Here is a 71,373-nt window from a genome sequence, read left to right on the forward strand (position 1 = left end):
ATGTCCCTGACACTGGCCTCCTGGATCTATCCACCACTTCTATGTTCTTCTCCTGGCAAGTCAGCCTGAGAGATTTCAGAAGACCTATGCTAGACCACATCATTACCCAGAAGTCTCGGCTCACCTTGAGTCACACCCTCCCTGAAGCCCACAAGGTCAAGCATTTGCTCTGTTCTGACTGCCCTTGGGCTGCTTGAGGCACTAGCCTCCCTCTGCTTTTTAATCACCCCAGACTCAATGCCCCAGGACCTTAGATCTGACTACTGCCTCTTCCCCAACCTCTCCTTCAAGACTTCTGCCACCTTCTGGACAAGTCTTCTCCCATGGACCTGTTGGGAATCATTGTCCACATCTCTATCCTGGCTCCCCAGCACCATCATTTTGTCTCGTGTATTTGTTGCTTCTGTCCCTTCTGATAATACATTCCCCTGGCTGTCTGAAATGCATGGAGATACTCTTGTTTCTTACCTTCTTTTGTAACTCTCTCAAGAGTAGACATGGTTGCCTGTTACATTGTCTGGTGGGACAGATGCCTTTACAGACTATGGCATGGGAGTCCTTCTGAGAGCATCTCTGGGGTAGGGCTAAGTACCACTCTGCCACTAACTTTCGGGCTGGACCTGAAACAGAACCACATTTGACAGACAGTGGGGGTGGAGGTGGGTCTGCACCCCAGACACTTCCCTGCAGACACATGCCCAGGTACAGACACTGCAGGTCACAGACCTCGCTTTCGTTAAAACCCTTGGTGCTCAAGACTACAGATGTTTCTGATCTGTCTATAGTTGCAAAATGTCCAAGGCTCTGTAAAGAGCACCTTGTATCACCCAAAGGCATGGAAGGGAGCCCCAGTCAGGAGGGGGCCAGGAGAGGGACCATTTCCAGGTGTTTGCAGACATCTGGGTTCTAGAGAAAATGGCTGAGAATGGCCAAGGAGGCTTGCACTCAGTTACCCTTCGAAGAGTAGGGAGAAGCCCTGCACTGACCGCCTGTAAGAAGAATGGTAGCTGGCCAGGTCACAGTACATTCTGGTAGTACACAGGCAGAGGAGTCAGGAGCCATTTAACCCACTTCTGGCTTTGTTGTTGTTGCTGCTGTTGTTGGTGGTGTACTGCTGCAGCCCCCTGAGTTCTAGGATTACAGGTATGAATCCTCTGACCTGGTCTCTCATGCCAGATGCATCAAAAACTTGATGTCTGGTCTTCTGGGGGGGGGGGGGGAGCCTCACTGCCTGTTTGCTCCTGCAAAGGCCACACCAGCAGGAGGCGCTGGTGGGTAAGTGCAGTCCTCGAGCCACAAAACAGCTACTCAGGAATTGCCTGAATAATACCCATGCAGGACAGCCTCACTGATGGGGACAAGCAAGACATGTCACCATCACTCAGGGTCCGGGGAAACTGGTCAGCCTGTGCAGGTCTGGAAATCAGTGCTTGATTCCTGGACCCACGTGAAGCTCCATACAGTCTCTGACCCTCTGACCTCCACATGTGCATTGTGGCATGCATGTGCACCCTCCCCCTTCATAATAACTATAAATTTGTTTGTTTGCTTGTGGGTTTTGAGGCAGGGTTTCTCTGTGTGGCCTTGGCTAACCTGGAATTCCCTCTGTAGACCAGGCTAGTCTCTATCTCAAGAGATTCACCTGCCTCTACACACACACACACACATACACACACACACACACACACACACACACACACACACACACACCTCACACACACCTCACGCACCCATCCCCATCCCCATCCCATTGCTAGGATAAAGGCTTGTGCCACTGCCACCCTGGCAACAGTAAGTTTTTTAATGAATGCACTCTTTGGCCCAGCACCTCTAGGGAATGGCCTTGGCAGTATGGGCAGAGTAGATGGGTTTTTCTTGTGTACCCACTCATGATTGACTGTGTGACTCTGGATCTCATATAACCACTCCTGCTCTGGAAGCCAGCTCATGTGTCACCATCCTGGCAGCTGGAGTGCTGGCAGGATCCTCTGGTGCCCATAGTGAGCCACTGCTGCCTCCTGGTGTCCTCAGGCTCCACCCACACTGGCCCAGGAGTCAGCATTGCCTAGGGACCTTTGCTCACCCTAGGCTCCTAGTCAGGATTCCTGTTGCTGGACCCTCCACCTCATTAGGTGCTTCAACCCTTTAGCTTTCTACACAAAGTTTATTCTAGGAAACAGGGGTCACGTTCTGTCCTATCCCGTCTGCCTGTCTATGTATGTCACAGCCTGTCTTGACAGATAGGACTAAGCATATGTGTGATGGCTTGAGAGAGAGCTCAGGGCTTCACATGTGGCTCAAACACCTGTCTCCTCCGCTATCATCCCAATCCCCATGCCCAAAGACTGAGTAGTGGAGCGCTGACCCAAGTACCCCAAGTACCCCTTTCTTTGGCCTGTCCTCACCTCTGGAGTGCTAATTCCTGTTCCCAACCTCAACGGTCTTTGCCATCATGTTGCAAGGCCTGATATGACTCCTTCAACCTGACAGCTACGGCGGGTGTCACTGTACCTAGGTGACAAGTCTGTCCTGGAAGCTGAAGGAGCTTGTCCCTCCCTGCAGTCTGGACTGTGTCCCTGCACATGTCCCCGCTCCTCTACTCTTTAGACTCCCAGTCCCTTGTCTGAGACCTGAGGAGTGACATACCTGCCCTGTAACACCTGGTACAGCCTGAGAGCATGAGGGAAAAGCCTCTTTCTGGGGAAGCCAGTGCTCGCTGCCCTGTCTGTGGAGAATCATACAACTCCTGTCTCATGCTGGCCTGCAATACTGACTCCTCTGTGCCTCTGGCTCAGGCTTTGTGGTCATCAGAGGGCCCCCTCTTCATGCAGGTGGGAACTACCTAGAGGTCTCACACATCCTAAAGCAACACCAGAGGGGGGCACAGGCAAGCCAGGCATGTCCAGTCTGTACAGGTGAGATCCTGACTTTGGCCTACTTGGAAGAGGTTTCATCACCTGGTCTCTGGGGTTGAGGGAGGCCAGTACCTTGTAGGAGGACAATGGGACCAAACACACACAGGACCTTGATGCAGAGGGATTTTTTTTCTAAGCAGATGCCAGAGGCAGACTCTATGGCTGTATTTGGCTTTAGAAATATAAACAAATTCTGTTATTTTAAAAGCATGTTGGGCACAGATAAGACTGGGTTTAAGTATCTTTCCTAAGCAATTAATCCATAGTCCTTGGTCAGAGAAAGGTCTGGGTTCCAGATCTGCAAAGGGGTGCACACAGGTCCTCCCCAGGAACTATCAAAGTCCGGCAAGGGCAAATGAGCACCTAGGAATGAGCATCCAGCAATGAGGGTCGCAGAGCAACACAGTAGCACATTTTCATTTGTCAGACTGGCAATTAGCTGTCACTTTTTAATCAAGTGATGACCCTGAGAGCTGACATGGACCCAAGGAAGGAGGCTTGGAAGCCCATTGGGGCAAGAACCCACAGGACTGGAAACCCTACCATAAAATCAGGACACAAATGTCACAATGAAAAACACTCTTGGTTCACTTTCCTGTCCTTCAAATTCCCCTTTGGAGAAATAGGATGGAGGCTGGGAATATGATTCAGAGTGGTTGCCTGGCTGCCATGTGCAAAGCCTTGGGTTCCCTCCCAGCAAGGTATGAACTGGACATGATGGTTCATGCTTGTTATCCTAGCACTGAGGTGGTAGAGGTCATGCAAGATTATCCTTGACCACACCATGGGAGGAAAAGGCCAGTCTGAGCTTTAAAAGACACCACCTCAAGAGAACAGGGTGGGTGGGTAGGGAGACAGAGACTCTGAAAGGGAGGCAGAAAAAAGGGTAGAAGGGTCAGGATGGTGCTAGGGTGAAGCTCAAAACATACTCTTAAAATGAGGTGGCACCGGCTTCCATCCCTGGTGCACTCCCTACCCCAAAGTATGATAAGTTTACAGAAACATATTACCAAAATATGTATTGCAACTGATGTTGTGTTTGCTGTGCTGGGCACTGGACAGGTAGGGGTTCATGCCCTCACGGCAGTAGCCTTGACACTCAGTACCAGCCTCAGCCTTTCCGTATTTTTCATTTTGAGATGGGGTCTTACTAAGTTACCCAAGGTGACCTTGACTCACTCAGTAGCCCAGGACTCCGTCTCTGCATAGCTGCAATGGCAAACCCATGCCTCCAGGCCTGGCTTTTTATTGCAATGTTATATGTAATGGTAAAATTGAATCTTCTAAATTGGACTTGAGTCACTTTTGACCTCCAGTAGCTCATTGCACATTTCATAGAACCAATGGTGAGGATTTTGAATGCTCCCAGCCCAAAGAAACAGTAGGTGTCTGAGGCCCTATATCACCCATCTGCATATACCTGCTGACATCACTTTGTACTTGAAAACTGCATAGTTACCATGTAGCAAATAAAAATATGTACTTAAGAATAGGTCTATAACTAAATTAACGTCTATAGACAAGTAGACTATTATTTATCGTCAAGATTTGTTTTTATTTTACATGTGTGAGTGTTTGCTGCATATATGTCTATGCACCAGGTATAGGCAGTGCCTTCAGAAGCAGGAAGTAGGTATTGGATTCCCTGGAACTAGTTACAGATGGTTGTGAGCCTCCATGTGGGTGCTGGAAATTGAACCCAGGTCCTGTGCAAGACCAACCAGTACTTTACTGCTGAGCTGTCTCTCCAGCCTTGCCCTATGTTTTTTATTATAATCTCTAAAAAGTCTCCAAAGCCTAACTCCACCTCCAAAATGTGCCTCTTTTGTTATACAGCAAGAAAACTTAACAATGGTATAATGTTTCCATTTTCTTTCCTTTTATACATGTTTGTATTTTCTGACATTTTGTACAATTTAAAAAGTGTGTGTGTGTGTGTGTGTGTGTGTGTGTGTGGTGTATTTTTAAGACAAATTTCTTGCGAAAGCCCAGGCTGGCTTCTCACTGATCAGCCTCCAGAGTAAATAATTTGTCACCAGGAAGGGCAGCATTACTTTTACACTCATAAAAAAGGCTATTTTAAAATAGCACAACTTTTAAAGTTGTTACACAACTTTAAAAAACTTAAAACTATTTCATTTTGATTATATTTTAAATAATGCATGTTCAGTGTAGGAAAAATCTAGAAATGTGAATGGAGGTGCTAGAGGGATGACTCACGCTCTGAGTACTCTGTAGCTGTTGGGTAACATCACTGGTATGCATGTTTCAGAACCTCTTGTTTTTTCTGTTTGTTTTTGTTTCTCTTTAGGTAGAACTTTGTAGAGTTGTGCCATTTTCCCCCTTCTCTTATTTCTTCCTCCCTCCTGTCCCATTTCTCTCTTTTGAGACAAGATCTTGTTAGTAGCCCTGGATGGCCTTAAGCTCACAGCAATCCTCCTGCCTCAGCCTTCCACTTACCGAGATTTCATGCATAAGCACCCAGGCCAGGCTCACATTTTTCCCACTTTAAGCTTCATAAAACAGTCTTTTAAGTTTTGAGTTAAGTTGACACCTGAGGGTTGGACATGAGGCCCTCAGTTCCATCCCCAGTACTATAAAACAAGACCAAAAACATCACTTTGAGGTAACAAGCAATATTCTACTGTATAGATGAGCCATAATTGATGATCATTGTTTTATTTATTTATTTTGTTGTTACTTGTTTTGTTTTTTTGGTGAGTTTCTAATATTCCCCAAATGGTGGGGGGAGGGGTGGATGACATGTTCCAGAAATCTGACAGAACACCTGGTCATTTCTTCAGGTTGACTCCTGAGTGTAGACTTGTGACAGCTATGTACACAGCATAATTAGTTTCAGTGTCATAATTTTAAAAGAGTTAGTTAGAGGAAGAGTGTCTGGCTTTGTATTTCTTCAGCGAGGAATGAATGAGGTTAAAATCTCCCTGAGGAAGAACCAACCTGCACACCCTGCCCCTCCTCTGCCTGGGCCAGCATTGGAACTCCCCCTAGGATCTGAGAGGTGGCTAGTGTAGGGCTGGGAGCGGGGTTGGCATGTCCAGATCTCCATGGCCCCCTTCTTGACCACACCAGGCGACCCCTCGGTTCCTTAGGAACTGCTGTTGCTAAAGTTCTTTCCCCAGAGGCAGAAACATCTACTGCCCTTCTTAAGATCCCTACAATAGAGTGATGGCACCAAAGTTCATTCTGGGGAACCAATTTGGCTTTCTTACAGAGTGTGGGTGAGGTGAGGTGTTGTGGGCAAGAGCACATGCACGAGTGAGCTTACAGCAGCCACGCTTCAAAGGTATCTGATTTTAAAGGTCTGCGACCATCAAGGACGATGATTTCCCCAGTGGTTATTATGTACTATATACTCCAGCCCCTCCCCAGGCCACTTATCAATCAGAGCAGAATTGCATCATGACCCTCCCTGCCTTTCTTGTATGAGGCAGCATCAACAGTCAACAAGCCCAAATGATCTTTTGCAAGCTGGCATGGCTGATTTGATGACGATGGCAGCACTTTGGCTCTCCTGAACTTACAGAACAGGTAGCCTAGACAAGATCGGTGGAAACTTCATTCAGCCTGTGGTTGGCCTGACAGACATGTGTTAAGTCTCACTCCAGTCAGACAGGAGAGAGCCATGCTGTGCTGTTCAGGAGGGCAGAGTGAGGCCTGGGGGTGTGTGGTATTTGGATCCAACTTCACTTTTGACCATGACTTCATCTCCGTCTCAGTAGATCAAGCAGGTCTGGGCACAAAGAGTCTCCTGTCATCACCACATCATTGTCATGTAAGTTTTCAGGCAGACCCTGCCATTCAGGCTTTGGGCCGAGTGTTCATGGTGCCCTCATACTTTACCCAGACAGGAATTCACTCTGTCCTGATGGTACCTGCTCCTCCTATGGACTCGTACACCCATGGCTGTTGGGCAGTACCAACTTCCTAGGACCACTGGGTGGGAGAAATGAGGCAGAATTCATCAAGCATTGGGACCAAGCTGACATACAGGACACCCCTGTGTTAGTTCTTGTCCCTGTACATGTTAGACTATGAGCACTTGGGAAAGTGACTTCCATATCAGCCGGGGATTCATGCAAGCTTCTTAGAAAGAACTTGGAAGCTCTGTCAATGCCTGGGGGTGTGTTTCATGCCTACCGCCTCCTGCCTGGCCCGCCAGCACAGCTCCATTGCCTAGCCTTTCCAGAATGGATGACGAAGAGGGTTTCCACTACTGCAGGGCATTTGACTGCATTGCTGCTCTACAATGTGCAGTCCACCCCACAAGGCTGACTGTTACATGAACTAGAAAACAGACTTTGCCCCTCATGTGCCCCTCAGACACAAACAGGACCCGCTCCTGACAAATTCACCAACTAGAAAATGTATTGAATATGCCTAATATGTGGAGCTGCTGCCTCACTCATCAGCATAGCACAGCACCGTGTACACAGAGCCTGTATCCAGTACCCTGCACACAACACTCTCACCATACAGCATCTGTACCAAAGGACCCTAGACATAGCTCCTGGACCCTGCACCTAGCCTCCTGTACTCACAGCCTCTGGCAAGCAGTTCATTGGGAGCTATGGTCACTGCTGCTGCCCAATACCAAGAGAGCACTGGACTGCAGTTCAGTAGCCTGGGGAAAGGTCCAAAATCAAAGCTCTACTATGTGCCACTCAAACCATCCCAAGCCAAGAACCCTAAGTCAAACTCTTAAGCTTCAGAGGCTGCTGGTAGCCATTGGCCATTTGCAACAGAGACTCAAAGCAATGAAACATGTTCAAGTCTCTATCACTCTCCTGAGTGCTTGCCTGGTGCAGCAGAAGCACTGTGGGGAGCTTTCTAGAGTCTTCAAACCCGGCCTCCCCTCCCTGGACTATGGCCTTGTCTGCTTAGCCCTAGAGAGTTCTCCCTGTTCCAACCTTTGAAGAAGCATGAGGAGGCTAACCCTCACTTCTGCAGGGCCCTCTGCCAGCCACAGGGGCATAGGGAGACACAATCTTTCTTTGAGGTCATTTGGTTGAGAACTAGAACTGAGAAAACGAGAATGAGCAGGATTGGCAATACCCACTATGGGAGGCAAGGATTAATTAACAAACACACTAATTAACCAATCATTACAAACCTAGAAAAATGCTTAGAAAAAGAGGCCCTGGCTTTAAAGAAGGCTGGGGAAATGTGACCTCTGACCTAATGAATGACTTAACTGGGAAAAGGAAGCAGTGGTTAAAAGGGCCTGTGATCAGAAGTAGATCACAGTCTAGGCCCTTAAGTCTTTTGCAGAGGTCTTGGGTTCAGTTCCCAGCACCCACATGGAGGCTCACAACCACCTGTAACTTCAGTTCCAGGGGACTGGACACCCACTTACAGCCTCCATGGGCACTACATGCATGCAGCACATAGACATACATGCAGGCAAAACACCCATACATGTAAAATAAAAATAAATCTTTACAATAAATTAGTCAAGTTGCCTATAGAAATAGATTCATTAACTTAGTTGTAAACCTGTTCTTTTTTAGTACATATTTCTACTTGCTATGTGGTAATTATGCATTTATCAAGTACAAGGTGATGTCAGCCTGTATATGCAGATGAGTGACATAGGGCCTCAGACACCTACTGTTTATCAGACATCTATGCACAGGATAGTTGTAGCCCTGAGACTGGCTTTGGGAGGAGTTGTGGCTCCAACTTGAAAACTTCTACCTGGTTCCAGATGCTTTTCTAAGATTTGGTATGTAATTCACTCAATCCCTGAGCAAGCCACACAGTGGCTCCCTGCATTCATTCTGAGAAGCAGATGCCCCCGGAGAAGGGCTTGTAGGGGTTTACAGTGTCGATGTCTGGGAGCCTCAGCAGAGAGGAACTGTAGCAGAACAAGGCCAGCCAGGATGCAGGGCTGATAGACAGGATGCCTCTGACAGCAGCGTGGCCTGGAGAGTCCTGGGCATGGAGCCCCGGCATTACAGCTCCATCAGCTGTGTAGGATTCCTGCACCCAAGTTTTTTTCCAGCTGGGAAGATAGAGGAGACTGTGTGGATTCCATAGGTGGGCTTCCTGAGGCTCTGATTGACAATATTCCCATAGTCCTTGCTCAAGGGATATGAGTGAGCTCTCTCATTATCCAGACACCTCAGGGGCATTCTCATTTTCAGATAGGAATTGAATAACACGACTTGCCAGGAAGCACATACCCAAAGTTCAGGAGCAGAGGGTTTGGAATGAGGTAGACTGCCCAGACCCTTGTTTTGCTATCCATATCAACTCCCTCCTTGAGATGGGGCAAAAGGCCTGTTGGCAAGGATGCATCTGAGCAGAGCCTTGAATACCAGGGTAACTTAGACAGGTTGTTTTTGTTGTTGTTATTGTTTGTTTTGAAGCTGTAGGCTAAGAACTGACAGCCAGCTGGACCCTTGGCTGGACCCATGTGGGCCATGTGGGGGTGGGGACAGGCAGTATGCAATGTGGCCTCAACTTCCCTTGGGTAACTGAACTGGGTTACTGAAAATAGTTCCAGGTGAGGCAGCTCTACCAGAGCTGTTTGTCCAAGGTGCTCAAGGCTGGATGATGTCTCTCTCCCAATGCTTATGTCACAGTGATAAACTCCAGTTCTTCAGAAAGCCTTTTTTTCTGGAGACAGGGCCTTCAAAGATGGCATTAAATCAAAACAAAGCCACTGGGATGGAATCCTTAGAAGAGACCAGGACACAGACACACACAGAGAAGACTGTACAGGAACTGGGCAAGAGGGCCATGTCTCCAAGCCAAGGAGGAATGTCTTGGGAACCCTCCCCTGTGACACCTCATCCTGGACTTGCAGCTTCATGCTTGTTCATGCTATAATGAAGTGAGCTGCCAGGGAAGCAGGCATCCCACGCAAGACAAGCCCTGGCCAGCACCACATGGGACTCTTGCTGAGCCCACCTGCATTCCTTCAGAGATCTGCCTCTGCAGGAAGAAGCCAGCTGAGAAGCTAGCAGGATAGGGGCCGCATTGCCAGCAGCTGGCAGAGGGAGGTCTTGGGATGTGGCTGGATCTGGAGACATGTGCATGGGAGAGGAGATGAAGCCAAGCTAACCAGGAGAATGTCAATCCCAGACATATGTCCTTCATTTTATTATCTGTGAGTATGTGTGCTTGCACCTGTGTGCTGTGCTGATATATCAAACCCAGGTCCCATAAGCTAAGCAAGAAACTCTATCTCCAATCCAAATCCATGATATTAAAGAGCTTGTTGCATTGGGGAGAGATAGACAATAACATATATGTAAAAAATAGAAAACCAGAACTATGACATCAATTGAATCAAGACCAGAGAGCAGTGCAGACACTGTTTCAGGCCAGTTGACCAAGAAAGCCATGGGCTAAAGTGACATTTGAGTAGTGGTCTGAATGGGGGGGGATCTAGGCATGAAGATATCTCAGGAAAGAAAGAAATAATAGAAAAATATGCCCCTGACATGGAGAAAGACTTCTGTCTTCCTGGTAAAAGGATAGACCTCTGAGGCTGGGGCTCAGTAGCAGAGCATTTCCTTGAATGCATGGTGCCCCAAATTCAATAGCAACTATTAAGGGGAGGAAAGTATAGCAATTCTAAAGTAGGAATTTAAAAAATAAGGAATCTAAAATCAAATATATCAATAAAATGTGTGAACTATGCTGAAAAATACAAACACCCCCAAAAGGACCCAGTATCAGACAGTTTTACAGACAAAGCCATATGATACTCAAATAGCATACATTATATCCATTTTATTCCTTTTAAAAGGAAATGTAAGTTTTTCTATTAAAGGTGTATCTAAAATTAAAATACACAATGCTAGAGAGATGGCTCAGAGTTCAATAGCATAGGCTATTCTTGCAGAGGACTTGGGTTTGATTTCCAGCACCCACATAGTAATTCACAACCGTCTGTAACTTCATTTCCAGATATCTTACACCCACTTTTGGCCTCTGTGGGCACTGCATACATGTGGTATACATACAGAACACTCATACACATAAAATGTAAACAAACATTTTTTTAAATTAAGTTTTTTAAAATGAGGTTGAGCTAGGAGGACCCTAACATCAGCCTGGGATCCATAGCAATAACTTGTTTCAAATGAAAACAAAAAAAACAAAACCCCTGCAAATTTACAGAAATCTATGCCATTCCAATCTAAAAGATTGTTCTCAAAGTTTAAGAGTCCCAGAGACTAGGACTTGGCACCCCCTCTGACCTTTTCTATGAGGCATTTCTTTGAATGGAGGGCACATGGGATATACTCTGCCCTCCCCCAGGCCTCCCGTGAAGAGTTCCTACTGTCTGGTTTTCTTCTCCTCTCTAGAGGGTGTGGAAATGGAGCATCAAGGAGAGCTTGCCTACCAAGTCCAAGGCCCTGGTGTCTAGCTCCAACTCTGAAATTAATATGAGTAAATAAGTCCTTCCTGCTGTACTTGGGTTTTTTCCGTCTAGATGGTGGGAAGAATGTGCAGCAGCTCACAGAAGACTTTGGGAGGTCAGAGTCCCTGCAAACCCTTCCCTCGGTCAACAGGAATGTCTTGTCCAGACCTCTGATCCCAGCTGTGCGCTGTGGTGCACATGGAGGAGAGGTATCTAGGCTGGTGTGGGAGCTAAGGTTGGCATGGAGCTTGACTGCTATCTGAGGATGAATGGATTGCTAGGTCCTGCTGTGGAAGGAAACAGGTAGGGAGCACAGCAGACCTGAAGGTATACTCTGGAAGGTTCTGTCAGAGGGCTTGTTTGTTTTATGATTCTTACAAGGAAATTGTTCTGATTTCCCCCAAGGACCAACTGTTTCCTGTTTAAAGTAAGTCCCCAGAATCCTATTTAATTTCGTGTGTGTATGGTGTGAGTGGGCATGTGTATGGGGGCACACATCACATATGTATGTGGAGGCCTGAAGCTGACATGTGGTGTCTTTCTCCACCTCTCTCCACTTTATTCATTGAGGCAGGGTCTCTCACCCAGCCTGGAACTCTTCAATTCCAGCTAATCCAGCTTGCTCCAAGGATTCTGCCTTGGCTCCCTATGCCCTAAAATTACAGGCTTTTACATGGCGCTGGAGATGCAAACTCTGGTTCTGAATACATAGAAACCTCTGTCTATGCAGCTTACATTCTCTGTAGGAGGCGAGCATGCAGAATAAAAAGAGATCGTAAGTACCCAGAACTGTTCAACTGAATAGGAAAATAGGGCAAAGAAGAGTGCAAATGCAGGCTCCTCTTGAAGGCATCACTTCAATAAAACATGAAGGAGGGAGCCAGGTTGAGTGTTGGGTTAAGAGCATACCCGGGAGGGAACAGCATATGCAAAGTCCTGAAATTGTGCCTGGTAAGTTGGAGGCCATGCGGTTGGAGTAAGATGAGCAAGAAGAAGGGGTCAAGGATGGAATGAAAAGGACCCCCAAACACTGAAGAAGACTGAGAAAGTGTGGGTTATATATACTTCCGGTGAGCTGGGAGCCTGGGAAGGTTCTGAAGCAAGGGGGCCTAATCTGACTCAGGGTTAGGCAGGATGCCCTAGGTTGGTCATGGGTTTCTGGACAGCTGGGGCATCTGCTCTGTGGGCCAAGGCTGCTCAGCTACACCTTTGCTGTCGAGTTTTTGACCTTTGGCTGCACTTCTCCCTAGGGGGTGAGAGACATTGGACAGAGTGTGAGGAATGCAGAGCCCAGAGTAGGCAGCACAGTGAAGAAGTGTGCTGGCCCAGCCTGACCCTGCCCTGCACTGACAAGATGGGATCAGTCAATTTACAGACTAACCAACTACACCTGCTCTGCTTGCTAGCTTTGGCTGCAGAATGTCCTTAGCCACAGGGGGTACCTTGTCAAAGATCAGAAAGTTGATGCCCGGCTTGTGAAGAGCACAGGCTCCCTCAAGTGCTTTGGCTAAGACTCAGTTCAACAGGTGCATCCTGGGCACTGTCCTGGAGGGTCCCCAGATCGTTGATTAAGGGGACCCAGACCCGCTGGCTACAAATTCTGGCTCCACCACTGGCCGCTGGGAGAAGCAGGGGAACGACTGGCCACCTACCAGTGCCAGGTAAGAAGTAGCACGAAGGCCTGTCCAAATGCCTTAGGTAAGAAGCCCCTTTAGGCAGACACATCTGGCTTTGTTGGGTCCTCTACCTGTGTGGCTAGGAAGGCCCCTGCTCTCTCAGCGGGATTTCTTCATGCAGGCTGGGGGGGGGGGTCAGGCATAGTGTGGGTTAAAGGGCACAGCAGAGTACCCAGCACCCTCCGCTCACGTGTTTTCTAGGGCTTCAGTTTCCTCATTAAGCCGGTGGAAAAATGGCCCAGGATGGCTTGGGACTGAAGTATGGAAGCCCTCTGCAGATGGGGAGCACCCTGCTGTCTTTGGGGAGACTCCTGCACTATCACAAGCCTCTGCCTGCGGACAGTCAGTCGCAGAGGCCGAGAGCAGCGCAGCGAGCACGCATTCCCGTGGTTAACCATGGCCTCTGGAGAAAAGACCAGATACATTTTTATAAATGGTCCCTTTAGACACGGTCCCTACTAGATCAGGCGGAGGGGGCTGCGGGGGCAATTCCGCTCCTGAGGCCCTCGTGACCTGCACTTCAGGATTGTGCCGGCTTTCCGTGGGTCCTTAGGCCCGTCTCACGTGCGCACCCGAGGACCGAATGCGAGTACACGCAGAGGCCCGGGAGCGCGTGGGCAGCGGGAGGGCGCGGCCGGGGCGGGGCAGGGCGCGTGACGCGCGGCGCTAGCCAATGGGGCGCGCGCCCGAGGCCGAGCCTCCTGCGAGCCTTCGCGGCGCCCGCGGCGTCACGTGAGCGGCCGGAGAGCGCGGAGAGGGGCGAGCGGCGAGCGCCCAGCTCGGCCGCAGGGAGCGCGGGCTGCGGCCAGGAGCGCTGGACGCGCGGCCGCATACGGAGCCGGGCCGCACGCGCGAGGCCGCGCCAGGCGACGCCGAGTCCAGGTGGGAGACGCGCGGGGTACCGCGGCCGCGTGGGTCCTCCCGGGGGATCGCGGGCCGTGCCCTGGCGCTCGCTGTTCCCGCCGTGCGCGGGGTCCCGGGGAGTGCGGGGAACCCCGTGTGAGAGCGCGGGGCCCGCGGAAGGCGAACCCCGTGCGCGCAGCTCCTGCCTGCGGAGCCCACGCGCGTCCGTGGCACTCCTGGACCTGCGCTCCCATATGGCGGCGCCCGGCGGGGCCTGGAGACCGAGGGGCGGAGAGGTTACTGTCGGTCATAGCAGCGGTGGCCTAAGAGGAGACGCGGAGGGGGGGGACTGGGCGAAGGGTTAGGTGCTCTCCGAAGCTGAGCGCAAGAATCTGGCCCACCTTCTTCCCACGTACTTCCCACCCACGTACTTCCCACCCGCACGCCTGCACTGCGCCCCGCACACGCAGTCACACGACACAAACTCACACCCATTTGCGCGCACCCGTAGCGTTCCTGCGCTTATGCTCCGATTCCCCACGCAGTCCCCAGGCCCGTTTGACCGAACATTACCGGTGAGATGGCTGAGGGTAACAGCCGCGGAGCATGGCAGGCCACCCCTCTTGGAAACCCTTTCACCAGCAGGACACAGGGGCTATTTTCTCCCACGGTATGCGAAGGTGAAATCCCAATGTTTGATTGAGTCCTTCAGATGTCCCCCCCCCCCGACCGTGGAGAGCCCCCACCGCCTTACAGGTGCGAGAATGGCAGGAACTTTGGGGCCTTCGGACTGCCCAGGGAGGAGACTCTTATTTTGAAGAGCGGCCCCCATTCGCCACCCCCGTGATTTGCACGCTGACCCAATGGCTAGCCCTTGGCCGGCTCTCTGCTTGTTATCAATTACATGTTGTTCCTACAGCCGCTGTGTCCCCGGGAGGATAAACAGCAGGCCTGGCCGGCTAAGAGAGGGGGCGGAGTCCCGCGGCCGGCAGAGGACGGTGCCCAGAACCAGAACCGGGTGCCCCCTCCCCCTGCACGCAGCCTGCGCCTCTGGCTGCGGCCACGTGCTGCTGTTTTTCAGGGACCGGCTTGAGCGCTGGCACTCAGGCTTTCAGCCTCTGCTCCTCAGTTCCGGTGTTGCTCAGTTCTGCTTTAAGATCCTGTTAACTGGCTGGGACTACTCCTTACTGGATCCTGGAATAATTGAACAAAGACTAGGGCTCTGTTTGACTCTAGATCTAGACCTGTGCTGAAGAGTCAGAACTGTTTGTTTTCTGAAGAGGAAGCAAAGCATAGACAGGTCTCACTGTGGTGTCTGCTGTGAGGAATATAATCCTAGGAAATTTGCCCGAGGGAAAGTGACTTCTGAGTTGAGATCTAAATAATGAGCTCCCACCTGGCACTCTAGGAGAGCCAGAACTTCCACGTGTGTGTGGGGGGGGAAGGGTTGGTGCCATGGCCCAGGCTCTGTTAGCACAGATGATGAGCAAGGCCTGAGGCAGTTGGAGGGCCAACAAATGGGTAAGCAGGTTTCTGGTGCTCTGGGTCCTGGAAGAATCGGAAACATTTTTATGGGGGAAGGGAGATTCTTCCATGCAGTTCCATTTTGCCATCATCCTTTTATACCTGTTTCCCCTACTCCACCCCACTCCTTCCATGTTTCAGTAGGGTCTCAGGTAGCTGCCCTTGAATTCTCCATCCCCTAGCCTGTCTCCCGAGAGCTGAGATTACAAGCATGAGCCACTATGCCCACCCAGCACCACTGTTTGTTTTCATAGTAGACCTTGATTTCTATCGTTTTAAAATGAAGCCTGGAGGCCACCATCACATTTGAAAACAGGGTGATCCATCAGTGTTGTGGTGTGTCCAGCTGTGGTCATATTTTTCATTTCAGGAGAGTTTAGGTGATCCTGTTCTAGGTCCTGGGACATCATGTGCCCTGCATTTGCTTGACTGTTCAGACCCAGATAAGTATTCAGTATACATGAGCTGTTTGAGTGTGCACTTGGTTTAGGAGCCAGGTCTCACTGGCAGCACCCAGATGTGCACACAGAGAAGTTGTATCACTTGCCTGAGTTCAAGCAGCTGATAGCTATAGACAAGGTGTGTGCCCGGCCCCTTGCCTTTCATTTTATTCCTCCCCAGCACCTGCTTTAGTAAAGAATGTGTGCTTTAAAGCATACTCCTGGCAAAATTACCCTTGGGCTCAGATCTTGCCTTTACTCCCTGGAGCAAGAGAGAAGTTAGCACTGAAGCATAGAACAGTCAGAGAAACTGAGGCACAGGAAGCTGCTGGGCAATACCAGGTGCCAGGCTGTGGCATGGACCTGGAGACAGACTGACAGGGGGCAGGTCTGTACTCTAGCTCTGAGCATTCCCCTTCACCAGTCTTGATAATTACACAGCCAGCATGGTCACTGGGTGGGGACAAAGGTCCAGAGAGGTGGCCTCATCACAGACAGATACTGTTGACTCTCCTTGGACACCAGACCTAGCATGGGCTCCAGCTTCAGGGGACACAACTTTCCCCTCTTCTGTCCAGCCACATTCTTGGAGCCCTTCTTGGGTACCTGGTGTGGTGCTGAGTGCTGGGGACACAGCAGAGTGTGCTGCCAAGAGGGGACACAGGCATCGGCTGAGCTTCCCCAAGCCGGTGAGTGTCCCAGAAAGGAGAGCTGGGGGCGGAGGAGGACAGGAGGCTCTGTTCCCACACATTGGCCTGGGATCCATCCTGCCCAAAGGTTGTGAGGTCCCAGGAAGTTATCCACAGGCTAGGTTCTCATACCTCATGACCACCAGGAGCTGAACCTTGTCCATCATGGCAGGAAAATGTTAGGCACCATGGAAGTAGTACACTGCTCAAGTATGTGTTACCTCTCCTAGTCATGGAGGAGAGAGGTGGCTCTGGACAATCTGGGGACTAGACTAGAAGTTCATGAGGAAATACCACGAAAGCAGGCAGGCACTTAATGGCCTTTAACCCTTTTTTCCTTCCAAACTATAGCTACCAGGCTACAGCACAGGCAGCTCAGATAAACGTGTGTTCCATCCAATTCTGGGAATTCTGTGCTTGCATTCACAGAAGTTCATTTTTGAAAATCTGAAGTGAACATCTAACAAGCAGCCTGTTTTTATTTGCTCAATCTGGCAACCCCACAGAATCCGCAGGAGCATGGGCTCAGTGTGCAGATTGTCCTTCCCACCCCCTCTCTGACACCAGGTAGGGAACAGAGTTTAGGGTCTTGCCATTCCAGGGCCTCCCTGCCCTGGCCTCCCCTTGGACTCAGCTGTTCATAGACAAGAGCAATCCTTGTCTTATTCTTTTCCAGGATCATTCTGGAAACCAGAAGTGCCCTGGGTTGTGCAACAGGCCTGGAGAGAGCTCTTTTGCAAACAGGGTGATGCAATTTCTGAAAACACACTCTCCAGCCCTATTCTCCCTGGGGATGGAAGTAGGGTCTGGACTTTTGGCCACAGGAGACCTTAGGCAGGCAGTGGAACATGGGCGCTGCAGGGCGCTGGTAAGCATGCAGTCCTTCTAATCAGACCTCCCTTGTTCCTTCTGCAGCCACCACAGGCTCGGCCAAGCCAGCATGGTGGACCACTTGCTTCCAGTGGACGAGACCTTCTCGTCACCAAAATGCCCAGTGGGGTACCTGGATGATAGGCTGTCCAGCCGGCGGCCATACCACATGTTACCCTCTCCTATCTCTGAGGATGACAGCGATGCCTCCAGCCCATGCTCTTGTGCCAGCCCTGACTCACAAGCCTTCTGTTCCTGCTACAGTGCAGGTCCAGGCCCTGAGGCCCAGGACAGCATCTTGGATTTCCTCCTGTCCCAGGCCACACTGGGCAGTGGTGGTGGCAGTGGAGGTGTCGGAGATAGCAGTGGTCCTGTGACCTGGGGATCATGGAGGAGAGCCTCTGTACCTGTGAAGGGGGAACATTTCTGCTTCCCCGAATTCCTGTCAGGAGACCCTGATGATGTCTCCAGGCCCTTCCAGCCCACCCTGGAAGAGATTGAAGAATTCTTGGAAGAAAACATGGAAGCTGAGGTCAAGGAGGCTCCAGAGAGCAGCGGCAGGGACCTGGAGACCTGTGGCCAGCTCTCAGCTGGTGCACATCGGAGCCACCTCCATCCAGAGTCTGATGGGCGAGAGCGCTGTACCCCACCACCAGGTGGCACCAGTGGGGGTGGTGCCCAGAGTGCTGGTGAGGGACCAGCACGTGATGGCCCCATGCCGGTGCTGCTGCAGATCCAGCCTGTTGCTGTGAAGCAGGAGGCAGGTGCAGGGCCAGCCTCCCCAGGGCAGGCCCCAGAGAGCGTCAAGGTCACCCAGCTCCTGGTCAACATCCAGGGGCAGACCTTTGCACTCCTGCCTCAAGTGGTACCATCCTCCAACTTGAACCTGCCCTCCAAGTTTGTCCGCATTGCACCTGTGCCCATTGCTGCCAAACCTATGGGTTCAGGATCCCTAGGGCCCGGCCCTACTGGTCTCCTTGTGGGCCAGAAGTTCCCCAAGAACCCAGCAGCAGAACTTCTCAAAATGCACAAATGCACTTTCCCTGGCTGCAGCAAGATGTACACCAAGAGCAGCCACCTCAAGGCCCACCTGCGCCGGCACACAGGCGAGAAGCCCTTTGCCTGCACCTGGCCGGGCTGCGGCTGGAGGTCAGTATTCATGGACAGGCTGTGCGGCAAGCTAGTAGGTGCATCTCTGATCACTTGGGTGTGTTGCCAAGGCCCCTTTCTCCATTAGATAAGGTGGGTTAGGAAAGGAACAAGGGGTGGGCAAGGGACAGGGTCAAAGCTGGCACAGTCCTGGAGACTTCTTGTCTCACTTGTTACTAATGCTGGAAGCCACCTGGTTTCTGGTTTCTTTGAAGACCAGGTAAGTCTTGCTGGGGCTTATGCTATGTGGGGGTCTCTCAGGTTGGGATGGAAGATGAAGGGTTGGGCTGAAGTGAAAGGAAACTCAGCTAGGAAGCAGCTGAGTTTGGTGGCACACAGGCCATAGGCCAGGCGCCCACTGAGGCCTCGCTGCATCATTGGGGTAAGTACCACCATTACACCCATGACTTTTCTGGTCAGGCACATGGTGACTGGCCAAGAACCACCTATGCCATTGTACTCTGAGTGGAATGTGAGTCCCGAGACTTGAACTAGAAAATTACTTCCCTCCAGCCAGGGGATGCGCTTTGTTCACAAGTGTGGGCTGAGCTTTGCATTGTTTCTTCCTTGGTGACCTAGAGTGTGTTTGGGAAACCATAGAGAGCAGCCAAAAGGAAGGACAGATGGCTACCATATGTGGTCAAAGGTGGCAGAACCCTTTGGACTTCTGCTCCGTACAACAGGGTGCCCTGCTCTCTCTCCAGGGCAAGGAGCCTCATCCAGACTGCCTAGATGTGATGACAGGGACTATGGAATCCTGGTGTCCCCTTGTCCTAGGCCCTGGATGCTGCTCATTGTCTTTAGGAGACTGGTGTCCTGTAGAAGCTCACATGCTGAGGGTGCTGCAGCCAGGTGCAGGGTGCTCTGGCCTTGGTGGATAGGGTATGTGGCAGCAACACCGGTCCATCTTGTCTGTCACATGCCATGTGTGCCAGGTGGGGCTCATCTGTGTGCACAGGGCTGACAGAGCTAGACCTCCTGAGCCTGTGGTGTATGGGCTCACCTGCCCGTGTGTTGTGTGACCTATGTGTCTTGTACCAGGTGCAGGGTGGCATATATACAGGAGTAGTCATAGAGGCGGAGTTCTGAGACAGCCTTCGGTCCTGAGGTAGTGGTGCTGGCCCTCTGAGACTGAGCGTGAGGTGGGTTAGGTGACAGTGGTGGTACTTCCCTTCCAGCACCAAATAGGCCAGAAAAGGAACTTTCTCAGTTAGTCTTGGGTTGTGGAGGCCCTTCCTGAGATTGGTCACTATCTTCTCATACCTGTTCAGATGCTGGGCTCCCTAGGTCTGCTGTCTCCATCTCTCTGAGCCATGTGTTTTAGTGAGTGGAACCAGGGCAGGACTGTGGGCTGGTAAGTGAGTGAGTTGTAGGGCAAAAGGAGGAGCCTAGACAAGACACCTGGCAGCGATTATTAACTGAGGAAGGAGAGAGCAGTGGACCCTGTTGGAAGAGGCAATGGGACAGGGACCTTGAGCCTGCCCTGGGGTTGCTATCCACTTGCAATTTCATGTCTGGCATTTTTTGTTCCTGGAGCCCAGAGCTAATGTGGGGTCTCACTGCGTCCTCTTCACGAGGTGACTTGTCAGTTTCCCACAGTCACTCTAATGAAAAGGAACCTCTAAGATGGCCTGCCTGGGACACTGGCAGGTGTTTTCACTTACAGTGACTGCACATGGGAAAGTCACTGAATAGTCTTCACCCAGCAGTCCTGACTCCATGGGTTTGTTTGTCCCAGCAAGTGCTACTTGCCTACCCCAACTGGTGCTGCCTATTTGAGTGGCATCTCCAGAGGCAGGGGTAAGTTGTGGTCAAGGATGAGGGCTAGAAGTCAGGTCATTGCTGCTCCAGGAAGCATTGCTGCTCAAGGAAGGGCCTTGGCTCTGACCCTGAGCCTTGCACTGGCCTCATTGCCCAGTCAGAGCCCACTAAGGGAGACTAGGGACATGGTGTCCATGTCAAGGTCCCTGTGCAGCATCTGCCCCAGGAAAAGGCTGGTAGTGTTAGTGTGTTTAAGATCCCCAGGATATTCTTGGTGATCAGAAGCCTAGGGGTTGTGCCTAGAAGGTTTGCAAGTTTCCTGTATATGGCCAGTCTTCCACCCAGGAGCAGTGGGGTAGCAGCAATTCCTTGCTGCAGTTAGGTGGGAGGGTGGACACCCACACACTCAGAATCTGGGGACAGAATGGAATGGATGACAATGAAGATGGTGGTAGTAACATGTCACATTTAGGGATCACTATGTGCTGGGATGATTACAAGCTTTGGAGAATCCCTATCAACGCTGTCACTTGGGTATGCCCTTCTGCAGAAGTTCATTCTCCCTGAAACTTATCTAGCCTTCAAATGCAAAGAACAGTTTGGAGTGTTTGAACTCCAGTCTTCTTGCTGTGGCTCACAGCTTTCCCAGAGTGCTCTCTGGCCTTTACCCCATCTCTAGCAAGATCAACCATGCCACCATCCCCTCTGTCTCTCTCACCATCCCCATGGGCCCAGCCTTTGCTGTAAGCCCCAGTGCATGTGTTAGCTTATTGAGTCCTCACAACAGCTCTTCAAGCATATGCAGTAATCCCCTTCTACAGATGGAAATTGAGGTACAGGATAGTCAGCTGTCACAAGGATGCAGCTGTTGTATGTAGTTTGGGGGCTGGGGTGAATCCCCATGAGTGCCACATCCTACTCTGATTCTCCAGCAGTACGGTCAGATTTGGAAGTGACCATAGTGTATGCTGTGCTTTTGCCTGAGTGTGTGTGTGTGTGTGTGTGTGTGTGTGTGTGTGTGTGTGTGTGTGTGTACTCCTGTGTTCACATGCACATGAAGGCCAGAGATGCTTGTTATATTGTTCCTCAGTAGTTCTCTACCTTACCTTTTGAGGCAGGGTCTCACTGAACCTAGAGCTCATGGACTGTCTAGGCCAGTGAGCTCCAGCCTGTCTCTGCTCTCCCAGCACTGACACTACAGGCATAGCCTACTGTGCCCAGTTTTTATGTGAATGTCAGAGATTTGAACTTGGGTCCTCCTATTTGCACAGCAAGCACTTTACCAAATGGGCCACATCCTCAGCCCCTAGGCAGTGCTTGTTCTATTGTGCTCCTGGCTGTGGGAGAGAGCAGCAGCAAACTGCTCTGAGGAGGCACCGCTCTGAGCATGCTGCATGTTAGTTCCTTTAACTCTTAAAATTAGACTAAGAAGTGGGTCCAGAGAAGGAAATAGAGTCACAGAGCTGGGAAACACGTTCTCTGTGGTCATACAACTTATAAGTTGCAGAGTTGCCCAGCACTCAGTAGGCAGAGGAAGGAGGTCAGCTTTGTCTACAGAGTAAGTTCCAGGACACCCAGGGCTGCACAGAGAAGCCCTGTCTCAGGGGGTGGGGGGGACAGAGTCAGGAATTTAACAGCTGTGTGCTCCCTCACCCACCCTAGACTAAGGTTGTTATTCCACACTCTTGCATGCCTCCCAGGGGAGAGCCTGTAGTGAGGAGAGGCCCCCTCCTCCATCTGCAGCTGGGCCTGGCTGGTCCAGCATGTTCTATACTTCCCATCTGGCTCTGATGCTGGCACTGAGCCCTGAGTTCCTAAACCTGCCCAAGCTCTTGCCCCTGTCCCCACTCCTCTTCGGCCAAGGGGACTGCCCCACGGCTGAGGTGGTGCCTGTCCCAGTCCCAAGCCCACTGCCTTATGCTTTTGTGCACCCAGGACTCCCTGTCTCTCCCTGTGGGGACATGGTTTTGCATGCGGGAGGGACTAAAACCAGTCTGCCTATTCTGGTGTAACCATCTGGGAAGTGGCTATTTGCCGCCTTCCTAGAAGTTTCCTCTCCTCACTTGCAGACACAGGCCTCCTTTGTTCCCTGCAGTGGAACATCCTGTTCCAGAGTGGCCAAGCCGCTCCTTCCAGAAAGAATCTCGCTGGGCCATAGCTAAAGTGAATATTAATAGCTGTCAGCAGCCTGTGTGTCATGTACTGCCGGCTGATATCCATGGTGGATATGGGAGGACCAGAGGAGGACAGTAGAGTCCAAAGCCACTGAGTGTTGTGGGAGTGGGGTGGGTACGGGATCCAAACTTAGTGGTCTGGTTCTCTCAGCCCTCATCACTGCTTCCCATATGCAGGGACATGTCCTCTGGCCTTATGGTTGGCAGCCTTGGGGGCTGCAGCTTCTGAGATTTGACTTTTGACAATGGCTTGCTGGCAGATGGGAACTGGTGTCTCACACAGTTCTCATGATGGCATTCCTGATGGCCCCTGTGCATCTTCTGCCCTGTCCTCCAACAGCTAGAGTTATGAGCCTGCCCCACAGATGCCAGGCACAAGGCCTTTGCCATGCACCAGGAAAGGCCTGTGCTCTACTCGCTGTGTCTAGTAGGAGCTCATGATTCATCAACAGTTGCCACATCTGAAGCCCCATTGTCATGGTCCCCTGAGATAGGTTTGCCATTGTATCTGTCCCAAGGTAGGGAAACTGAGGTTTAACAGGGCTGGGTAACCTGCCCAGACCAACCCCAGGCTGTGTCCTGCCCCGCTGAAATCCTTTATCTTTTGCTCCATTGCTGCCGCAGGCTTCTCCTTTGGCTGTTGTCAGAGGATGTGAGCCAGTGAGGCAGGGGTCATCTTCAGCTCAGTTACAAGGACAGTTCTGTCATGTGCCGAAAGGCTGCGGCAGCAGAGAGGGGCTCTGGAATGAGGACAGCTTGTTCCCTGGCATGGCTGCCCCTCAGCTGCCTGTCCCTCTCTGGGTATCATATGACCTGTTCCCTGGAAGGCAGACAGGAAGTGAGGGAGGAAACCAAGGCCCAGGATGCTCAGGACCAGTGGGACAGGGACTGTCAAACCTGTTCTTCCTTGCAAAGCTCTGTGCCCAATGCCCGCTGAGGGCACGTGGCTATGGCACAGAGTCCTGACCACAGTACTACCAAGCCAGGAAGAGAAAGCTGAGAGACAAGAGCAGACAGGTCAGGGGAGGAGGCCTCAACCCAGCCACAGGTGTTCTGTCTCAGCTCACGTCACTGTGAGGTCATCTAGCTGGATGGTCCTCTGAGACATCCCTGTGCCAGGTCCCCTGGGACACGGTTGTGGAGCAGCAGCTTTCATAGTAGCTCTACCTGTCTGTGGCAGGTCCTGCACTGTCTGAAGCATGGGAGATTGAGGTCTTTGGTGTCGTTGAGCCCTGCCTGTTGTTGATGCCGTTGTTCCCCAGGCTGAGGTCAGGATAGCCCACTACAGAGTCTGAGCTGAGGTGGCCACAGCCCAAGCAACTGAGAGTGATGGCTCTGCTGTCCACCTAATCTGCCTCATCCAGAAATGGGGTGCCAGGCCTGGGGCCCCTATATGTCCCTGAGAGTATATGCAGTAGTCAGTGTGTGGCAATCCTTTCTCATCCTGGGGTGCCTGCTGAGGCCCCCGTTTAAGTGCACCTCCTAGACATAGAACAGGGGATATGCTCTCCTTCCTGGAGCTAACACTGTCCAAGGACAGCTGAACAACATCAAGATGTTGAGAATAATTTTAAAATGCTGTGGGGCTAAAGGTGTAGCCCAGTGGTACAGGACTTGGCCTAGCATGTCCAAGCTTTGGTTCCCTAGCACTCACAGAAGGAAAGATTAAGTGGTGGGCAGTGCTGTGAGACACTTCAGTGGACAGCAGGCCCCTGAGGAGGTGACATTTGGGCTAAACTATGAGGGATGGACAGATGAGAACAAGGAGAGGAGAGGGTGAGGTGTGCAAGTGTCTTGTGGCAAGAGAGAGAGAGAGAAAAGTCTGAATGGGTGAAGTGTGTAGTGGTGGGTTAGCCAAATGGAGAGATTCTCAGGTCCCTGAAGTTAGTGGCAAGCACCCTGGGCATCTTGGCCTGGCTCTGGCTCTTGCCTCTCCTGGATGTCTGTTCCCAGGCCTGTAGAGAAGCCATTTAAATGTTTAGACATAACAAGCAGGCATATTTGGGGGCATCGCAGAAGGTCCCAAATCCAGATCTGCAGAATGCCAGAGCCAGACAGGCATGAGTCTAAGGTCCTACCTCCCCGTTTCAGCAGAATCAGGGGAGCCAGGCACTCCTATGCTCTGAGGAGGCTGGTCTTCCCCTGCCCTTTAGGGTTCACTCTGTGCCCCCCTCCTCCAGGGGAGGGTGAGGCCAGTTAACTAAACACTGCTGATTTACTGTTGCCAATAAAGGAGTAATCCAGTGCTGAGAGACTTGGCAACTAAGTTACTGTAGGGGAGTGACTCCCAGCTGGCTAGCAGCCTTAGGTCCCTTCCTATGCAGAACAGTAGCCAGCTATGTGGGAAGCAGGCCCTGGACAGGAGAACAAACCTGTGTACCACCTTGTCCTTGACTCTTGCCCTCTGGGGAGTCTCCAGCACTGGGGCTTGTCAGGAACTCATTAGGTGGCTACAGAGGTAGTCTAATTGCTTAAGATACAGCCTGACTTAGCCTGGCCCACTGCATCCTCACCCACAACTCCACCTGGTGCTGAGGAGGCTGGGGCACTGTGGCGGCATTGACCACACTGGCCTGGCTGACCACCGTGTCCCACAGGTTTTCCCGCTCAGATGAGTTGTCACGGCACCGTCGATCTCACTCGGGTGTGAAGCCGTACCAGTGCCCCGTGTGTGAGAAGAAGTTCGCACGGAGTGACCACCTCTCCAAACACATCAAGGTGCATCGCTTCCCACGGAGCAGCCGTGCAGTACGTGCCATCAACTGAATGCAGTGGCCGCTCCATCCTCCCCCAGTCCTGTGCTTTGTTTTTAGATGCAATAACTTATTGCCTCCTTCAGAAGGATGTGACAATATTACCAGCCCCCTTCTGAATCTTAGGAGGTCTGACCCAGAGCCGCCACGGCTGCCTTTCCAGGGAGGACCTAGAGTCCCCAAGGTCCCTGGGGGCTGGTTCCCCGGTGGCCCAGGTGGCCCAGGCAGGCCTGTGCCCTTGTGCCTTTTTGCCTTCCTGCCAGCTGGAAGGATTGTTTGGGGGGCCCTTGCCCTTCTCCTATTGGGCTCCCTACCTGGGCCAAAGCCAACATTATTGCTGGGGTATAAGTGTTTTGGCTGTGTTGAAATAGTTCCCAGAAGGAGCCATGCTGGGAAAAAGGAAGTAGGTCAAAAGTGTAGGGCTACACTGTGGCATAAGGACCGCCATATGCAAGAGGCCTTTGAGGGTCCAGGAGGGTGGCTACCCTTGCTCTCGGCAATAATGCATGTGCTTAAATACAGGACAAATGGAGCCATATCCATCTGTACCCAGCCTGGCTCCCCCTCCTCCAGACATCAGCCTGCAGGTGTGGTGGGAAGAGACAGCAGCAGGCTTGGTGGATGCAAAGCAACTAGCTAGCGCCTCCCAGTCTGACTTAGATTTGCATTCCTCATCAGGTCTAGAAATTAATACCAATTGGACTAGCTTGTTTTGACAGGTCTATTTCACATCCTATGAATGTATGTAAATAAACTGTACATAAGTATGCATCTACATAAAATATCTTTTAATAACACATTGACATTTGTGTAAATTTGAAATTAAAAAAATTCTATAAAGTCGGTGTACATATGTTACAATTATGTATATTTTCTTTGGTCCTTCATAAAAAATATATTTACTTTGCCAATAAAAAGAGAAAAAAAGAACTCAACCATTCTTTGGCCCTGTCTTCCTCTCCTGGCACGGGACATGGGGGTGATTCTGGGGCTCTGCCCCTTCCAGACCCCTGTGTGGACCTTCCTCTCTTCAGCTACTTCCTCTGTCTACCCAACATTCCTGAATGACTAGGTTCCACTCTCAGGTTTGGATTCAGGATCCTCTACAGCTTGGGCTGGGAACATTGGGAGCAGACAACAAAGGGAAGCTGTGAGCATTGTAGGGATTGATCCCAGGGAGTTCTGGTCTGGTCTGATGATACCTCAGCTGGTGTCAGGTGCACAGTGGGAAGACCTTCCTGGTTCACTCTGCACAGTGGAAGGTGAGAACTTTTTAGAAGTGACCCTATCCTATTGACCCCAGTAAAATAGCTGGGTGCTGACTGGGGCAGGGTTTCCCAGGAGCCCTTCTGAGATCTGGAGACAGCTGGCAGGTAGGTTCCCAGCAGAGAGATTCCTATACTGCATGATGTGAAGCTGTCAGTCTCAGAATATAGAGGTTAGCTTGGAGTAGGCCTTGATAATCTGTTCTATCCAGTGGGAGCTGGCAGTCATTGAGATTTCATGTGTGACTAAACTAGCTGATTAGAGAGGATGGACATCCCATCTGACCAGCTTGTGACCTCTGCCTTTTGCCTGTAACTACATATACCTTCTGAGGACCAACAGGCCCTGGGAAAAATGAGACATTGATTTCCAGCTGTATTAGTGTAATTTCTTTTCATACTAAACAATCAGTGCAACCTCAGATAAAAGGGACATTGGAGGGACAAAGGAGCGGTCTATTTTGTGGTCATGTAGGTGACACTGAGGAGATGAATAAACCACGTCCACATGCATCTCTGTGGCTGAGGATGGATGAACATTCTCTTTTCCCTCATCTGTACATCACGAACAGCCTGGTTATAAAGCCAGCTGAGCTATGAACTGTCTTGGGCCAAGGAGTGGAGTCAGTAGGGCTCCTGGGCTCCTCACCTGAAGCCTGCGTGCTCACCCTGCACTGCAGGAGAGGCTGAGGTGATGCTCAGCAAGACAGAGAAGGCTGTAGGGCTATAGCAGTCTCTCTCATGCAACCTCTCGTTGATGCCATTTTGGGTGGGTTTCTGCTGCTCCATGTTGCAGCTGGACATGGCACAACATGTTGGCGAGAAAGTCCCTGGTAGTATGATGGCCAATGGTAAGTGGGGTGCAAGCCTATGTCTCAGCAGAGTGGAGGCTGGGAAAGTGTGGGACCAGGAGAGGATGAAAGTGGCGTGGCCTGCACTGTGCCCCTTCTGTCCTCAGTGCTTTCGGAGGATGGAAGAGAAGTCTTTGTCCTGTTTTATGTGCTGAGAAGGCAGAAGGAGACATAATCCTTCAATTATTTGTGTTAGAGGAGGTTATGAAACAGGTAAAATGACCAAAATCTCCCCCAAGGTCTTGGGGTGAAAAGTGGAGCACTGTGAAACACTAGCAAATTGTTTTTAATGTTAATGAGAAGCGACCTCTCGTTCATGTTTGTTTTTCTTTTAAGTAACTGAGTTTCTGGGGGCTAGGGTGATTTGACTCCCCAACTGACAGCTGTCACACCTTTCCCTGGTGCCAGGATGCCTTAAGCGATGTACTGCCAGCCTTGCAGTTGCCAGTTGCCCTCATGGCACCTGGCTGCTTTGAAGCTTCCTGGATGCCTTAGGGAACTAACTGCACTGCGATCAGCCCCTTGCTGGGGAAGCTTGATGCTGTCTTCTGAGGCACCGTCCCAACCACACAGTGGTTTAGACAGCTTGCAAGAGACTTTCTGTCCATCATCAGCCTCTCTGAACTCTAGATGACCCTGTCACCATTTCCAGCCACACCAGAGAGTCTTCCTCTGGTGGGCTCACAATGAAGGGCTGTGCTGTGGTTGGTGCAAACAGAGCCCATTTGCATGAAACTTTGCTTCTTAATGGTACCAGCAGCCTTGCCACATCCCCTTTCTAGATACATAATTTGAGTTGCCAGCTCCTTTCTTGAGTCAGCTGAGAGGCTGAGCTGCACTTAAAACTAGGCTAGTCCAGACTTACAAGAGACGATAATCAGAGCAAATGGAGAGGTATGAAACTCTGAAGTTTCCAGAGGCAGGGCCTCGGCCTGAAAGCTCTGAGACTATTGGAATCACAACAGCTTTTCAGAGCTGGAGAGCTGGGGGTTAAAGGACAAGGCAATGAGCCTCTGGCCTGAGCACCTAGAACCCCAAGTCTCTGGCTTCTACAGCCCCCACCCAACTTTCTTTGTAACTCAAACTTGCTGTCCTCCTGCCTCAGCCTCCCAAGTGTTAGAATAAAAGGTGCATACTAGCACACCCAGCTTCCTATGCAATAATTCTACCCATGTAGAACAAAAGGTTTCCAACCCTCTTATTCTAGTTTGGTTTCTGTTGCTATACTAGACACCATGGACAAAGGGAAACTGGGAAGGAAAGACTGATTTTCTCTCACAGTCCATTAAGAGAATTCAGGGTAGGAGCTTGAAGCAGAGATCATGGAGGAATTCTACTTTATTGGCCTTACTGCCTGCTTCTGCAGGCAGCTAGCATTCTTATACAACCCAAGACCACATGCTCAGGGATGGTACTGTCTGCAGTGGGCTGGGCCCTTCTCCATCAATTAGCAATTAAGAAATCCCCCGCCCCCAACACACAGACATATAGACATGTTCACAGGCCAATCTGATAGAGACAATTCCTCAGTTGAGGCTCCTTCCCAGGTGTATCAAATTGATAACCAAGCTGCACTATCACACAGCTCATCGGTAGCAATCATAAAACCAAATGTAGCCATAGTGCTCTACACAATCTCTGCCCATAGGCACACAGTTAGACCATGGCTAATAACAGGTAGTACACAAGTCAGCCTGCTGCAATGCAAAATTCCAGTTCTGTGGCCTAAACAAGGTAGACAGCCACATTCCTCTATATAAGCAGTCTGAAGGGAAGCAGTGTGGGCTAATATGGCGGCTCCTCCAGGTTGTAGTGTGTCACCATAGATGGCTCACTGGAGGAAAGCAAGTAGGATGTAGCCACATGGCCTCTGTTCCAATGCCCTTAGTTATGAAACCAGGATCCATTACTGGTTTGAGTAGACAGTTGCAGCTTGCCCTACCTACCCCTTGGTTGCAAGCACTAGCAGATCTCACCTTTCCAGGGGTCTGCAGAATAGCATCTGTGAGGCCATGATTAAGTATGACTCCCAGGACCTTATGAATATGATTTTGGGGCATCCTTGAGGAGTGTGGAGCCAAGGATAGAACTTCTAGAGCAGTGGGTTGTGAGGAGGGAAAACTGGAACCAGAGAAGCCAGGAACTCCCCATGCAAGCTGCCTTGGTTGAGGAGGTGAGGTCACAGAGGAAGGAATCCTGACTGTGAACAGAAGCAGGTCCTCCAGTACCACTATGAGATACTCCGGAATAGAGCCAAGACCACACTGTGGCAATAGGAAGGAGGGGACAAACGAGTTTTCCTTATGTTGCTTTGGCTAAGGGTGTCAGGGAGAGCTGCTGGAGGTAGCTGTGGACATCACAAGTGTGAAAAGGGTAATTGAATTCGGGAACTAAGTGTGAGCAGGTCCTATTTGATTTGAAGCTATGCACACACAATGGAGATGACTGTGTGGGACCATTCTAATACACAGAGTGAGCAACATCCAACACATGTCTAGACCTTATCACTTTCAATAAGGAAGGGATGAGGGGCTGGAGAGATTGCTCAGCAGTTAACAACACCTGTTGCTTTTTATGAGGACAGAGTTCAGTTCCTAGCACACACACGGTGGCTCACTGCCACCTGTAATTCTAGCTCCACAGGATCAAATACCCTCCAGCATGCACACACACAACAAGAATGGCCCTAGCTCCCGAGAGACCCCAAAGAGACCCAGAACACAATCAGAGTGTAGTACAAGGTAGAGAGAGAGATGTATGGGGGATGAGAGAAGGCAGACAGTGCCGAGGCTGAGGGTGGCAGGGAGTGCCATGTGAGTACAGTTGGGAGGCCAGAATGAAGCTGCTTAAATGTTCCCTAGCATAGTGGGAAAGGTGGAGGAAAGAAATATGGATGACTAGGACGGAGTGGAGAGCTAGGGGCTTGAGTCAGACTCTAGGACAAGCAGATCAATGCCAATGACACAAAACAAAGTTATTAGGTCCCCAGGGAGTGCTGACTACTGAAGCCTTGCCACTTTGGCAGAAGGAGGCCACCTGTGCTCCACAGCAAAGTTGTGGTTGGGATGACCATCAACAGAGGACTCCCAGGATTTGTGCCAGCTTGACAGCAGCTCTGACTCACCGGGATGACAGATGGTCCTCTCTTCTAAGAGTGCCCTAAAGGAGGATGGTGGGAAATGAAGGCCCCTTCTCTTTTTCCCCTTGTCCATCTTGACCTGATGGGCCTATCTGGAAGCCTGGGTGCATAGCTGGAGATCCCCACATTATATTGTGGGACAAGGATGTCCCACGTAGTTGCCAAACTAGTGTGGGCTGGGTCCCTCTTCCAGCCCTTATGTTAGAAATGTTTACTATTATTTTTTTACTGTTACTTATTGTGTGTATGTATATGGGGCAGAGTGGGGTGCACACATGACATCATGACATGTGGAGGTCAGAGGACATCTTGTGGGAGTCAGTTTTCTCCTACCAGATGAGTCCCAGGGATTGAACTCAGGAAGTCAGGATTGGCAGCAAACACCCTTACCTGCTGAACCATCTCACCAGCCCTCACATGTGTTTTAAATGTGACTGCAATGTCATTCAGGGCTGCATGCAGAATCCATCATCTTTACTCTTTCTGAAAAGAGCCAACTGTCCTGGGGGCACTGAAAGTTTCCACCATTACAGACTCCAGTAGCTTCACTTGGTGTATATATTTAAATAGTATTAAAAATATATATTGTTATTATATTCATATAACATGTATGTTGATGTAATTATAATAAAACATATACTTCAGTAATATGTGCACAGAGTTTAAACAACTATGCATATAATGTCATTTTTAATTGAAACATTAGAATGATTTTATTTCACATGCATGGGTGTTTTGCCTGTGTGTATGTCTGTGCACATGGGCATGCAGTGTCTGAGGAGGCCCCACTCCCCTGGATCTGGAGTTACAGATGCAAGCTGCCATCAGTGCTGGAACCAGACCTGGGTCCCCTGAAAAGCGGCAAGTGCTCTTTACTCTCTAGCCTTGTCACTTCTAATTTAAATACGAGGGCAGCAGTTGTGTGTGGTTTAACAATGAGGATGTAGCCTGTTAAATGTCACTCACTGTTCACAGTGGAGTTACCTTGATGACCTCAATAGGCACTATAATCTGATGGGGACGTCATCTGTGGCCCACCATTGGCCGACACATTGCGTGTTCATATCATATGTAACCTAACTCAGAATGGTCCGTATAATGACCAGGCCTTCTCTGCGAGGCAGTTCTTCTTTTGCTTGTCTTTCCTCTAAGTTTTCTTGGAGCTTCAGATCCCTACTACTTGAAATCAATAGATGTGCAGAGGCAGGCCCCTCACCAAAGAGGCTGATGGTGCTAGGACCCTTCTCGAAGGTCACCGAGAAGATGAAGAGGATGTGTTTGAATGACACCTGGCAGTTGAGGAAAGATTCAGAGTTTTGTTAGTGGCACTAAGGATAGACCTGGGGCTTAGCACGTGCTAGGTAGACAATCTCCTCCTGGGCTTAACCGCCAGCCTCGCCTGCTGCTGCTCTTTCCATTGCACCTGAACATTCTCTCAGGTCTTCCTTTTGCACCAAGGAGTGTAGCAAGATGGTTGTGCTAACTGAGCCCAGTACCCCTCCCCATCCATGTTTCATTAAAGCAGGTGCTCTGTAGCCACTGAGCCTAAATGTCCTCCTAGATGGGCACTTTCGAGAAGTGAGTCCCTGGAAAGGCTGCCAGGCTGCCTGGTAGGCCTCTCCATGCTCACTCACAGGCCATTAACTTCTCAACAGCCAAACACCAAAAGCCTTGATACAAGCCACAGCTGTTAAGGAACAAGCAATAAGTGAAATAAACCCTGTTTCAAATTGCAATGGCTTTGCATGGCTTCCTGGGTTGTCTTTGCATTTTTCTAGACATGAGGCTTGTCCTGTGACTGCTCCATCCCTTGCTAGGTGCATGTGCCCCTGAGATAGCACCCCTCCCTTGGTGACCGTCACCCCCTTCACTGTATTCTTTCCTTTTCCAAATAGAGGTGGGCCTCAAAGATACCCCCATCCTGGGGGCATGAGGGTTAAGAGCAGAGCCCTTTCTCTGCTGTACCACTGGATACTAAAACAGTCTGAGACATTCATCCCTCAGCTGAAGAGGCCAGTGAACATTTTTCTTTTGGATGCCAGTGGTGTGAGTTGGTGACTCTTAGGTTTGGATCCCTGGACTTGCACATAGGGCTTCTATCGCTGTGAAGAGACACCATGACCATGGCGATTCTTATAAAGAAAGCATTTAATTGGGGGGGGCAGCTTAGAGTTCAGAGGTTCTGTGCGTTATCATCATGACAGGGAGTATGGCAGAGTATGGCAGAGTGCAGGCCTGGTGCTGGAGCTGAGAGTCCTACCTCTTGCAGGCAACAGGAGGTGGACTGAGACACTGGGCAGTGTCCTGAGCATAGGAACCCTCAAAGCCTGTCCTCACAATGACACACTTTCTCCAACAAGGTCATACCCACTCCAACAAAGCCACACCTCTTAATAATGGCACTCCCTATGAGATTATGGGGGCCAATTACATTCAAACTACCACAGGGAGTATATTACATACATGGGCTCCTTTCCTTGTCCCTAGCCATTCTGCCACCCTGGATCTTCTGTAGAGGGACACATTGTCTTCTTCAAGCCCCACTCATGTTGGTGCATGTCTATTTTGCTGCACATGCAGCCTACGTATGCAGGAGGCCATACACTCTGTCTGCCCACTTGAGAGGCACTGATACACAATTACCATGTCCCTAAGATGCTTCCAGGCTGCTCGAGTGGACACTGAGTTCACACTTACCCATATTTTCAAACAGCAATATGTGCACAAACAAATCAAACTCTGAGTTATTTGCAAAGTCATTGTCTTAGCTTGTTTGTCATTACCATGACAAAATACAGGAGATAGGATACTTTATGAAGGAAAATGGTTTATTTTTCCTCACTATTTTGGTTCAAGGTCAAAGGTCCATATTTGGTGATGACCTTCTTACTTGACAGAGTCGAGGTGACATGACCTAGAGAAACAGGGTGTGCACATGCATTTTGTGGGGGTCTCCCTTTTTATAAAGATGTAATAATGATTCAGTCTCTGCTCACCAGGGCTCCACTTCTTGCCCTTATCTAAAAATTTCTTAGGTTTTAAAATTTTTATGTGTGTGTTTTGACTGCATGTATTATGTTTATCACATATGTACCCGGTGTCCCTGGACATTAGAAGAAGACATTGGATCTTCTGGAACTGTAGTTACAGGTAGCTGTAATGCCACATTGGGTGCCGGGAACTGAGCCTGGGTCCTCTGTAAGCAACAGGGCCGAAAGACTGCAGAGCCATCTCTCTGCCTCTCCTCAACACACTGACCCCCCAACCCTGTGCCCTTATCTAATCCTAATCATCTCTAAGGTCTCAACCTCTGAGCACCAGCTGGTGGTGCTTCTTAATTGTCTTCCTCCCTCCCTCCGGTGTGTGTGTGTGTGTGTGTGTGTGTGTGTGTGTCTGTGTGTGTGTGTGTGTGTGTATGCTTTTTTTTGAGACAGGTTTTCTCTGTGGCTTTGGAGGCTGTTCTGGAACTAGCTCTTGTAAACCAGGCTGGTCTCTAACTCACAGAGATCTGCCTGACTTTGCCAACCGAGTTCTGGGATTAGAGGTGTGTACCACCACTGCCTGGCTATTTGTTGCTTTATTAATAGCCTGACAATGGGAATTAAATTTCAACACAAAAAACCTTGGATGCCACACTCAAACCATATACTAATGATGTTCCATTGCCAATGTAGTAATAATAAAAAAAAATAGCAGAGGCAATAATAGGAAAAAGTCAAGGTGACCTTTTGAGTTCATATGATATGACTATGAAGAAATGAAAAAATGACCAGAAGAAGGTTCAGTTCATGTTCAGTCAATGGCCAGATTCAAGGCAGGTATTTGGAGACAAATGATATATGTTATCATACATTGGAATCACCTGCCTCAGGCTCCAGTATCAGGAGCAGTATCAAAGCTGAGATGCTGTTTGTGGCTGGTGTCTGCTCATCTAGGCTCAGCTTGTTCATGTGTCTCTGAGCAAGAACGAAGTTGAGCTATAAAGTGGGCCTAATTGGGCAGCCCAGGCTGGGGCTCTGCTCTGTGTGTTGCTTATTGTTCTATGCAACCAGTGGGGCAGCTGGGTGTATGCTCGTGGCAAGGAGGGACCTCTAGAGCTCCCTCCTCAGAGGAAGCAGTGGTCTGTGGGAGACTGAGGCTGCGGTCTAGTGAGGGGGGGAAAGGAAAATAGGTTGAGGAGACACTGTTGCTGTGAAGCTGGGCAGGGAGCAGGTAGGTGGGGAGAAAGCCGTGGAGAGGAGGGTCCAGACAACATCCTATTTACCTTCTCATTCCCAGAGCTTCAGTGTGCTGGGCTCCATGGACAGGCTGTGTGTTGTTTGCATATGTATATGTGTGTGCCACTGTCCACACGTGCACTTGTATGCAGTTGTGTTTTTAAAAAATGATCATTGACCACCAAGATCGAAGGCCAAGTTGTCATAAGACCCCAAAAGCCAGGGGTTACCATGGAGGTCTTTGGGTCTCTTCAGGGTGGGAGTGTGGTGCTGGCAAGCAGATCTGGGTTATAGCTACATTTTCATGAAATTAGTACTTTTGGTAGAGCAGGCCACAGACATGGTGTTTCCTTTTCCCCTCTGTGGGATCTCTAATCGAGATCATCAGGCCCCTACCCTAGGTTTCTCTTCTTTTTCCTCTTTACCAAGAGAAGCAAAGATTCCCAGGCTGGCTAGCCCTTCAAAGGAAAACGTAGCATACCTCTGCTTCCTTTTGATGCATCCCAGGCCCGTTTGATGCCCAAAGCATAAAGGAGGAGGAGGCCAATTCTTCCGATGCTGATCAGGGAGCCCAAGGAGATGGTAGTTTTACACAAAAGGGGGCTGTGTCTTCCATAGGGGAGACTCCCACCAGGAATGCACCTGGAGTTACAGCCACGCCTGAAAATCTCTTCAGTCTCCTACAGCCACAAGAAACTTTATTGACTTAATAGTAAGTTTGCTTATTTTTGTTTGTTTGTTTACATTTCTTTTCTCGTGTGCATGGGCGGAGTGTGCCCCTGTGCATGCGTGGGGTCAGAAGATGACTTGTGGTAGTGAGTCTTCTCCCTTCATCACCTAGACCCCAAAGACTGAGCTTGGGTGGTCAGGCTTGCAACTTTATTTGTAGAGCAGACTGACCTGGAATTCACACAGATCTACATGCCTCTGCCTCCCAAGTCCTGCGACTAAATGCATTCACTACCACACCCAGCCCATTTAAAAGAATTTATTCACACAGAGTATGCTTTCTTACCATGACACAGTTAACTCGGAAATCTGAAATTATAAGGTACTTGAAGATTCACATACATTTGAGAAATAACTGACATATTTTCTCCCCCCTCCCCATTTTATTTTTATGTGTATGGGTATTTGCATGTCTGTGCTTCACATGTATGCAGGGCCTGCAGAGGCCAGAAGGGGCATCTGATCTCTTGAGTTACAGACTGTTGTGGGTCACCACGTGGGTGCTGTGAATTGGACCTCAGCCCTCTGCAAGAGCAGCCAGTGCTCTTACTGCTGAGTTGTCTCTTCAGCCCCACAACACACTGTCAATCACTCTCTTGCCCCAGCAAAATATTAAAAAGGAAATTTGTAAGACTTTTAAACACAACTAAATGAAACCATATTCAACTTTATGGCTTGTTAGTAGAGGGAATTGATAGCATTAAACGCTTACACTAAAGTTGGAGAAATGTACTCAAATTAGGGAGAACACATTTCATCTTAAGAAAGTAAAAAAAAGAAAATGAAATTCAAAGAGCTTTGAAGAAAGGAAGCAATAAAGTCCTGACTGGGAATGGGTGCAAATGTTGGGGAACAGGTCATTTGTGAATCACACAGTTGTGAGTGGCTTTTCTCCTCTTCTAATGATACCGGTCGGCCTGAATTAGACTGGACATGTGTATTTTACCTTCACAGTGAAGTGAGATGTAGTAGAGACTGCCTCCTATGGGTAGCTGGGTTCTTGTCCACCCTATCTCCAAGAATGGAGTGGGAAGACAGTATAGTAAAAATTCTAAGACCGTTGGTGCCAATAGATTGACAACTGAGATTCTAAGAGTACCAACTCCAAGCCCAGGGCAGGTTTTAGGGCACCTCGCTGAGAGGTTGGTGATGTTACACACACCCTTATGTTCTTGGCAGGCTTCAGGGTGCCAGCTGTGAGAAGTTCCTTGGAGAACACAATTAACAGGTCACTGATAGGGTGGCAGAAGTAGGGTCTCCTGTCCCCAGAAAGTCTCTGGTTGCTGGGGCAGGAATGAGTCCCTCCCTCTTCCTGCAGCTGCTAGTTGAATCCCAGAGGCTGGCTCCAGTGAGCCAGCTCCTTGCCTGGGCAGAGGCCTACAGTGTAGGAAGTCAGTGGGTCCCTCTTGGAAGACTCTTGAGGCAGAAACCAGCGGGGGACTGGCAAAGCCAAGAGGCAGGATCTGAAGTCTTCCTTCATCCTTGTTTTCCCAGGCAAAAATGGCTTGGATCCTCAGAATGGCCCAATTTATTGAGAAACAGTTGGGCCCTGATTGGCTGAATGTGAGTTTGTAAATAGGGTGAAAGATGGAGCCAAGGATAGAAGAGCTGTCAAAGGGTCTGCTTCTGGCTGTTGTGTGTTGCTAGGTAACCTTTTCAGGCTTGAGCTGTCAAAGGGTCTGCTTCTGGCTGTTGTGTGTTGCTAGGTAACCTTTTCAGGCTTGATCAAACTTGAGGCTGAGCTGTCAAAAGCTGGAGCTTCTCCAGATCTGGGATTTTGTTTCTCGTGCAGCTGCTGCACACAGGCAGCTACCAGCAGTCTTCTCTTTGTCCTGGGGGCTTGAACTTCAATGTCTGAGAGCCCTACAGTGCTCTTCGTCAGGCATCCTTCTGACCCCTACCTGTGGCTTCTGTAAAGAACCCAGCTAAAAGTACAGGATAAACTCTGACATACTCCTCTCAGAGCCTCAATATACACTTTGACCCAAGCACACACTGAAGGTGGCCCCTGTGACCCATGCTGGCATTAGTGGTTGTTAGCTTAACCCATCAGATCCTCTCAAGAACACCCAAGGGGCTACTGGCATCATGGGAAGCTGATTGGCTGAGCCTGCTGCTGCTGAGTGGTACTCATGTGTCCATCAGTGTCTGAGTACCCTGGAAGATTGACAGCTGCAGGAACCTTGTGAGCCCAGGTGTCTTCATTCACTTCTGGCACCTGGTAAGACGACACCTCTATGGCACCTCACCATGTTGCTGCATGGCATTGCTAACTACCGAAGCAGTGTCGAAATGCTAAGCCTTCTCTTCAGCCCAGGACCTATGCTTTTGCCAGTACTGAGGCTTGCAGAAGAAAATAAGGTCAGGTAGCTTATTTTGAGTATGGCGTGAAATGTCAATATCCTTACTGCTGTGAACCACGTATTACCTCGCAGCCAGCACAGGTGGCCCTCAGTTCATCCTGGGATCCAGGAATGCTTACTTAAGGTCCATGTTGGCTGCATCTACCTGAGCCCTGCTCATGGCTACACTCATCACATTTGCCCCTAAGTAAGCTCTAGGAGGAGCCCACCCACCCTCCACCTGCCTCCTTTAACTTCTGTGTGTGCAACCAAGAGCCTACACATGAAGAAGCCAGGAGAGTATGGACAGGAAGCCAGGCCTTTAGTCATCCTAGAGGGTCTGTGACCATTCCTAAAGGTGTGCAGGGTGCCAGCTTGAGATGCCTGGGTGGGCAGTCTCGGGGGTGGGGCGGCCAGAGTGCCCAACTCCACAGGCTCCTCTCTTACCCATACCCTACTTGTCCTTCTTGAGTCAAAGGCTGCGAGGATCTTAGTCGGTAGGGTCCATATACTTATATATCCTGCTTGACCATGTCCATCTTCCACCTCTCCATCTGGGCCCCCACCCCCAGTTCCTATAATTCTTCTCATGCACAAGTTTCCACATGCTAGAGGAAACACCAATGTTGTCTTTGTATCTGGCTTATTTTGCTTAATATGCTCTTACCATGCTTTCCCTGCAGGTTAGTATGCTCTTACCATGCTTTCCCTGCAGGTTAGTATGCTCTTACCATGCTTTCCCTGCAGGTTAGTATGCTCTTACCATGCTTTCCCTGCAGGTTAGTATGCTCTTACCATGCTTTCCCTGCAGGTTAGTATGCTCTTACCATGCTTTCCCTGCAGGTTAATATGCTCTTACCATGCTTTCCCTGCAGGTTAATATGCTCTTACCATGCTTTCCCTGCAGGTTAATATTGTATTCTTTTTTATGGATGAATGCACTAGTTGCACCTCAGTGGCCAGAATACTTAAGAGAGGAACTTAACTTATGAAGGGTTTTTTGGCTCACAGTGGCAGAGGGTTCAATCCGCCATGGAGGGGAAGGTGTGGCAGAGCAGCTCAAGTCACTGTGGACAGGAAGCAGAGGGAGGGATGGGAGATCTGGTGTGACCTTCCAAGGCACTCGAGTGACCCACTTCCTCTCTCTAGGTCCCAGGGTTCTTACAGCCTCTGGAGAAACTGACACCAGCTGAAAACATGAGCCTGTGGAGATGGGTCATATTTGTGCTGGTTAGGTTTGTTTGTTTGCCTGTCAACTTGACACAAGCTAAGGTCATCTGGGAAGAGAGAACCTGAACTGAGAAAGTGCCCTCTCCAGATTTGCCTACAGACAGGTCTGTGGGGCATTTTTGGTTACAGACTGATGTGGGTGGTGCCGTCTTTGGACACGTGATCCCGGGTGTGATAAACACGTTGAGCAAGCCTTCCGGTTCCTGCCTTGATTTCCCCAGGTGACAAACTGTTAACTGAACTGAAGAGTGAAATAAACTCATCTGCAAGTTGCTTTATGGGTCAGTTTTTATCACAGCCACAGAAAGCAAAATAAGACAATATTCAAACATAGCACAGGACAAAACTCCATTTCCTAAACAGGCCTGTGGTAGTTTAAGTAGGGATGCCCCCCATAGACTCGTGTGTTTAAATGCTTGGCCCACAGGAGCCATAAGAAGGTGTGGCCTTGGAGGAAGTGTGTCACTGTGGAGGTGGCTTTGAGGTCTCATATAAGCTCAAGCTATGCCCACTACAGTCTCTCCTGCTGCTGCCTGTGGATCCAGATATAACTCTCAGCTCCTTTTCTGCCTGCACACTGTCATGCTTCTCACCATGATGATAATGGTTTAAACATCTGAAACTGTAAACCAACTCAAATGAAATGTTTTCCTTTATAAGAGCTGCTGTGATCATGGTGTCTCTTCCCAGCAATAGAGACACTAAGACAAGGCCATACTTTCATTTTTATCCTTCTTTGTGCAGGCGGCTCTGCTTACTCCGTAACTTAGCTATGTGAGTAGGGCCCAATACACACGGATACAGAGACATTTCTTTTGTATGCTGACTTCATTTCCTCTGGATAAGTATCCAGAATCAGGAGAGCCAAATCATATGATGGTTTTATTTTTAGACTTTTGAGGACTTTCCATATGATTTTCCATAATAGCTATGTTCGATTTACATTCTTGTCAATTATGTAAGGAAAGATTCCTTTTGGTCTAGAATCTCATTGCAATTTCTATTTGGGTTTTCCTGGTGGCTAGTGATTTTGAACATGTTTGCATATATTGGCCTCCTGGATTTCATATTTTCAGAAACCCCTCTTTTTGAATGTGCATCTGTCTGTGTGTATTTGTGTGATACAATTTCACTCTAAAGCTCAGGCTGGCCTAGAACTCACACTCTTCTTGCCCCAACCTCCTAAGCTGGCATTACACTACACCTAGCAATTTATCCATTTTTATTTGACTTACCTGGTTTTGTTTTGTTTTGTTTTTGTAGTACTCTATGTATTCTGGACACTGATGTTCTATCCTATGAGTATCTGCAAAGATCTGCTCTTTATACAGACTGTCTCTGTGTTGGTTATGTCCTTGGATTTGAAGAAGCTATTTAATTGCCATAATCTGATTTGACAGCTCTTGTTATTTTCTTTTTTAAGCCCTTCTCAGAAAATTTGTGCCGTACCAATATGTTGATGTCTTTTCCCTCTGTTTTTCCCTGGTAGTTTTAGACCCTAGGGTCTCACATTAATGTCTGTGTTCCATTTTTAGTTTATTTTGCTTAGGGTGAGAAGTGGGCACCCAATGTAAACTTTGAGTATGTGGATGGCCAGTGTCCGCAGTACCATGTATATAGGTCTGTGGTTTTCTTGTTTTGTTATGCCCTTGTCAGGTTTTGGTAACAGGGCAAACACAGTCTTAAAGAAGGAAAGCTCCCTCTTCAGAATCATTTTAGAAGTACTGTTGATAATTTGTCTGTGAAATATTATCCTGGTCTGGGCTTTTTTTTTCTGGGAGACTTTACAGAGATCCAACAGGTTATTAGTGATTATTTTTGAAAGATGTATGCCAATAAATTATAAAATTTAGAAGAAATAGACAAAATTCTGGACATGTACAACATAGCAAAGTTGAACCAAGAGGATGTTTTTAAAAACCCTGAAGCATATGAATATCCAGTAATGAGATGGATCCCATTACCTGGCACAGTGGTGGTGGCTGCCTCCATGGACAGTTTTCAGCCTCTTCAGATGAGTCAGAGAGCCTGAACTTCCTATACACCATCAGCTGATAACAAGTTTATCCTGGCTCTTGATTTCAGAGGTTTCAGGTCATGATCAGTTGGTCTCATTGCAAAACAGCTCATCATGGCAAGGGCTGGCTGCAGAGCAAAGGCTCTGACCTTTGCCAGGAAATGAAAGAGGGTAGAGACCAGGGTCCCTTAGGCCCCTTTGAGGACTTTACCCAGGTGTCTTTCAGACTTGCCGGTAGGCTACATCCCTTAGTTTCTATCATCCTCCTAAATCATGCCACCAAGCTGGAGCCAAGCCTTTAAAACATGGGCTTTTGGTAGGATGTTCAGCATCTAAACTACACAAAGTTCCAAGGTCATGCCTGATATCCCAAGAGCTGGATACCAACCCTGGAGCTTCAGGCCTTTCATGAAAGCAGGATCAGACATGTTGCTTTAAAACGTGACTTAAATATTTGACACAAACAAGTATAAATGCTCACAAACTTAACACAGAGAAAGCATATAGTCAGGCTGAGAACCACAACACGTGAGTGGCACCACGCTGTGGCCTGTGGTATGTTGAAAATGACACAATGATCCTGTCACAACACCATCAGAAAGCTTCATCAGGGTGTTATTAAACGTGAGGAGTCACAACCTGTGCCCAAGTCAGATCCACCTGTTAAACAAGCGCATTAAATGAGCCAAATTAAAAATGGAAAGCAGGCTGGGTGGTGGTGACGGTGACCCTCACCTTTAATCCCAGCACTCAGGAGGAAGAGGCAGGAGGATCTCTGTGAGTTTGAGGCCAGCCTGGTCTACAGAGTGAGTTCTAGGACAGCCAGGGTATTACACAAAGAAACCCTGTCTTGAAAAATAAATAGATAGATAAATAAATAAACATGGAAAGCTGGAAAAGCAGACGATTTAATGTGGTCAACATTAGAAAGAGAATCTTCCAGGTCCTGAAGTGAGATCAAAGTTTAGAAGGCCAAGGATATGCACAACTTAAGCAGGTGTGGTTATGTCCACCATTGACTGATCACTGTTTAAGCTTCAGTTTCATCCTATAAAGAAAACTATTAGAACCATGGGTGAATTCTCTTTCTGGCAGACAAGTTCCCCTCTGGCTTGGGTCCTGTCCTTCTCCCAGCATGAGATTCTAGTGGAAATTCCATTTAGGGGAGCCCATTGTTTTAATAGTCAGATTGAGAGACACAAGTCTCTCTTTCTAATGTCTTCATTTCTGCCTATTGCAAGAACACACAGTAGGGACAGGGACCACAACAAGAGGAAGGGACACTGGTCTCCACTCTGAAAGCACCAATTAGAATTAGCACATAGAAAGTGACTGCGGAGACTAGAGGAATAAGGGGGATTTTGGTCATGCTGGAGCCCAGCCAGGTGGTCAGACATCACCTGGAGGTAGAGAAGGAGGGACCTAGTCAAACATCGTTGAGGGTGAACAGACCCAGAGGGCGAGGTTCTTGGTAAACTGACTGTGTTTCATCTTGCTAAAGTTGCATTTTACAAGTGCACAGATGGGTCTTGGAGACAGTTCATAATCCCACTAAAGCTTGGCCAAACAGAAACTCTGTCAGGGCACAAGCACCCTCACTTACGGTTGCCAGACATGCGACACTGGCCATCTCTCTTGTTGAAGAGGGCAGCTGGATGGAGGGGAAGGAAGACCCTTGGGATGTTGTGGTAGTATAGTAAATAAGTCAAGGCATGCCACTCCCTGGATGCCCTCTAAGGGAGCAGGAGGGGTTTCCTGGGGGACTAGGCCAACAACAGTGCCTGTCCTTCCAGCTGCACTGAGCATCAAGTGAGTTGCAAAGGACCGGGGTGTCACTGGCAGCTTTTAATAAGTATGTATCTATGCACATATGTCTATGTATGCCTAAAAGCATACAAGTATGTGTGCATGAATGTGGCAATGAATGAATCTATGTATGTATGCATACATGTTTCTATATGTATGTGTATATATGAGCATGTATATGGCTATTTGTGTATGCATAAATGCATATATGTGAATATGTGTGTGTGTATATATATATATGGCTATAAATGAATGTGTGTCTGTGCATGTTTGCATATATGTATGAATGTGTATCTGTAAACAAGTGTGTGCACATGTGTAAATCTGTGGCGTGTGTTTGGGAGGACAGCAGGAGCCTTGGTGCTGGAAAGGGAGGACAAAGAGCTGAGAGGTTCATAAGGAGAGAAGCTGGATGTTGCTTCTGGAGAAGCTGTACTGAAGGTCTTACAAGGCCTAAGCCAGGCTGCTGACCTCAGCAGCAGAGATGGGACAGAGCCAGCAAGGGCAAAGGCAACCAAGGGTCAGGTCACGGCCAGAGAGAGGTAACGGTTAAACAGTGACTGGGCAGCCTTTGCTCTTCCTCCGTGCTCTGCTGGCTGATGTGTGGCTTAATTATTGACATTTAACTCTTCCCCACTGAGCAGTTCCCATTAATAAATATGGAAGAGATGAAGAAAGAACAAGCTGTCCACTAGAAGACTGCAGATTTGTAGCTGCAGGGAAGGAGTGCACAGAAGAGTTCACGGGTTCAAGCATGAACAGGAGAGTCACTGTAGGATCCCAGAGTGTCACTCTTAAATGTTTGGTAATTATGAAGCAAGCTTATAATGGTGACTCCTGGCCTGGCCCCACCTTCACTGAGAGATCAAGGATAATATCACTGGGTTCAAGGTTTGATGACATCATGTACCTGCTGATAAGATACTGTGAGAAGGACATTGCCTCAGACCTGCTGAAAATCATGATGTCAATCTGAGAAAGCGTCAGGAAACTCTGCACAGAGGGACAGTTTGCAGAGCAGAGGTATTCTGGCAGGCAAGGGAGGGCTGAGACCATGACACAACCAGGGCCCAGGGAGACTTGACAACAGAGCCTGGGTGGGACACTGGCCTGATCTCGGGCAGAGTGGGGCCCTGGTTGACATGTGGCCAGAACAAATCTATCCCCCTACTTCCTAGGCTGTGGCAACAAAAGCTGTTAGCTGACAGACCTTCTCCCCCTCCATCCCCCAGGGAGAGGCTGCTTTGAGGGGGATAGGTGGTGACTGCAAAGGAGATCTCTGTGCTGCACCTGCAGATTGTCTGGTGGTCTAGACAGTCTCACAATGAGCGTTTTCTGAAGTGGGCTCACTATGAGAAACGGGCAAGGAGCAGCACGAGACTTATTTGTGTGGCAGGAGTCCTCCCAGGGCAGCTTCTCAGATGGTGCAAGCACATTCAGTGGTCAGGGCTGCACACTGTCACTGAGGTGGAACACAGACGGGGAGCCTGACTGCAGTCACCTAGAAAGCCAGGACTGAGGAATAGTCCAGGACAGGATGGCTCGACCATAGAGACATGACCAAGTCTTCCATCTTCTCCCGGATCCAAGGAAGCATCTATGGCTAAGATGAACTCCAAAATTCCACCCACCCAAGCCTACTGTGCTGGCTAGTTTTATGTCAGTTTGACACAAGCTAGAGTCATCTGAAAGGAGGGAACCTCAATTGAGAAAATAACTCCATAAGATCCATCTGTAAGGTGTTTTCTTAGTGATTGATGGGGAAGGGCCCAGCCCATGGTAGGTACCATCATCTCTAGGCTGGTGGTCCTGGGTTCTATAAGAAAGCAGGCTGAGCAAGCCATGAGGAGCAAGCCAGTAAGCGGCACCCCCCCCATGGCCTCTGCATCAGCTCCTGCATCCGGGGTCCTTCCCTGTTTCAATCCTTATCCTTTCTTCTTTCGATGATGAACAGTGGTGTGGACGTGTAAGTCAAACAAACCCTTCCCTCCCCAAGTCGCTTTGGTCATGGTGTTCATGGTGGTCATGGCAGCAGTAGTTGCCCTAAGTCACTCACCTTCTGCCTGAGATTCTTCTGGCCACAGCAAGCCTGTTCCTCCTCCTTCTCCCCCTGCTCAGCAAATGGCTCTGAACCCACAGGCCATTTTGGTGTATCCTCCACTGCTCTTGCTAGCTCTGCCTCCAAAATCCATCCTCAAGCATACCTGTTTCAAAATCTCCATCACTGACTATTCAAGCACACAGAAGATACTGGAGCCCCTAAATCTCAGGTTAGCACTGTCCTTACAACCCAGGGGTGACCATTTACCATGGCCCACTCTCCTGTCCCTGCTGCCACCTGCATGACCACTCATCCATTGCTTTGTGTACCTGCTCTGGCCTGCACCTCCTTCCTGCCCCACATACTCACCTTCCCCAGAGGTTTCCTGGAGTGGGAAGATGGTCATGGAACTTGGTGACCCTGAGGCTGAGGTTTGGGGGAAAACCTCATGTAACTTAAGAGGTCCCATGGCAATCCCCACTTTGTTCACACCAGTAGAACTCGTCCTACCTACCCATATATGAGGGTGAGTGGGAGCAGAGACTCATGCGGCTTTCCTGGGGAGCCATGCACAGTGAGCCACTAACTAATATGGACCCAACTGGGTAGTGGGGAGTCTTCTCTGATGCTGGGAGATCTGAGGCAGGAGAGAGGAAGTGCTGGTTGAAGAGGCAGGGATGGAAGTGAAGATTACGGGGTGGGGAACAGCCTGGAGGCAGGAATAGATGCTCTGTATGTGGCATTTAGGGCAGAGAGAGAGAGAGAGCGAATCAGCAAAGAATTCCAGTGCTGAGTCCCGTTCTTCTTTTGTGAGATTGGGCTGTCACCACACAGCAGTGGCTAGGGTAGTGACCAGCAACTCAGAGCCAGGGGCTGAGGATCCCTCAGGAGTGGTTCCCATGCTCAGACTGATTGCTGGTGGTCGAGTCTGAAGTGGGGACAGAGGCTTCAGAGCAAGCTGGAGTTTGTGTTGGGTCCAGACCAGACAGTGCCTCTTTCTGTAGCTCAGTAAGCTTACACAAGGGGCTGTGGAGGAAATGGACAGAACGAGTCGAAGGAAAGAAGAAAGCACACACAAGGGGTAGCTGGCAAGAATTGCCCCATCCCACCACAGCCGAATCCCTGACAGATGACAGGAGCTGAGCCCTGGCCCCAGGAAGGGCGGGGACTCTTCAAAGCATTCTCTCTTTGACACTCTGGTAGCCCAGGACTCAGACCCTCCTGCGTGCCAGCTGGAACTCAAAGGCCCTCTGTCTCCCCCCAGGCCTGGGGTTGACAACTAGGCTCAAGATAATGAAGTGACCAAGCTGGGGGCACCCATTTGGAGCCGCTCTTTCTCTGGGAAAAGGGAGAAGGACCCAGACAGGAGGCAGACTTCTCAGGTTCACACACACTGCAAGTGGCTCAGCCTCTCCTGGCTGGGGCACCGAGACTCTCCATAGCCTGCTACCCCAACTACCCCAGGGTTTCCCACTGCACTATGGGCACAGTGGTAGCCCTCACCCCTACTAAGGGGAGGGGACTTCAGAGCCTCCATGGCATATCAGAGGTGTCATGCAAAGCAGAAGAGGCCAGGAGGAAGAACATGGTAAAGAAGATTTACCCCATTTACCTCACAAAAGGAGAAAAGGAAGATTTGAATATCTCAAAGCAAAATAATTTTCTAAAGAACTGCCATGTACTCAAGAAGCTTAAAATGTAAATAATGTAGAACCTGAGAAATCTCACTTCCCAGGAAAAGAAATGTAGCAGAATATGGAAATAATCCCTGTGACAAAATTAAGGACCTCTAAAGAATGTGTGGCCCTGAATCCTGACAAAGTTGACTAGATTATTAGGCACAGTGAGAAACAGGCACCTTAGTAGATGCTCAATAAACGTTTCATCAAACACAACTGTGTATATGAAACAAAGGCTATTTTTTAAGAACAGCACATGAAGAGTCCCAGTGGGACCAAGTGTTGAAGCCTGGGTCCCCAGCTGGAGATGCCACTTATAGGGAGGTGGTAGAAATCTAGGCCAAGGTAGAATCAGGGCCAAGAAGCAGGAAGTAGGTCACTGGGGGCATGCCCTTGGGTTATATCTTGCCCTGGCCTCTCTGCCCTCCTTTCCTGACTGCCATGAAGTAACCAGCTTCCGTCCACATCACCCCTCTGGAAGGATGGACCCACCCCACTCAGATTCAGAAAGTGGAGCCGAGTGATGGTGAACTCAAACTTCTGGCTGTAGAAGACACTGTCTTCTCCTTTCATGTTCCCATGCCAGGTCTTTTTGTCACACGATAGAAAACCTGCCTAGGACCACTAGGAATAAGGACACTTCCCAGAAAATAGACCACTAAGTGTTCAGTGTGCTTTCTCCCCACAGAAATAAACATGTGGGCATGCATTCCAAATTTTGTATTGATAGTGCAGTGCCTTGAAGCCTTCCTACACTCATTGAATTATGGGGGAGAGTCAGAGTCGCATGCATTAATGGTATAGACAGCTCTAGACTTAAACCCAGCTCTGCCCTGTAGCTGTGCAGATGTGGACAGTGCCCTTATCTTGCTCGCCCTGCTCCAGCCTCCTTAACCTTGGCTCACGATGGAGCTTGGTCCCCAGCGTTGCCAGGAGGATGAAACAATCTTAATGTGTGCAAAGGTCTTACCTTGTAAAACAGCTTAGTGGTTGGCTAGCATTCAAAGGAGTCACATGTTTTCTGGAATAGAATAAAAATTCCTGTATAATCTATGACTATTTCATAATATATCAGAGATCTAGCCAATGATGTGGCCTAGAAATTATCAAAGCTATAAATATTAACAGTAAAGATAACTATCATTTTTATAGGTGAATACTTGTGTTTTTCCTTCCAGAGCTAGGGTTCAAACCCAGGGCCTTGGGCATGTGGACGCTAATAAAGCTAATAAAGCTAAGGTATGTTCAGAAAGGGCAGGAGAGGTGGCTTAGTGGTTAAGAGAACTTGCTGCTCTTCCAGAGGACCTGGATTTGGTTCCCAGCATCTCATAGCCACCTATAACTCCAGCTCCAGGGGATATGATTCCCTCTTCTGGCCTCCATGGGAACTGCACAACATAGTACACAGATACATGTAGACAACACTCTTACACATAAAATTAAAAAAAAAAACAAAATTATTTTAAGAGTTGTTCAGTAAATTCAAAAGAATTCTAAAATAAAAATAATCATAAGACAAAAGAAGGGAGGGAGCTAAATTCCACTCCCTATGACAACAAAACACAGGAACAATTTGAGAAATAAATTTGGAATCAGGCAGGTGAGGTGGCTCAGCCGGTGAGCATTATTGTCACCAAGCCTGAGTTCAATCCCCAGAACCCACATGGAAGAAAAGTTGTCCTCTGATTTCCATATGTGGCACAGCACATACATACACACTCTAAATAAAATAAATGTAAAGAGTAAGTATGAAATCCAGGTTGGTTGTATGGAATGTGCTTTTAGGGTCTTTGTTAGGACAGGATCTCATCTTGATTTGGGGTGCATCTGCATTCTTAAACACTGTCAGAGATGTGTGTGAGATCCCAAGACCCAGAGAGATGAAGTGCATACAGAAACATCACCCAGGGAGTCTGTGGTAGACTTGGGATTTGAACCAGCCAGCCTACTCCAGAATTTCACTCTCGGGCAGTCTGGGCTCCCTTATCCCTCCCTGTTCTGCATGGAGCTCTGCTCTTGGCTTGACATTAGGCCAGACCTGTCTGTCCAACCACGATAGGCATTCTAGCCTGGCTGGCTGGCTGCACTTAGGTGAGCCCCTGCCACCCACTCCTTTCGCCAGAATCCAAGCCAGTTCCCACAAGGCTGCAGAGGGTGATGTGCAAGGGTTTTGAGATTCCCTCTCATTCTCCACCTGTGTGATTCCTGCTCACTGTGGGTCACAGCTAACACTCTTTCCTCAGAAATGCTTTGCCCATCTTGCGGGGATGGGGAGGGGGAAATATCGCAGGTGGGTGAGGGTAGAGGAGAAACATCCACACTGGATGCCTGTCACACCCACATGCCTTTGGCTGTGGCTCCAAACCTCATGTTCCCGCTGTACTCCCATCTCCCCTCATCTCCCCTGTCAACCACAGGGGTTCTGTGGAACATCCAGGCGCCCACACACAGCCTGCATTTTGGCCACAGCCCCTCATCAGCTCCTGCGATTCTGTTTGGCTCTGAAAATGTACATTTGGCTTATAACTATCTGTCAGGGGAAAAAATGAGCGGAGTTGAACTCACAGAGAAGCAAAACTCAAACAAAATTGACTAGAGCTGTAACAGCCTTAATGATGAACACTCATCATGGCCACCTAAGGACCAGTAATGACCAGTGTGCTGTCTCCAGCCCAGTCAGAGTGTTACACATTACTGGGTATGTTCCTCCAGAACACCTGGCGGGCCCAGGGATCTTAGGAATACCTTTACCCCCCCTTTTCCAAAAGACTGTCTTCTACCTGCTCTAGCCTCTTCTTCCTAAGGACTGTTGCTTTCTCAGAGGGAGGAGACACAAGCAGAGTTCAGTCTGGGACTTTGTGCCTGGTGGGCGTGTCCCTTTAATTAGTAGGAGGTGGCAGAGAGGGAGGAGAGGAAGAAGGGAGGACATACACTAGCCAGAGCTCTTGATGTGGAAACTTAAAAAAAAAAAACCAGCCCATCCCAACAACCCAGTGAGAAGGGACCTTCTGTGTCGACAGATAAGATGTTCTCAAGCAGGTCACGCTTCTGACCAATCCATCCTGGAACAACTAGTGTGAATTGAACATCGAAGGAGAACCGTTCCATCAGACCCAAAGAACGGGTCTAGATTCCTCAGAAATGTCAGTACCCTACAAATCGATTTGCAATGGAATGCTCTAAGAACACTGCGGCTAGTGTAGATCTGATAGCATTCATTCCTGCATGATACTTATAAACGGAAAAAGTTTGTAAGCAAGAAGAGTGAGAGATTGACTACACAATAAACAGCAATGCACTGTAACAAAATGTACACAAACATGATCTTGCTCTACCCCTGCAAATACCACATTATACTGTCTTGTGATGGTAGCACGAGAGGAGGCTGGGCCTTGTGCTGAGATGGAGTGAGCTACATGCCACAGCCTTGAAGCTCAGTACTGGGCTGCAGGAGGAAGGCTACACAAGACAAAACCCTGATGGTTTGTCTGGTAACCTTGGGGACACTAAGTGACAGGATTGGCTAGGATTCCCTAGAGGAACAAAAACAACAGAATGTATGGATAATTACCAGAGGGCTCTGTTAGCTGGGCTTATGGGTTCAGAGGCTGCAAGGGTCCCACTGCGGTCCTCTGCAGTCTGGAAAACTGGTGAGACCAGTAGCTGTGCAGTCCAGGAGACTGGAGCTGTTAGAACAAGAGATACCTATGAAGCAGCCTTGTCTGATGGCTGGAGGCCAGGGAGCTCCCTGGGGAGTGGCCAGTGTGGAAAAGCTTGCGAACTTCTAAGTCTGGTGTCTACAGGCATAGCAACATCACAACACACCTGCCTCACAAATGTCAGTGCATCCTTCCCCTCAGCTCTGTGTTCCATGTAGCCACACTACTGGTGCCACTCATATTCAATGACCAGTGAACACCCCAGATATGCCTAGTATTGCTTTTTACCAAATTTCTAAGTGTCTTTCACTCTAGTTGACATTCAAGGTGGATCATCACAGTGCCTAATAAGTAGGTGACATGTACACTATGGGCCAGTAGCCAAAGAGATAGCCATGTACCTGGTGGGAATAAATGAAGATCGAGAGTATCACTCCACTCAGAACAGCATGCAGTTTGAAACTTACAAATTACTTATGTCTGGAATATTCCACTTAATATTTTCAGGCTACGTTTGATTGCAGGTAATGAAACTGGAGAGCGAAGCAGAAAGTGTGTGGAGGGGGCTACTGTATTATTGTGCTCTCATGTGTGCATGCATGTTTGTACATGTATGTACATGTGTGTGTGTTTTCATGCGTGTGCATATGTGTGCTTGACTGTGTAGAGAGAATACAGAAAGTAGAGCAGAAGGCTCAGCAGTAGTTGATTCTGGGCAAAAGTAAATGTGTCTTCTTTGCATTATTTATGTACTTACATTTTTTGAAATCATTAAATTTGAAATCCTCTGAGTCCCTCCCTCTTTATTTCTGTATGCACCATATCCTGTCCCATTTAACCTTAGATTCTTGCTAACACCCATTTTGTAGAATTCTTTTGAGAGTGCTTTGCAACTTTCTGGGTTTTGTTAGGTTGAAGGTGGCTTCCCTCAGCGTGAGTGCCCACAGGTCTCTCCACATGGCTGGGCTTGAGAGTCCACTCTCTCTCCTTGACGTTTTCTGAGGTCTCTTTCTGGTTCCTCAATTTTGAACAGCAAGAGTTAGCAGTTCCTCCAGCTGTTGGTGACTGGAAAACTTTATTGAGCCCACCCTGTCCTGCCAGCTTCTGGGTGGCCAGGAGACTTCAGTGCCTGGAGCCTCCATGCGCCTGTGTCCATGCCCCTGCGGTTCTTCTGTGAAGGATGGGGCACTTCCTGCTGCTCATAGCAATCTGTAAGACACTTCTTGCCAAAAGACATCCATACACAAGAATGCACATGGGGCCCCTGGGCATCCCAGAGTGTTACTTATCACTTCTCCAAAGGCTCTTATTGGGTCCCTAAGGCAGTGATGGGAGTTTGATATGGGTGTCAGGGGAGTAACAAGGCATGAAATCGCTGGCTTAATTCCCACAGTCGGCTGAGGAAGCCTCTGAGGGGCTGTTGAGCAATATTTATTTGCAACATGGAAACTTTACCATGTTTCATAAGCATCGCTCAGCAAAGTCTAAGGAGGGGAGACTGTGTCAGGAGCTGCTGATATCTGCTTACAGTCTGTATGCCATTTTCCAAGATCCCCCCCCCCACTCCAGGCTCTCAGGAAAGAAAAGAGAGGGAAGGAGGGAGGGACAGAAGGACAGAAAGAAGAGGGGTAAGGACAGACGAAAGAAGGAAGATGGGAAGAATTGAACGAAGAGAGGAAGGGGAAGATGACTGGAAAGAGGAGGGGAGGCCAGATGGAAGAAGGCAGAATGCACAGCAGGCAAGAGGGCTGGGGACAAGGCCATGGACCTGAGGGATGTTTGCACTTCCACTTGTTGGGCACCGTCTGTATACTTCTGCTCTGTTAACTCTTCCTGAAGATGCAGGACCTCCACACATCAGATAGGATACTGACAACTGAGCACAGTGGGGGTGGAGGCGGTGTCCGATCTACCTAACAATGAAGTTACCACACTTACTTAGAGGAACATGGGTGATCCCAAACAGTGTAGCACCAAAGTGTTCCACCCCAACATGGATGATGATTTCCCTGCAGCTGCACAAATGCTCCTTTCAGTTAACCTTCCTCACTCTCTATTTCCTTAGTATCACCTGAGGCCAGATGCAGCTGGAGTGGATTACACAGACCTGGGAAGAGCGGGCACAGGCTGGGGAGAAGCTGGGGCCTTAGGGAAGTGTCTAATGGCCCTGCCTAGCCACCCAAACCTCTGAGAGAAAGCCCACAACACCCTACCCTGTTAAGGACCTCTAGTGGGTCATCCCAGCTGTTCTCATTAAAATGGCAAAGACCGTTCATTAACTTGAGGACAACGGTCATCAAAGGTTTCCTGTCAGTTTCCAGCCATGTCTGTGGCAGGATAGGAAGTCAATCGGGGATTGGATACAGTCTTCCATGCAAGGGTGTCGTGAATATTGCTCAACATAGCCAGTGCTGTAAAGATTAGCCCAAAGACATGACATCTTCCCAGAGACGAGAAGTCATGCAGAGGTGATCTGCCAATAGATAGGGGTTGACACTCCTGAGAAGGTTCTAGAAGAGAATACAGCAGAGTTCTGTTAAATACAGAGAAAGCTCACATGGAACTTGGGTCAGTCAAAGGCCCAGTAGCAGCAGGAGGAGGGAGGCCTGGGAGTAGGCTGAAGACCAGCAGGGCACAAACAGCAGGGGAGGGACCAAGAGGTAGAGAAGTCCCAGACTGGCAAGATATGAGCCACTGCCCTTTGGGTCTGAAAGGACAAGGGAAAAGAAGCCACTCCGATGGTGCTCCAGGGAGTGTGGGGACAGGTTGGGAAATCTTAGAGCAGCAGTTCTCAACCTTCCTAATGCTGAGACACTTTAATATAGTTACTTGTGTTGTAGTGACCCCAACCACAAAATTATTCTGTTGCTACTTCATCACTTTAATTTTGCTACTGTTATGAATCATAATGTAAATATATGATATGCAGAATATTTGACATGTGACCCCCAAAGGTTGAGAACTGCTCCCCTAGAGGAAGGGAGTAGAGACACATGGCTTTATGTGCCTTATATCTTGAATCCAATGTCTGAATGCCCCAGGTTATTCATGTCACATTTTGTACAGGAAGAAGCTGGGTTGTAGATAGTGGCTCACTGGTAGATAGGCGCCTGAGAACACAGGGTTGGGAAGACAGTTGGATTAATCTTGGGAGCCTGGCAGCAAAACCTGTATTCATAGCCACTGCCTCCATCCAGCCTGGCCAGAAGCCAAGGCCTCTTCAGGGGAATTTACCCCCAAAGGTATGACCATAGCTGAGCCTCTACCTACTTGACTGTCCTCAGCCCCTTAAGGCTTTGGTCTCAGGCCCTGCTCACTGCTTCCCTTTCATCCAGAACTCTTCCCAGCACCCCTGTCTCCCACCCCCTGGGCAGCCTGAACCACATCCTCCCAGGGGTTGTCCTTTGCTGGTAGCAGCATCTCCCAGCCATTTATTTACCTTGTCAAGTTCATGATTCTTCTCATATTCTTGAATCCCCTGTATTATATATGTTTGACCATGCTCTCCAGATCAATTCTCCATTTAAATATATTTACTTATAAGAAAATCACATCTCTCTCCCTAAGTAGAGAGCCAATATTTTTCTGTCTTTAAAATAAATAAGAATCTGATCAAATGTAGACAGCCTACCCATGCCCCCCCAATTCCTGTATTTAGGAACGTTCCTTCACAGCACTGTTTAGTATTGTCCTTTTAAAAAAAAACATTGAAAATTGACTCAGCTGATGGAAGGGTGCTGAAGAGGTTTTTTTGTGTGTTTGTTTTAAGTACAGGGAAGGATGAGGCCCCTGGAAAGGATCCATGTCTGGTCCCAGAGAAGATTCCAGAAGGGTCCTTCTCATGGGTTGTAGCCTTCAGAAAACTCTCTAGGTTAATTGCCACATGCCACTTGTGGGGACACTAGTAGCATCTTTAAAGCTGTGCATTTGTGTGTGTGTTGTGGGGGAGGAATGGGATTGTAGGTGTGAGCTCCATTCCTGACTCATGTGTGTGTGTGTGTGTGTATGTGTGTGTGTGTGTGTGTGTGTGTGGTATATGCATGTTCATGTGTGTATATATAAGTGCCAGAGGTTGGCCATTGCCCATCTTACATGGTTGCTCTCTACATTGAACACTGAAGCTGGACTACCTGAATCATCTTGAGCTCGATGATTCGGGTAGTCTAGCTAGCCAGCATGCTCCAAAGATTGCCTGTATTTGCCTTCTGAGGGCTGGAATGACAGGCAGGCCTCCAGGCCCACTAAACATTTACTTGAGTGCTGGGGGTCCAAATTCCAAACCCACACTGATGTAGCAGTACTTTGCCCGCTGAGTTGCCTGCAGGTGCCCTCACTTGAGCCTGGGCCCAGGTTTCCAATGGGCAGCCTATATGTTCATTGTAAGCTGTCTAGATGTCAACATTATCATTCAGCCTTGCATCATATAACAAATACTGGGACCGCTGGCTATAAAGAGGGGTTTGGAGCTCACATTTTCAGAAGTCCCAGTCCATGGCCAGCTGGCCTTGTTGCTTTGAGGGAGAGCTGCAAATCATGGTGATAGCACCTGGTAGAGTAAAACTGCCACTCTCTAGTAGTCAAAGAGAGACACTCCCTTTCCAGGGCACATCCCCAAAGACCTAAAGGCCTCCTGTCAGGCTCAGCCTTTTTAAGGCCCTACTGCTTTCCACCAGCACCAATCTGGGGACTTTAACAGCTGGCCTCTGGGGGCATCTAGAGCCAAATCCTGTGATATCCGTGGAGTCTGGGGCTTTGGCTTTGTTCTCAGCAGCCTCATGAATCCTCAGGGCTAGAAAGTCACAAGTTCCGACTTCTGTGTCAGGGGCTGCAGCAAGTGCTGCTAGATGGAGTTTTAAAATTTGTTTTTAATTAAGTGGTTTATGTGTATGCTTACCTGCATGTATGTACATGTATGTTTGCTTGCATGTATATACAGGGCCATGGATACCAGAAGAGGGCATCAGATCCTCTGGAACTGGTTATGTGTGGCTGTGGCTGTGTGGGTGCTGGGAATTGAACCCTTGTCCTCTGAAAGTGCAGCCAGTGTTCTTAACCACTAAGCCATCACTTCAGTTCTGACAGAGTCCATTTGTAATGCAGAGATGTGTTTGCATTTATTGATACAGAGAAAATTGAACTGTTTTTCTAAACAGATTACTCACCCTTTATCTTACTGTTCCAACCTTTGGGTTTGTGTTTAATGAGCTCTCATCCCTCCCAGATTATATAAATTTTCAGAGAACTACACTCTGAGTGTTTTCGTGGGTTCATGTTGCATTGAATCTTTATCCATCTGACCGAGAAACAAGAATAATCTAACTTTTATTTCCAGGGCTGGCCATTTGTCCAACTTTTCCCCTTTTGGTGCTGGGTCTGGAACCCAGCACCTCACAGGCTCTGGGCAAGCCAGCCACCTCTGCACCCCCAGCCCTAGTAGCCCAAGTGGTTTATTGGAAAAAAGCCTAGAACTTTCTCAGCAGGCTCAAAAGGTCATTTTTTCAAGTGTTAATATCTGTGCTTCAGGTTACATACACATTTCCTAGTCTGTTCTTGTATCCATATCCAGATTTCAGTGTTCAAAAGATTTTAGCTTTAATGTCTGATAAGATAATTCAGGATTAGTTTCCTTGTCGAATATTTCTTGCTGGAAAATTGGCATCTTTTCCTGTAATGTGTCTCTCTACCCCAGGCCCTCATTCTCTGTGCTAAGTGACCATGTATTTTCTCGGGGAAGAGTGGTGTGTGTTTCCTTGCCTAGCTCACTCCCAGGGACTTCTCATACCTTACTGAATCGTGAATGAGATCTTTTTTGCCCCAAGTATATTTTATTACAACTATTTTGGGGTATTTGGCAAGCCACAGGGTCTGTGTGTTTATTTTGTAACTGGCCACCTTACTGACTCCACTCTTCAGCTGGAAAGATTCCTTTCCCTGTGGCTTTCCTTGAATGTCTTATTTCTGTGTCCTTTTGTGGCAGTAGCTTTTTGCTAAGATGCTGGGGCAGGGCAGGGCTGGGGGAAGGGAGGCTGACTGACCCTCCCCACTCCTAGACCTCATGCCACAGCCCAGGAAAGAGATACTTCACCCTCTGTGAGCATTCAGGGATCCATCTCCAAGCAAAATATTTTTTTGTGAAGGAGCTCGCTTTACGTCAGCTGGTATTTTGGTCAGGAGTTACAGAGTGTACTTCATACCGAGTTGAAAACACACAGCGTTTAAAACCAAGCCTTTCCAGTGAGCCCAGCCCCAAGAGTGTTGCTTTTCTCACACCTTGGACACGTAGGAAAATGTGTGCTCAGGGAGATGGCTGGGTGCCCGTCTGGGAATAGTGCCAACCTGGGTGAATGCTACAGGCAGGGGCTCGGCTTGTTCTTGTTTGCTGGACTTTGAATAGCTGCTAAGAGTCTCTCCAGAGCCTGTGGGCACCATGGGCCTGTAGAGCCCAAGTCAAGGCAGCTGCCAGCCTTTGCACTGGGGGACACCACTCCACAATTCGGAGAACTGTAGTTGCATGCATCAACAACATGCTGTGTTTGGGGTACCTCATTTGTGATCCACATAGCCGTGTGCCAAAGGTGTGGCTTTGAGAACTGCAGTGCTGTGTGTTCAGAGTGGCTTCATCAGGCTGCTGGGACAGAATTTGCATTTGGATTCAGAAGAGACTCACGGGTCTCAGGGGCCCTTTCTTAACTGAGTATAGGTGACGACCTGTGTGAGATGATTTTCATTTCTTTTTTTGCTGTTTGTTTGTTTTGTTTGAGGCATGGTCTCACTTTGTAACTCCAGGTGGCCTAGAACTATGTAGACCAGCCTGGCTTATCATAGACACCAGGCTGGCCTCCCATAGACCCATCAACTTGTCTGTGTCTTCTGAGTGTTGGGATTAAATGGGTGGGTGAAATATTTTTAAATGTGAGTTATGCTTGTCACTACTCCGTGTATTTGAAATTACAATGGGTCTGTGGCATGCATGTAGGGTAGGGATGATGGGAATACTACTATACTGAACTTCAAGGTCACCAGCATCCTGTCCCTAAGTTAGCACAGGCACATGTTGTTTGAACAATTTTGCGTGGGATGTCTTTAGGAAAACACACATTATCTGTAGGCAATTTGATTTTATCAGTTTTGTTGAAGTTTCTGATTTCCAGCCAACAAGAAATTCGAACTGGATCCAGGGTGAGGAGCCTCCTTCCCTCCTGTCCATGTCCCCTTAATGTTTTGTCTTCTCTTCTGCCCTGGTACGCAGCATGGAGAAAGGATGGTCACCTGGACTTCATCTCTCAGAGTCTACAATTTATACATAGGGGTGGTGATGGTCCCACCCTCTTGTTTCTGTTACCTGCACAGAGGCAGCCTTCACACTATCCTGACTGTCCTGGTCTCCATGGGTCTACTACAGCCTGACCTTTGTCCCAGCCACTGCGTGGGACTACCTCGGAGACAGGGAACCTAGGTTTGTCTCCTAGAGTCCCCAGTCTCAGACTGTTCTACTGGTCCTCAGGAGAGGGTAACTCCAGCCAGTAGCAGGTGCCCCCAGGGCAGGCTCAGTCTGCTCTGTACACAGCTCTCATGCTCCGTGCATTTCAGCCACTGGGGCCTATGCCAAGGTGAAGAGCACACACAGCCTGTAGCTGCAAGAAATCCTTTCTTATTCCCCCTTAATAACTAACTCGGGCTTTGTCCCCTCCCTTTTGGGGAATGTTATGAATGGAATGTACAAATTCCAGCCTGTGAGCTTCAGGCCAGGAATGCAGGCCCTGGCGACCTCCCCACCCAAGGCTGCCCTTCAGCCCTTCAGCCTTTCAGCTCGGGATTGGAGAGCCAGTTGCTGCTTTTCTGGTCTGTAACAGACACTTGAGGGACTGACCATGGGAGATTCAGGGGGCCAGCACTTGTCAGAGAGGTGAGATAGGCCAGGGACCCACATAGCATCAGGGCATATCTGGGCCATAGACCATTTACAGAGGTGTGTGCCCCCAGCACAGATGAAGGAACATAGAGCCTCATATCCACATCTAGGAACACTGCAGGTGATACACACAGACACTCACACACTGACACCGTGTTCTTCACAAACGTTTGCATATGCCAGCCAGGGTGTGTATGCAGAGGTATGTACTCCCTCACCAGACAAACACATCACACCTGAGTTCACACCGAGTGCAGGCTAGCCACATCACAGAAATGTAGAGTTGATTCACACTTAGTACAGGCTATGTACCCACATCACAAGTGTGTGATCATAGCTTTTTATCTCCTTAGGACTGGTGGGTCCACAGGAGGTCTAATGACCAGAATGGCAGCCTCGGTGCCCCAGGAAGACTGATGCCGATTCCTCTCTCTGGCACAGAACTGGGCGCCCGGCCTGACCTCTCAGATCTGACATAGTATGGGCTAGGAGAGCTGCTCAGAGAGTGCTGATGGTGTGGTCACGGGTTCTTTCCTCAGGTCCTTGGTTTGTGTGCCTATTGGCTTCGTAGACTAGAAGTCATTGCCTGGAGTAGTGGAGTGTGACAACAGAGACCCTAGATCTGCCTGGCAGGGCTGGCCTTCTCCACTCAGGCTCCTGACTAAGGATGGCTGCTGACCAGCTCCAGGGTCCATGCCAATTCAGCATCTCTATGGCATAGTCCCTGCGGACATTGTGTTCTCCCACAGGATGTGCAGTAAACACAGGCCTCCTGGCCCCATGAGAGCCAGGGCGTCCTGCCAGGCCTTTCATTCATTCACTCACCCATTCATTCCTCTAGGAATTCCTTGCTGACTGTCTCTGCCAGGCCAGCTGCTGCAGGTAGAGCAGCCACGACCTCCTAGTTCTTTTCCCCCACCGCCACCCAGTCACAGGTACAGTTTATTCTGGCATCTCAGCGATTTTTAAGCTTTTTATTTTGTACAAAAGTGCCGATTTCCATCTTTGTACTTCCTGCCTGTGCTGGAGCTTGAACCGTAGGCCTCCTACGCACTGTGCTTACCATCTTTCACTGCTCTGCGCTCCCAACCCCCTCTCCTTTCTTCCTTTTGAAAATAGAAGAGTTTATACCTTCTCACCTCTCAGAGGTTCACATGGCTGAGGGCTCCCCTCAAGCTCTTCCACTGACCTCTGCCCAACCCTTCCCTAGCCTCTTCAGGACTGCTTAGCCTTTCATATGGAACCTTGCTGAAAGCCCCCCACCCTCCCACAACTCTTCACTTGACACAATGGAATTCTGGGAAATTCTTTGAAATGGAATGGGAGAAAAACTAATTGAATGGAAAGGTAAAAACTTCCTGGATTCCTCATAAATGAGTACAGATGAATTATCTCTGATGCTGAGCCTGAAGTGCCTAGAGAAGCCATTTTGTCACCATGCCCCTGGAGAGACACCTGTTGCCAACAGCCTAGCAGGCTTCAAAGTTAAAATGGAAGAAGGCTCACAACCTCACAGCCTGCAGAGCATGGACTCCCTACCCTCCACACTGCTTAGACACCATCCTGAGGTCAATGATGGCTTCCATTTAACAGTGTACTGTCACCTCTGCCCCTTTGATTGGACACCCAGTTGCTGGCTTAGTTCCCGGCCTCTGTTGGGTACACACTTCCTTCAGCCCTCAATCCTTTTTTTGGGGGGGGGGCCTCCCAGGTTATGCTACAACAGTTGTCCCTTGTAATTTGTCTCTACATTTGTGTGTGTGTGTGTGCTTTCAGAAACAAGGTCCAAGATCATAGCATGTTAGGGCAAGTTCAGAATGCTAAGAGGAGGGACCAAAATGTGTCTAAGAATGGTGGGCACAGGTAAGCTGAGGCTGCCCTCACAAAGGAGGAATTCCCAGGAATTGTGAGAGAGGGCCCAGCACATCCTCTAAAGGGAATCTGTGAGATTGTAACAAACACCCTACCCTTCCCAGCCTTCTCCTTTTGGCTCCTGAAGCCTGCCCATGTATGGCCTGATTTTACAAAATTCACACCTAAATAGTACTTCAGGCTCACAGCATCGGATACAATCAAGCCTGTGTTCACAGGCTCAATGAACCAGAGACTGAGAATACTTAGGGGAAACTGCAACTGATTTTTAAATTATCATTATCCTATAATTAACCTAGCAGAACAAGTGTCTGTACAGCATATGTATTACCCAGAGAGGACATAAAGTACACAGGAAGATGCACAAGCCCTGAGCAAACATCGTGCTATCCTCTGCACATACAGAAGCATGCTAGTTTAAAGCATTTGACCTTACTTCCCCCTACATTGTAGGTGTCTGTGTGCAGTGGTGGCGGGGTGTTTACTCATGCCTTGATGCAGGTGCAGGGGTCAGAAGTCAGAAGTTGTTCTCTCCTCCCTTTATGTTGGAGTGAGGGATTAAACTCAGGTCATCAGGCTTGGTGGCAAGCACCTTTACTGGCAGAGTCATCTTGCCAGTGCTAATGCCCCTACTTTTGAAATAAAGGGTGCTGTATTAGAAGGCAGGCTACCTGGGACATTTCCCCCAATCACAAGTGACATCTGGTTTGACTGGCATTGGCCCTTCTCTCCTTGGGAGGCAGTTCTGACCCTAGGAAGAACTCCGGGCTCCTCTAGCACCACCTTCTCCTCTGCCCAGCACTCAGAGGCAAGAGCTACACTTGAAGGTGACAGGTCCCTGCAACAGAACCCCAGGCCTCTAGCCCCATTCTGTTCAAGCCTCTCCTCCATGATAGAAGACCAATACTGGACCTACCTTTTGCAACCTCATGCTGTAGGGAATGACAGGGCCTCCTAAGAAGGTAGCTTGCTGTGAGGTGACATGTCCATGCATAAACTTGTGAGGTGGCCCTATTGCTGTAGCCTCCTCTCCCTTCCAAAGTTACTGGGTAGAGTCAGGGAGATGCCGTCTGTGGTTATTCCCATGCTCCTTGCCCCTGCAAGGTCCTCAGCGAGTCAGGACTCACTGAACCAGCTCATTCAAGATAAGGACAGGTGGAGAAAGCTGCATCACAGGCCCTCTTAGGACCTGGAAACAATAACCCCTGGGCGGTGGAGCTTTTCCAGAATTGATTAGTCTGAGAAGGTGATTGACATGGACCTTCCCAGGAGGGGAAAGTTCTCCTACCAAGTGTCCAGTGATTTCAGTGTGTGGAGACTGAGAGTTTGGCTCTGCAGGGTAGAGGGCACAGTCTTGACTATGGGAGAAGATAGTGGGGGTGGGGAATCGTAAACTTCTGGGGAGCTGGGGAAAATCCAGCTATAGTGAGGTCTTTTGGGGGACCATAGACTAAGGTGTGTGGAGGATGAACCAGTTGTTTCCCCTCCAAGCCATCTGCGCAGCTGCTGTCACTTACTGGCACTTGACACCACTGGGGTTAAGTTTTGCTTGGGGTTTGGTAAAACTTTGACTTCTTCCAGATCAGGCCTGTGTGTGGTGCAAGACTGAACCCAGGCCTAGTGTGCTCAGCTGACCCAGGGAACTGTCACTCTGGCCACAGTTTGCATGAAATCCTGCCACTTACAAGCTTTGGGACTTGGGAGACCTTCCCTACCCTCTCTGAGCCTCAATTTCCCCCTCTGTAAAGTTGAGAGCATGTTAGTCACTTGTGTCTGCACTATGGTTTGGAAGATCCCCGCAGGCTCGTTTATAAAGTCTTAGTCCCCACGCCTGATGCTTCTGTTTGGGGTCTAGCGGAAGGATGTTCTATCATGAGAGTGTCCTGGTAGCATCCACTGTGATGTGAATACAGGTGCCACCACACAGGGCTGCAATGCTGTGCCACCTTAACAAGGGCCTGGAACAGCACAACTGTGGAAACATGCATGGAAACCTCCAAAACCCAGAGCCAGAACAAGCCTCCCTCCCTTTACAACCCAAACAAGGCCCTCCTCACAGCCTAAACAAGCCCCCTCACAGCAATGAAAAAGGTAACAGAAAAGACACTTTACAGGCTATTAAATCCGATTAACAGAAACTGTGGCTTAAAGCAACACAAACTTAATTCTTATACCACTCTGGGCTTGGAAGTGTTCAGCAGTGGAAATCAAATATCAGCAAGGCTGACATCTCCTGGCTTCTCCTAGGTTCTTGGAGCATGGCCCCTCCCTCCATCTTCAAAGCCAGCTGTGGCCAGTTAAACTTCACCCCAGATCATTCCTACTGACTGGCCTAGGTCTCTGGCCAAAGCCTTGGGCTCACCCAAGTAAACCAGGACAATCCTAAGGTCTCCTGACTAGCATATATGGCTTCCTTTTGTTGTGTAGCAAACCTATTCCCTGGGTTGGGTTAGGACACCATCTTCTGCCCTCCACAGGAGCAAAAAATGTCTTTCATGAAAAAGAGCATAGCCACAGTTCAAAAGGTGGGCTGAGGAGGTGACCCGTACAGTGAAAATGTGGAAAGTACCCATCAGCCCCCAGGGGCCAGAGGTCAGCTGAGGATGACTGACAGTGGTGGCACTCATGTGTGTGCTAGGGAAGACATTTAAGATGCAGGTTAAAGACAAGGGTAGTGAGTCCTGATCTGTCTGAGATGGGAAGTTAATTAGGGCAATAAATCATATTAAAATTGTGTGTGCACTGTTATGTCTTTGAATTCATCCTTGTTTGTGTACAGTTACCAAAGTGCTAAGCTTTCTAAAGATTTATTTCTAAAAATTTTATGGGTATGAGTGTTGTGCCTGCATGTATGTACATATGCATGTGTGCATGCAATGCCCACAATAACCAGAAGAGGGCATCTGATCTCCCTGGAACCAGAGTTACAGACCATTGCTAGTCACCCTATATGTGCTGGGAATTGAACCAGGGTCCTCTGGAAGAACAGCCAATGCTCTTAACTGTTGACCCATCTCTCCAACCCTCAAGTGTTGAGTTCGTAAATAAAAGCCGTCACTTTTTAATATATATATCTATTATTTTTCCTTATTTTGCATATTGATCCCAGTTCCCTCTCCCTCCCTCCCATTTTAATGTGATTATCTTAATTTCCTTTGTCCTGTGTTTCTCTTCTAAAGTAGGCCCTAGTGGGCAACTGCCCAGGTACTTCTGCTCAGACATTCGTCCAAGTTCAACTTGGCTCTCTGGAAGGGCAGTAAAAGGCCTGGGAACCCCTGCTCTAAAAAGGACTGGTCGAGCGTTCCCAAGACTGGTGGTCTAGTTTGAACAGACAGAAGGAAGAGAGGAGGAGGAGGCGCAGAAGTGGCCATTGTCAGTCAGTCTCAGGCTTTGCTCCTGGCAGGCAGGTCAGCACCCTTCCTTCACACCACGCACAGCCCTGCCAGAGGACAGGTCCTTGAGAGGCAGCGGGAAGCTCTGTGATGTGCTGAGTATGCACTGGGCAGGCCTCTCTGATGGTGCAACCCATTCTCCATTGTGCAACAGAGATGAAGGGTCCCAGGGAGGCGCAGGGCTTTGCCTCACTTGCACATTGAGCTGTGTCAAAATCAAACACTCCAGAGAGGAGAGTTTGGGCTTCTGAGAGAAAGGAGAATGGAAAGCTGTTTTTATTTCGTTTTTAGCTAGGCTGTACATGTCCTAGAGCCTCCAGAGACCGGGGATCAGGAGAAGGGGGGGAAGTGAAGATTAGGGGGAACAGAAAGGCAGACAGATAAAGCAAGAGGAGGAAAGGAACTATGAGAGTGGGAAGGGGGAGGGGAGGGGAGGGAGGGAGGGGAGGGGAGAGGAGGGGAGAGGGGAGGAGGAAGAGGATAGGGGGAGGGCAGGGGAGGGGAGGAGAGGAAGAGGAGGGGGGAGGGGAGGACAGGAGAGGAGAGGGGAGGGGAGGGGAGGAGAAGAGAGGAGAGGAGGGGAGGGGGAGGAGAGGAGAGGAGAGGGGAGGGGAGGAGAGGAGAGGAGAGGGGAGGGGAGGGGGAGGAGGAGAGGGGGAGGAGAGGAGAAGAGAGAGGAGGGGAGGGGAGGACAGGAGAGGAGAGGGAGGGGAGGGGAGGGGAGGAGAAGAGAGGAGAGGAGGGGAGGGGAGGAGAGGAGAGGAGAGGGGAGGGGAGGGGAGGACAGGAGAGGAGAGGGGGAGGGGAGGAGAGGAGAGGAGAGGAGAGGGGAGGGGGGGGGGAGGACAGGAGAGGAGAGGGGAGGGGAGGAGAGGAGAGGAGAGGAGGGGAGGGGAGGGGGAGGACAGGAGAGGAGAGGGGAGGGGAGGACAGGAGAGGGGAGGGGACAGGAAGAGAGGAGAGGAGGAGAGGGGAGGAGAGGAGAGGGGAGGAGAGGGGAGGAGAGGAGAGGGGAGGAGAGGGGAGGAGAGGGGAGGGAAGGGGAGGGGAGGGGAGGAGAGGAGGGGAGAGGAGGAGAGGAGGGGAGAGGAGGAGAGGAGAGGGGAGGGGAGGGGAAGGGAGGAGAGGAGAGGAGAGGGAGGTCCCTGGCCCTACTGCTCTCCCAGATGCCAGCCTGTGGCAATGGTGGAAACTCTCAGCCTGAATCTCCAGCTCTCACCCTGAGGCTGAGGCTGACTCCGCTGGGTAAAAATAGGTGTGGCTCATGGGACAAGGTCTTGAAGTCCCCAATAGAGCTAAGTAAATAGTGACCTGATCCAACCGTGGAGGAAAACCAAACCTTGTTGACATTGCAGGCCTGCTGCTCTGGGTGTGGCCTGCAGCTTAGGCCTCTTCTATGGGGCTTTTGACCAGCCTGGCCTTGGCTCTGCTAGGCTCTCAGGCTGGAACCCTGGGGCACTGCCATCTGCCCTGCAGGCTTCCAATAGACAGAAGCATCTGCAGCCCTCTGCAGCACTATGCTGCCCCCCACTGGCCAGTTCTATGGGATCCCTGGAGGTCTCTGATGCATGGCGACCAGGAGGCCTGAAACACTCTATTTCTGGAGTGCCCCAGGAGTCAAGAAAAGTTGTTCCTTTTGCTGAGACAGGGTCTCTCTGTGTAGCCCTGGCTGGCCTTGAATTCACAGAAATCTGCCTCCTTCTGCCTCTTGAGTGCAGAGATTAAAGGATCATTCCATCACAGCAGGCCATGAAAAGTTTTAAAAGGATGTATGTTATTTATCGCTTATGAGGCTAGAACACAGAAAGGTTGGAAAAAGACTGGGATTGTTAGGATTTTAGGAGGAAATGAGAGGACAGCTCTGAGGGGAAGTCAGGAGCACCCACCAGTCTTCAAGTGTGGGCTTTGTCTCTGAGCAGCTGTGCTCCTTTGGGTCCTCCTGACAGTGTGGCCAGCACACGGACTCCGAGGGTGAGCTTGCCACCACCAAGTGTTCTCAGTAGAGCAGAAAACAGAAAGTGAGCAGGGCTTCTTTCCAGAGAGAGGGGAAGCGCCTGGCGGTGCAGATGGGGACAGAGGAATCACACCCGCAGAGCCTACTCCTCTCTGCGGTGTGACTTTGCTGCCCTGAATGTCACAGGCTGCAATTTATTTCTTTGTTGTTTGAAGTCAGGCCAGCCTATAAAACAGAAAGTGCCAGCATGGCCTTGAGCAAGTCCCAAAGCTTTAGCCTCAAGGGTACTTGTGGCTTTGGTCTTCATCAGTCCTCTGGGAGCCTTGGAACCACCATGCAGTGCAGAAGTGCAGAGAGCAGGCCAGCTTCCTGGGACAGATCCGGGCCATTTTTCCTCCCCTCCCCACCTCCCCACCTCCCTTTTCTTCCTAAAGTTGTTTCATGAGGGATTTTATCACAGCAGAAAATTGCTAACATGTCTCCTTGGTTAAATATCCTCTCTATATTTCATTGATTTGTGAGATTTTTGTTGCTGGTATTTAAAAATAAAGTCAGGTGATGGTTCTCAGGGCCTCTGCCCAGCACAAGCCCCACACTTGATGTGGCCACTTGACTGACGCTGCCATCTGTCTGGACTTGCATTGATGTTTGGGTCCTGAGCAGTTCTGAGCTTATGGTGTGTCAACCTTATCTGGTCACCGATCAAAATGGATGCTCTCTGAATCCTGCAACTGCTCCAGCCCTCTCCGCATCGCCATTTTGTGAGTATTTATAGTGTGAAATGGAATGGAAGAGACATCAGGAGTCCCTGTTGGTTAATACAGATTATAAATTGTTCGATAGGTGCTGGCATGGTAAGAACACAAATGGAAATATACAAATGTGTCTGTATTAATGTGTTACTGTGATAAAGTGCCATGAGCAGGTAAGTTGTAGAAGGAAGGGTTTATTTGGCTTATGGTTCCAGAAGGATAAGAATCCATCACAGTAGTGATATCTGGCAGCAGCCAGCCAACATGGCAGCTGGAGCAGGAAGCTGTGAGCTCTCATCTTAGCCTCTGTCATGAGGCACAGATGGTGAACTGGAAGTAGCAAAAGGCTTTTAATCTCAGAACCCACTTCCAGTGGCATAGCTTCTTGTATTACTCAGGGTTCTGTAGAACAGAACTTATAGAATGAATATATTATTACTATAATATATTGTATTTATAATATATAATATTAGTATAATATAATCACTTTAAAATTTGTATCAATATACCAAAATCCATGCCAATGCAAAATATCTGAGATTAATACATTGTGCCCAAATTCTGAACCCCCAAATCACCAAAAGGCCCATTCCGATGAAAAGCAAAGAGTCTTTCATTTTAACAAGTTAACTGTATTAACTCGGTTCCTCCATAGGTCCAACACAGTCCAGTCAGTGGAGCAAAAAGGACCCAGAAGGACTGTGGGGCAGGGAATTTATTGGGGTGGAGCAAGGGGAGTGTCTGGAGTCCCCAACAGTCTCAGGATTGGTGCACTTCCAGGCTTGGGCGACCTGCCCTGTGTTGATTGGTCAACTGGTTGCTATGGCCTTTAGTCCTCCCAGGGTGGTTGCTATGCTCTATGTTACTGTTACCTTAATGCACATCCAGAGCCTGCCAGCTAACTTCTGATTGTTTCCTTGCCACATGGAGGGTGTCTGGCTTCCTAGTGACTAGGAGGTCGGGCAAGGTCAGGAAACTCAGTACATTTTGCTAAATCAAAGGCCTACATCTTGCTAAGTCTTTTCTGCAGCATGTTGTGGTTGCTAAATCAGGGCACTGAGTGAGGGCTTGGTCCCTTCAAATAGTTATCTTTTTAGCCTATCTTCTTATATTCTCACTAAATGATAACAAACATCCATAACCTACCAAATGACCAACAGCCACTCACACCATTTCTAGACTGCTTCCTATTGTCTGTGAGTAAAGGCATCTTTAGGGGTCCCTGAGAAAATTGAGACAATGGCCAAGTCCTAAGATCAGCAGTAACCTTTGTTGACATATATCACCTGTCAAGATTCGGCAGGTCTCCCTTTATCAAACCTGATCCATATTAATCCTGAAGGAAATCCACAGCCTCTTGTCTCCTGTGGTAACAAAAGCAAAGCATCTTCTTCAAAGCAATGCATTTTTAAGTTTCATTTTAAAGTTGATGCATTCTTAAAATATCTGGGTTGATTAATTTCTGCTGTTCCTCCTTCAATCCTATGTCTCTTAGCAGCTGTCGTTTGCTTATCAGCAATCAAAAAATACTGAAAGTCAATATAGTGCCAGGCAGGATCCAGATTCCTTGTGCATTTCCCATCTCTACATGGCTCATTCTTTATTACTTTACCTCTCTCTGTAAAGACTTTATGGTTTTTAAATTGTTCCCTTTTCTATGATGTCTATATTCTTTTTCTTAAGCCTGCATACATTGTAAAACACACTAGAACCTGTTTAGAGTTTTTTTTCCATATGGATCTGTCTTTTCTGCACATCTCTAGTCGTTTTTGTCTGCATGAGGAAAAACTGCTCAGTGGCACAGCTAGGACCTCTGTACTGCTTTGGCAGCTGGCCCTGCCTGCTTCTCAGGTCATGAAAGCCAAGCCTAACGCTTGTGGCCTGTTTGGAGGTACATTTGACTGAGAACTGCATTCAACCCCCCAGCTCAGGAATGACAGTGCCCTGCACTGTGGAAGGCACATTTTACTCTTAGTTTTTTGTTTCTATTTGACATGTAAAAGGCTGTTTAAGTGCTTTACTGTACAGCAGTGACTATGTGGAAATTCAGGCCCACATTGAAAAGACAAAATGTAGTTGGTGGTTTTTTTTGTTTTTGTTTTGACTTTTTTATTTTTTACTCTTTGGAATGGCCACCACCCAGCTGCCAAATAATCACATGGAGACTTATTCTTTCTTAGGAATGCCCAGCCTTAGCTTGGCTTGTTTCTAGTCAGCTTTTCTTAAATTATCCAACTACTATTGGCCTCTGTACTTTTACCTTTGTCTATTTCTGGGCATCTTTTCTTTCCTTCTTGTTCTGAATCTGGCGGTGTGGCTGTGTGGCTGTGTGACTGTTTGGCTGGGTGGCTGGCCCCAGCCACTCTCCTCTCCTTTTATCACCCCTCCCTCTAATCTTTTTCTCCTTCTATTTTTTCTCTCTGCTTCACAGCCCCACCTAGCCCTCTCCTACATAGCTATTGGTTGTTCAGCTCTTTATTAGATGAATCAGGTGTTTTAGACAGGCGAAGTAACAACTTCATAGAGTTAAACAAATGCAGCATAAAAGAATGCAACACATATTAGTGTCATTAAACAAATGCTCCATGGCATAAACAAATGCAATACATCTTCAACTAATATTACACAACAGGCCATAAAGGGTTTAAATTCTAAAATCTCTAAGGAAATTTCTGGTTCTGTCCAGCAAGTTGTTCTGCTGGGGATGGGAGGGGTTTCTCGCTGTGTTCTCTGAGGGTGTTCAGATGGTAGTGCAGTCAGACAACATGTTTCTAATTGGGAAAATGTGATCAGAAAATATCTTTCTAGATTAAGTTCTCCAAATACATTAAATATAAATCCAATCTATACTTTGAAGTTATATGTGAGTTTTTAAATTTTTCATTTTATGTGTATGAATGTTTTGCCTACATGTATGTATGTGTATCACATGTGTGCTGTGACTGTAGAGGCCAGAAGCAGGCATCAGATTTCTGGACTAGAGTTAAAGATGGTTGTGTGGTCCATGCAGGTGCTGAAAATCAAACCCTTATCCTCTGGAAAAGCAGCCAGTCCTCCTGGCCACTGATCCACCTCTCCAGACCCTGTAAATGGTGTAAGGGTTTTCAGAAGCTGGGTTTTCTTTTACCTTGCTGCATTTTTAAAAAGAAAACAAGGAGTAAGGCCTCCTCTACTGTAGCCTGGCACGTCTGAGCTTTGTTCTGGGCTCATTGCTGTGGTGAGTGGGGGGGGGGGGGGCGCTGTATTACATTTGCCCCACCTGGGGCAGGTGTGAAGCATCCCTCACCCTGAAGTCAGGCCCCAGGCCTTGTGTAACTGTCACAGAACCCTCCTTAGCCACCTCTGTCCTCTGGGCTGCTGCCTGGAAGACTGGCGACCGAGAAACCTGCTTGCCTCGTGCAGCGTTGCATGTGTGAATCATTGGAACACATTACACTCACTTTGCTGTGTTCACGATCTTTACTGTGTTTTGTTTTGAGATTGAATCTCCTTTTATAGCCCAGTTTGGCCTCAGACCCGGAATTTTCCTGCCTCAGCCCCAAAGTGTACTTTTTCAGATTTTCAACCCACTTTTTCATGCTTCATCCTTTTTGAATCCATATTGTGGCCCATTATAAACCTATGATGACAAGTGGCCAATTTTGTTCTTTCTCAGGTAATAAACCACGGTCAGTGTAGACATGCCCAAGTATACACATATGAATGCATACACATGTGCACTGTTTGGCAAAGGAAAACTTCATATATAGCCTCTAAAGGTTAGCACAATAAGGTGTCTAAAATAAGTCAATCTGAGCAAACAATATCAACACGCACAAAGGCAGACAAAATACAATTATTCCCATACTAAGTGGGGGCATACTTCAGAAGATAACATCCCCATTGTCTACAGGGGAGGGGGTGTGGAGGTGAAGATGACTTCAAGGGGTCATACAGGATTACAAGGAGAGAAAGCCGTCCTGGAGACAGAAGTGAGTGTGCACCTGAGTCCAGGGAGAGACCACAGCATTAGATCAGCAGGTGTGGTCATGTTTCTCAGACTTCAGGGTGGAGCTGAGAGGTCTAGGTTTCCCTCTGCAGTCAGGACCAGTGACTTCCAAGAGGAGATTTCTAGCTCTTTCAGGTTAAGAAGGATCTTGACTCTGAGGCTGTTGTTGTTGTTGTTTGTGTGTTTTTCCTTTGTTTTTTTAAGCTTTTAATTTCTATAAATTCTAGTTGCTCATCATGACAAAAGCTGCCACATTTTGGATCATTTCCCGATCCCCAGACATATGTGCATATATGTACAGTTTCCTTACCATTGCTCACTGTCACAGTGAGATGTTACCATCTCTCGAGATCTATGACAGTGAGTGCTTCCAAGGCACCTGGCCCAGCAGAGACTGTAGGCTACTAAAAGAGGTGGCAGTACCATAGTTTTCAACCACTCATTCATGCTTGTCCAGCCGTTGTCCCTATGAGCAATGTTGCAATGAAGGCATCTGTACTTACCAATGTCAGTACTACTGTGTACAGCTGTGGTGGGAACGTGTCACCGTTCTACAGAGGGCTGCTCCCACCAGTGCTGTCTTGGTGCTCTCTCCTGGCTCTCTGCCTTGCAGTAGATGCTTAGGCTGCTTTCAGGGATGGCCTAAGAAGCCAGGCATGATGGTGCACATGTAGTCACGGAACTCCCACAGCCCTGGAACTGAGTTTGAGGACAACCTGGACCACATAACAAGACAGCACATCAACAAACAAAAAGGAGCTCCAAACCAAACACTAACAAAAATGTGACCTGTTTGGAAGCAAAACAAAATTGTTTTGTTTTAGTTTTTTAAAAAGATATTTTAAATTATGTATATGTATGCAGGTATGTGGGTGTATTCCTATGAGTATGAGTACAGGTACCCAAGAAGGCCAGAGGCATGGCGTTCCCCTGGGGCTGGAGTACACCGCCATGAGCTGCCTGATTTAGGGGCTGGGAGCAGAACTTGGGTCCACTGCAGAAATAGCAAGTGCTCCTAACTGCTGTGCCTTCTTGACAGCCCATCCTCGCTTTTTGGACTTGTGTTCTCTTGCCTGCTGATCTCTTAATCGTCTTTTGATGTGTTTGCTGGCATTGGGCTTACAGGCTATGACTCTGCCCCCAGCTCCACCTATTTCAATGTGGGATTATTCTTTCTCATTGACCTTGTGAAATGTGCCACATTTCTGTGGGAACGGCTTTGTGTTCACATTCTCAAATCTAGCATATATCTACTCACTGGCTGTCATCTTTCATCTACAGAAAATCTTACCCCGCCCTTTCCTTTACATTTTCTAATGTGTTTCTTTTAGAACAA

General features: G+C 48.8%; 1 protein-coding gene across 3 annotated transcripts; it reads left to right on the forward strand.

Moving 5' to 3' along the window:
- The first annotated feature begins 12,835 nt into the window (after nt 1-12,835).
- Klf15 (KLF transcription factor 15) lies at nt 12,836-31,704 on the forward strand. Of its 3 annotated transcripts, none has more exons than XM_051203454.1 (3): nt 12,836-12,974; nt 17,401-18,504; nt 25,037-26,127. In XM_051203454.1, the coding sequence occupies exons 2-3, from the start codon at nt 17,426-17,428 to the stop codon at nt 25,203-25,205; spliced, it is 1,248 nt and encodes a 415-aa protein (XP_051059411.1). In that variant the 5' UTR covers nt 12,836-12,974; nt 17,401-17,425; the 3' UTR covers nt 25,206-26,127. The 3 variants fall into 3 exon arrangements, with proteins under 3 accessions (XP_051059411.1, XP_051059412.1, XP_051059410.1); XM_051203455.1 differs by lacking the exons at nt 12,836-12,974; nt 25,037-26,127 and adding exons at nt 13,713-13,871; nt 31,600-31,704; XM_051203453.1 differs by lacking the exon at nt 12,836-12,974 and adding an exon at nt 13,715-13,871.
- Nucleotides 31,705-71,373: the final 39,669 nt, after the last annotated feature.

The sequence above is a fragment of the Phodopus roborovskii genome, unplaced genomic scaffold (assembly GCF_943737965.1).
Source record: "Phodopus roborovskii unplaced genomic scaffold, PHOROB, whole genome shotgun sequence".
NCBI lineage: Eukaryota > Metazoa > Chordata > Mammalia > Rodentia > Cricetidae > Phodopus > Phodopus roborovskii.

Bases quoted from the DNA above. Each gene is read 5' to 3' on its own strand.
- Klf15 (XM_051203454.1), top strand. From the start codon at position 17,426: ATGGTGGACCACTTGCTTCCAGTGGACGAGACCTTCTCGTCACCAAAA. The intron at 18,505-25,036 runs GTCAGTATTCAT...CGTGTCCCACAG, and splicing joins TGGCCGGGCTGCGGCTGGAG to GTTTTCCCGCTCAGATGAGT.